Here is a 72,089-nt window from a genome sequence, read left to right on the forward strand (position 1 = left end):
ATTTGCTCTTCATCTGAACCCTATTTTTTAAAAAATTAATTAATTTATTTTTAGCTGCATTGGATCTTCTGCTGCACATGGGCTCTCTCTAGTTGAGGTGAGCGGAGGCTACTCTTTGTTGCGGTATTCAGGCTTCTCATTGCTGTGGCTTCTTTTGTTGCGGAGCACAGGCTCTAGGCACGCGGGCTTCAGTAGCTGTGGCTCACAGGCTCTAGACTGCAGGCTTCAGTAGTTGTGGCACACGGGCTCCATAGTTGTGGCTCACGGGCTCTAGAGCGCAGGCTCAGAAGTTGTGGAGCATGGGCTTATTTGCTCCGCAGCATGTGGGATCTTCCCGGACCAGGGCTTGAATCCGTGTCCCCTGCATTGGCAGGCGGATTCTTAACCACTGCTCCATGAGGGAAGCCCCTTTCCTTTATTTTTGTTGCTGTAGTGTTTTAAAGTCAATCCCTGCCTTCTTGTGATTTCACCTTTTCCACTTGTGATTACATCATCCTACAATTCCCGTGTTACAATTTCATTGTTGACAGTTAACTTGGCATTTCCTGTGGTCTCTTAATGACAGTGACATTTCTTATTAGTAACTGTCTAACAGTATTAATGAGTCTACCTTGATGGCACCCCACGTGTCAGGCATTTCCCGTGTATTAATTTATTTAAGTCTCACAATAATCCTGTGAGACGGGATCTACTATATTCTCTGGTTTTATAGATGGAGTACAGAGAGTTAGTCTATGGTAGATTACTTCTGAGCAGTTCGTCACTTAATAAGTAATCCACAGTTTACAAAATTGAAGTCATAGAGTTTCTCAAGCATGAATGTCTTACACTTTTCAACATTTTGCCTGCTAGGTTTTAGGGTGAATCTTCTTTTTGTGTCTGTAGCCATCCCATCCTAACACAGGAATAAAGTCTGTGGGTTGAGAAATGGTGTGTGTGGTAAAAGACAGAAATATCAAGGGCTTCATAACTTGGAGTTGTTAATTGTAGGAGAAGAAAACGTTTTTCTTGACCCTCTTAGGTTTCCTGACTGGGTCTGAAAATGAGACAAAGACAGATTAATAGGAGAAAGCATATAAAATTTTTTTTTGGCATACAAATTTATGTGATATAAGTGTTATAAGGCATGCGAGCTCTTATAAGGAAAGACCTGAAGAAGAAGTTAAACCTGAGTGTTTTTTATGCTTGGTTGTCAGCGAGTGGAAGGTCATGGAAAGATATGGTGGAACAAAGGGTATGAGGTCAGTGGAGTAAACTGGGGGAAACTTAGCAAGGCCTCTCCATTCAGATTCCTCTCTGTGTCCCTTTCTCTTAAGAGATAGGATGCTCATTTCCTCCCGTATAGAGATGGCATCTCTCACGTGAGGAGCTTAAGACCTGCTTCAGGGGTAGGTAAGAAAGTTCTTCCTGCACCGGCTGTTTCTCACATTCCTTCAGCTTAAAATGTTTAATATGCCAAAGCACCATGTTTTGGGTCGTATGTCCTGATTATGAACCCTGTCGTAATCTTTCCAAAGATGCAGTGTTTTACATGTATGATCATGTACAAGTTTGAACATTAAGTTAGAAAAATAGAATTTTTTTCTGTTTATTGTCTATTTTGGATTTGAAATGCAAACCTAAATATATTTTAATTCTCTGATCAGTTTTGAATGTCATTCCTTCCAAATTAGTTTTTCTATTTATGATTTTCAGGAAACAATACTAAGGATCAGATCTACTAAACTGTCGGAACAGTCTTTACAAGGCAGCAGATCTTTCTAATTACCAAACTTGAATTGCTATTTTCTTTTATCTTCCTAGGAATTGGTATCAGACAATAAGAACAAAGGTGGAAGTTGCATAAAAATAAGAGGATTCCCTCTGGTCCATTTCTTGGTGGTAAATTCCATCTCAATACTGTAGAGAAGTGGGTGGTAGTGGTGAGTAAATTAGCATATGAAAGGAAAGTCCATTTTCTCTCTCATCCTTAACTTCTGTGGCTTTGATTGGTTTCAGTGGTATCCCTCCAGCATTTTCCTGTCATCCAGACTTGGAACCTTTATTTGATAATTAGTGATTATTAGAGTTTCATACATTGTAGAGGACTTTATGCTTTTCAGAGGGCTTCTGCATCCATGATGTATTTCACTCGTTTTCCCCTTCCTCTTCTCCCTACCCAATTTTTGTTACGTTTCTATTGATTCCCTGACTATTACGTGTTTTAGATTCAACCCATCCATTCCAGTAGCTGATACCATAAAAATCACAGCGTGGTGGGGCTGGAAGAATCCTTAGAGACCATTTAATATGAACACATCATCTGTTAAATGAAGAAACTGAGATATGAGTGTTATGTAACTTTGGCAAGATTATAGGTCCACTGCCCGCCCCTGCCCCCTGCAGGTCTCTGGACCACTGCCTTCCAGGCCATAAATCACAGTTTGACTGCTTAGTCCCCACCCCCATCCTCATTCTCACCCCAGTTCCAGTTCGTTCTGTAGAGTTAGGAGGAAAATATTTTTCTTTTTTTTTAAAAAATATTTTTCAAATTCCATTTTCTTAAAGCTGAGTTTTCTCCTCTAGACTTAATGGGACTTATTTTCTGATATATGAAATCAAAAGTGCTTTAGGAGGGTTAATTATGTGTACCTTCTTTATAAACTATTCCTTTTTTTCTTGAACATATGTGCACTGTCTTTATAGTAAATATATTACATTTGAATGTACATTACTTTTGTAATGTACTGAAGTTTTGGGTGTGTATGCTTAAAATATCTAAAGTTTGAAACTGTGCCATTTATTTCTTTTGTAGGCTTCTTCACAGTGTTTAATACAGTGTTCTGAGCTGGATCTCAATTAATACAAATAAAGTTCTCTACCAAGTTGAGTGCAAAGATAGTACTTGGAAATACTTCTTTCACTAATGAATGCTTACTTAATGTTTGCTAGTCTTCCTCTACTGTGCTTCTTCCATTATCGTATACCTATTTTTGCATGTAATTGTATTTTTTTTTCCTCGTGTCACTCTATTACCTATTGTAGGGGAGAAAAAAATATCTTTTTTCTCTATTCTTTTTAGTTCTGGACTGCAACCCCTTCAACAAAAGACAGATTAAGAAGAGAAAAGCATGCAAATTTATTTAATATTTTTTATGTGATATCAGGGCCTTTATAAGGAAATGAAGACCTAATGAAACAAAATGGTTAAACCTGAGTGTTTCCATGCTAGATTTGCTGCAGAGTGAAAAGTTTGGGAAAGGTTCCAGTGATGGGACAAAGGGTATGAAGTGCAGTAAACTGGGTGAAAACTTAGTAAGGCCTGTTCATTCAGGTTTATCTCTTTGTTCCTTTCTCTTTGGAGATAGGGATGATCCTTTTGTCTGAGTGTAGGGAGGGTTTCATGATCTGCTTTAGAGGAAGGTCAAAAAGTCCTTCCTCCACCTGCCATTTCTCAAATTCCTTCACCTTAAAATATTAAATATACCAAGATGGCGTATTTTAGGGAAGCGTGTTCTGAACCCCATGATATAAACTCCTTGAGGGAAAAAGCTAAGCCTCTGATGCACAGCATATAGTAGGCTTTTAAGAAATATTTCCTTCATCTAATGACACTGGAAACACCAAGTGTTGTAGGAGTACAGAAAAGCACAGAGGAAGGAGTGATTAATTTTTCTACAGGTGACATAGTGTGAAAGGCAGCTGGACCAATATTTGAGCTGGTCCTTGAATTTATTGGGCTGGGGGAAAGACGTTTCAGGTAAAAGGAATCATATCACCAAGGTAGGGAGAGTTCCAGCATTTTAGGTGTGACTTGTTGCCCCAGTTGATCAGTGCATTGAAAGATTGAAACATAGACCTCTGAGGGCTAGTCTGTTTCTTTGGAATAAAAGAGGTAAAAAAAAAAGTTTTCTTAACTTTTGATTAAATAAATCATTGGAATATAAGAGAAGGCAAGGAAATATGTTAGCTAAGGTGAAAATTACTAAGCTCAAATCTGTACCCTTAATAAAGTGAGGTAATTTATTGGTTTAAGCAGAATACCTTAATTTAAAATAGCAATAAGCTCGATAATATAATTCTGATAATTTTTTCGTTTTGTAAGTGTTTCAAATATTGTGTCAGTTTTAAAAAATCAATTTAAAAATATTTAACGGAAAAGAATAAAATTAGGCCATGAGTTAGATTTTCTAAATATTTTGACGCTCTAACCTGTACTCTATTTTTTAAATACTTCAAAATTGAATTTTTAGCAACTTGAAAACTATGGTATTTTTTAAATGCTTGTGCTTCTGAGCTTCTCGTGCCCTCTAGTGGCAGGAATGAACTATTAAATCCTTAATTTAGTGTTTTGAAAATGCTCAATACTACTCGATATAGTTAATTTTATGCATATTCAACATTTCATTAGGAGAAAATTAGGCTTACAACTAATGGGAAAGAAGTACTAATTTGGATTAACATAAAGTAATAACTCCTAGAAACATTGTTCTAACATTTGATGAATATTAATTTCATTTAAGAAAAAAAAGAATCAGTGGGCTACAGTTCTCAAAAAGTGTTACAGTTAGTAGTTTGTAGCTGATACACTTATCTAGGAAGCTAAGTATATCAAATCAAGAGGAAATCAAGAACATACAAAGTGGAGTGGTAATTTACATAGTTTCTTTCATCTATAGGTCTTCAATAATTAGGGAATTTTGCCCCCGGGAGGCAGTAGTCTGCTGTATTCAAAAGATAACTAAGTGCAGTGGAATTTTCCCTGATCCCAGAGATCAGATTATAGAGGTACAAAGTATCAGATAACCTGTCATGTTTCTTTTGAAAAACTCAAGGCAGAATCATGCAGCTGAAAACTTTACTAAAAGACCTTGCTTCTAGTTCAAGATCAGTCACCTCACCAGTGGGAGGGTGGTGCCCACGATATTTAAAATACCCTGTTTGCCATCACCCCAATGGTGGGCTCAAGATCCAGAGTCCGGAGACTGAGTTTGGACACTTGCTTCAACTCCGACTGGCTGTTGCCCTTTATCCTTGCTGGGCTTCAGTTTTCTCATCTGTAAAGTGGAAATTGTAATATCAATGTTTATTGGTTTGATTTTGTGTCTTAAATGAAATGTGTAGATAAAGCTACTTGCTAATTTTAGAACAACTTTAAAAATTAGGTTTTTTTCTGTTTTGTATTATTATTATTTTTTAAAGTTTTAGGCCATGCCTTGCGGCATACGGATCTTAGTTCCCACCAGGGATCAAACCTGTGTCCCCTGCATTGGGATCATGGAGTCTTAACCACTGAACTGCCAGAGAAGTCCCTAAATTTAGGTTATTTTTATTGCTAGGAATTGTTACTATTGTTACTAGGCAGAGCATGAGGAGACAGAGAGAGATGGAGGGCCATTCAAAAGGGATATTTCAACCAGGCTTTTGGCAACTGCTAAGACATTCTGAAAATTTTGCCAGTCTCTGAGTTCAAAACTAATAATGCATAGGGCTCCCCTGGTGGCGCAGTGGTTGAGAGTCCGCCTGCCGCTGCAGGGGACATGGGTTCCTGCCTCTGTCCGGGAAGATCCCACATGCCGCGGAGCGGCTGGGTCTGTGAGCCGCTGAGCCTGCGCGTCCGGAGCCTGTGCTCCGCAACGGGAGAGGCCACAGCAGTGAGAGGCTCGCGTACCGAAAAAGAAAAAAAAAACTATAATGCATATAGGAAGGCTAGGCCTGAAAGGTCAATAAAGGCATGTAGAATTAGTCTCCCGAGGGAATGGGACTAGACATTTCTCTCTGGATCTGTGAATAGTGTTTATTGTGCACCTTTCTCTTTTTACTATGTAACTGTTAGGGCTTCATTTGGGTCTTTGTTGGGGGACTCTGGGGTGTTTCCATTCAAATTTATGAATTGTCCTTGAAACTTTTCAAAACATATTTAATATCAATTATCACTTTATTTAGGATGCAGCCATTAAGATCCAGGCCCCATGAAAAAAACACTGCTTTTCCCCATTGGAATCTGCCTGTGGGAGTTAACACTGTCAGACTCCAAGGTGGCTTCTGGAATGCAAGGTTCACTCACCTAAGGGTTCATTCTAGACTTTGACTAAACCTACCATCTGGCAAACAGGAAGTTTTCCCCCAAAGAAATCATTCCCTTGGAATCCACACACTTTTCTTCCACTGAGGTGTTTCCCTGTATCTTCTAACTGGTCTCCTGACTGCACTCTCTCCTCCCTCTAACTCAGTAGTTCATAGTCCCAATCAATGGAGAACCCATATACAACTGCTGAAGCTAATTTCAGGAATTCCAGGGAATCTTGACTGTTAAGTAAGCCAGAGGAACCTAGCTTGTGTCACAGTATTAAAATAACTTAAAGCAATGACAGTTGCAAACATTTCTAGGGCAAAGCTTCTCAACATATCTTGTCGTCTTTTCTTTCACTGGAAATCACCTTTTTTCGCACTCCCTATGCTCCCTAGGATTTTCCAGCCTCTCTTTTTACTATTAATGCTGAGACTGTGCTCTGGCTTCATATCTGGGCCCAGGGTTTCTACTTTAGTTCTAAATTGAAACTATAGTGAAGAGGCAACAATACCCCCAGTGGCTACCTCTCTTGGATTCTGGTACAGACTTTGTTCTTCAAGGCTCTCCTTTGTCATTGATATGTAGCCTCCCTATAGGGTCTACCAAATCATTTCCACCTAGTTCTTTTTTTTTTTAAATTAATTTATTTATTTTTGCTGTGTTGGGTCTTCGTTTCTGTGCGAGGGCTTTCTCTTGTTGTGGCAAGTGGGAGCCACTCTTCATCGCGGTGCACGGGCCTCTCACTATCATGGCCTCTCTTGTTGCGGAGCACAGGCTCCAGAAGCGCAGGCTCAGTAGTTGTGGCTCACGGGCCTAGTTGCTCCGCGGCATGTGGGATCCTCCCAGACCAGGGCTCGAACCCGTGTCCCCTGCATTAGCAGGCAGATTCTCAACCACTGCGCCACCAGGGAAGCCCCCCACCTAGTTCTGACATAATTGCTTTTGTAGTGAGTTGGTTGGTTAGGCCATCTCTTTCAATCAGCTGTTTCTGTGCTCCTTTCTACTTAGACTACTTACCATCCATATATGAACAATGGAGGTACATCTGTACACACCCATTGTTTCATTTGATCTTACACTATCCTTATGGGATAGGTTATAGTGATCCCATTTTACAGATGTGGTTCAGAAACATTTAATGAGTTGCTAGCGTAGGGGAACAAAAATTCTTTTTCCTACTGAAAAAATTCTTTTTTCTCGGGCTGGGGCTCTAAAAAGTGATCTGACAAAAGACAGATTAACAAGAGCAAAGCATACAAGTTTATTTAACATAAGTTTTTTGTGACTTGGGAGCCTTCCTAAGACCCGAAGAAACTGTTAATCTTGAGAGTTTTTGAATTAGGTTTGATGAAGAGTGAAGAGTCATGGAAAAATGTGATAGGACAAAAGGGTATGAGCTAAGGGTAATAAACTGGGGGAACTTAGCAAGGCCTGTTCCTCTCTGTGTCCCTCTATCTCTGGAGATAAGAATCTTCCTTTCCTCCAGGTATAGGGAAGGCACCTCTCACATGAGGGTCTTAAGACTTTTTTCAGGAGAAACAGGGGAGGTCAGAGAGTCCTTCCTGCATCTGCAGAAGAATTTCTTCTCAAATTCCTCAAATTTCTCAAATTCCTTCGGCTTAAAACATTCAGTATGCCAAGGTGCCACATTTGGGGGGATGGTGTTCACTAGATAATGGCAGAACCAAGACAAGATTTTACATCTCCAAGATCCTGGTGCAGTGTTCTAGCCACTGAATTACTGTCTCCCTTTTATCTTCTTGACCTCTGACCTCTTCTCTTTTTTTTCAAATACCTGTCCACCTACTGAGATTTTTCAAGGACGAATGTTGGGTGTTTAGTACTTCAGTATTTTCTAGCAGTCTCTCGTTTAATCCTCATGATCTTATGGGGGAGGTATTACTATGAAATTTTTTTTTTTAGTTTTTTTAAAAATTGAAGTATAGTTGATGTACAATGTGATATAAGTTACAGGTGTACAATATAGTGATTCACAACTTTTAAAGTTTGTACTCTATTTATAGTTATTATAAAGCATTGGCTAAATTCCCTGTGTTGTACAAACTATGAACCTTGTATTACAAATGAGGAACTGGATGAAACACACAGAAGTGAAGTAAGAGGTCCAACGTCACACACCTAGCGTTTGGTGATGTGAAGATGTGAATCGAGAAGTGTGACTCCAGAGTTCTTGCTGTCAACCACAGTGCTATGCAGGCATTTTGTTTCTTTCTTTTTTCTTTTTTGGCTTAAAATCCTTCACTGATCTTGTCAACATGTTCCTTTCCTTTCATCACCAAAATCAACCCACTATCTCTGTTCCCTTATCAACTGCTTATTCCACTCCCTGCATTCTGGCTCTTGATCAAAGCTTTTTTTTTAAGATCAGCAATCACCAGTTTTCTAACATATTTTCTTTCTTTCTTTTTTTAACCTCCATTTACTCTTGGCATTGTTAAGTCCTTCCTCTCTCTTGAAGCTCTTTCTTTTGTTTTCTGTGACACATCAATCTGACTGGTCCTTCTCCAAATTCATTTATTTAGGCATTCATTCATTTAGTGTGTGTGTGAATGTATGAGAGAAGATGAGAGTCACTGTACTAATCATTGGACATTGGAAAATGGTTCTGTGGTGTTTTATGTTTTATTCCTTAACTTGATTACTTACTATATGGATGTGTTTACTTTGTGAAAATTCATAAAGCTGTATGTCATGATTTGTGCACTTTATTAGTCTTCAGCAAAACATTTAAAATCAAGTAAGTACAATGAGGAGGAGTTTAAGGTCTAGTATGGGAAAGACACACACCATTACAGTACAGTATGATTGCATTGCTATGGCATTATTCTGATATGGGTTATGATACTTGGGGTCCTAGGAAATTACAGACTGAGCAGTGAGAACTGAAGTAGTGATGCCAGAGTTGAAAGTTAAAAAAATGTTTAATAAGGTCAGAGTTTGAAGAAGATTTAATTAAGACGGGGTGTAAGCACCTTTTGGGCAGAGGTTACTGCATGTAAAACATACATTTAAGACATGGGGATTGGGTTTCCCTGGTGGTGCAGTGGTTAAGAATCCGCCTGCCAATGCAAGGGACACGGGTTCGAGCCCTGATCCGGGAAGATCCCGCATGCCGTGGAGCAACTAAGCCCATGCGGCACAACTACTGAGCCCTCATGCTGCAACCACTGAAGCCCACGTGCCTAGAGCCTGTGCTCACAAGAAAAGCCACTGCAATGAGAAGCCTGAGCACTGCGACGAAGAGTATCCCCTGCTCACTGCAGCCAGAGAAAGCCCATGCACAGCAACAAAGACCCAACGCAGCCCCCGCAAAAAACCACAAAAAACCATGGGGATTTCCCTGGTAGTCTAGTGGTTAGGATTCGGCACTTTCATTGCCATGGCTTGGGTTCAATTCCTGGTTAGGGAAGCGAGATCCTGCAAAAACAAACAAAGAAGAAAACCATAAAAAGAGTTTGCCAAGTTTGGAAGACTCCATAGCCTTCCAACCACCTGATAGATTTTGAGTACCTATGCTTAGGTACTATGCTAGGAATAACAAACTCAGTCTCTACTCTCAATGAGTTTACTCTCTAGTGTAGCATATGAGGTTGACAGTTAAGCAGTCAGTTTAAGGTGTGATGAGTTAACTACTACCAAGAAAGAACATGGTGATGTTAAAGTTGAGATCTAAAATAAATGAATAGACATTAGCCTGCAAGCTGAGGCCAAACCGTAATGGTCATGTTAATTGCTTAGGATTTTATCCCAAAGGCAATTTTTTCACTGGCAAGTGAAAGGATTAGATTTGTGGTTGAGGGAGGTTCTCTCTCTGTGGCTGCAGGGGCTGGACTGAAAGCCAGGCTCCCAGTTAAAAGGGTGGTGAGACAGGAGAGACGTTGGAGTTGAAGGCCTGGCTTTGCTGGCTGCTTTGGTGATAGGAAGACAGGATGGCTTCAGGAGATAGATTTCTCAGGACAAGGTGTTGATTGGACGTCAGCCAGAGAGTGCGGGGTTGAGGAAGTCTTCCACACTTCTGACACGGTCATTAAAGATAGATCAGACCGTAAAATAGAAAATGTGAGAGCAGGTCTTGCTGTAGGGAAAGGTGATGAGTCTAGTTTTGGCCTTAGTGACATGAAAGTTCAGTGTGGCTAAACGTCCACAGCAGGTTGCCGCTAAACTAGGGAGATGCGTGAGGAGAATATCTTGGAGGGCGTTCCATGTCTGTGTGCACACTTGGAATCTATCTTTAAAGGCCATGGGGAGCTAGCCCTAAGGGCTTCTTCTATGTCAAGATTTGTGCGTTTCTATTCAACATTCTTATTGTACACTTACTGATCTCACTTACTGCCAATGCTTTAATCACTGTTTTCGTTCAGAGTAGTCCTAAATCTGTGTTTCTAGGTACATATCTCCAGAGATGCATAGATAACATTTCCATTGGCCTACTTGGTGATTGGTGCCACCTGGTTGTCCTATAGCTTTCCCTGGATATCTCACTTACACTTAAAATTTAACGTAACTCCCACGTTTATTCCTTCTGGGTCTCATGATTATTTTCCCCCCACCATCCTCCCGTTATACAGCCGCTAAATATTGGCATCATCTTTGACTTTACTTACTCTGCATATCCAATCAGATGGCTCTTGGTCCCATCGATCTCTTTTCTATTGTAGCTCTCTAATCTATGGCTCCGTCTATTCCAGTCACTTTTGTGTTTTTTAAAATATTTCTCATTGATTTTTTTTCCCTTGTGCCTTCTAATTGGTCTCCTTGACCTCACCATAAATCCCCTCTAATTTACGGTCTTGACTGGTAGGGCTGACACAGGTGGTCATCATGAATCAAGAGCACCTAGAGAAAAAAAAAAAAAAAGATCACCTAGAGAGCTTTCTATTCTGCTCCTCTCAAACCACCCGGGCTATATCAGACCCTCAACAATATACTTTGTTTTCTCTTCCCTCTACAATCTACAAAGAACCAATGAGTCCAATTCCGTTTTCCCCAAAGGATGAGAATTAGCTAGAGTGATTCCTGGACCTGAGATTACGTTTTACTAGATTTTTTTACTAGATTTTTGATGGGGCTCAGGAATTTGTAGTTTAAGACTCTGGTCTAATTCATTCTGCATACACTTGCTAAAGTTATATTCTTCAAGCACAGGCCAGGGCTAACCTGTGGTTTCACTTTTTTTTTTTTTGCGGTACGCGGGCCTCTCACTGTTGTGTTCTCTCCCGCTGCGGAGCACAGGCTCCGGACGCCCAGGCTCCGGACGCGCAGGCTCAGTGGCCATGGCTCACGGGCCCAGCTGCTCTGAGGCATATGGGATCCTCCCGGACCGGGGCACGAACCCGTGTCCCCTGCATCGGCAGGTGGACTCCCAACCACTGCGCCACCAGGGAAGCCCTGGTTTCATTTTTTTCAAGTGCATTGAACATGGAGGCAGAGGCCTCTGATTATGATTTGCCTTCATTGTTTACGAGCTCTGTGAACTTGGACAAGTCCTTAATATCTTTGAGCCATGTCTGCAAAATGGGATGATAATAAATAATATTAATAATCATGATATGAGTTCTTATCTGGATCAGAAACTTCTTCAGTTATGAAGATCTTTCATATATTTACATTCCAGTGTCTTCTTATAGTAATGGGGATATTGATACCCAGTCGGTTTATCTCAGATTTCAGAACTGGGTCATAAAGTGAGAATGGCCCTAGAAGAAAGAGTAGCCAAATGCTGAAAGGCAGGGTCAGGGTTATTAAAAACCCCTTCTTGCCTCAAGTCAGTATAAATTCCGAACTGCAGGTTGGTATCAGGAATTTGATAGGGCATCACCCAGATAGGATGGGGGACCCACACATGAATGAATGCAGAGTAAAATTTGGGTCAGTGGTTATCAACTTGGCTGCCCACAGGACCGGAGGAGCTTTAAAAACTGCTGATGCCCAGTTTCTACTCCCAAAGTTTCTGATTTAATTTGTCTAGGGGAGGGGCTACAAAGAAGTTCAAAATACTCTCCAGTACCCAGGTTGTTGTAACGTACAATTATAATTGAGAACCATTGTTTTAGAATGTCTCATGAGGAGTTTGCTTTTTCCTTCCAAATTGTCACTTATTAAACTGAAATGATCTTTTTAAAAAGAATTTATATGCAGTTTAATATGTGCCAGGTATTGTTTGAAGCACTTTACAAGTATTCATTCATTTAATCTCAACCACATATAAAATAAGTATTATCTCTATTTTACTGATGAAGAAATTGAGGTGTTGAGATTTTAAGCAACTTGCCCATGTTTTGGATTCAAGTAGTTTCGAAGTGATGTTCTAAGTGTGTAGTCTAAGCTGTTTCTCTAGTTTTTCTTCAGCTTTAAAATTAAAAGGAGTGGGGAGACCAAAATATTATAGCACAGTTCATACCCTTCAGTGTTTTCTTAAATAAACAGTTATTTATTTAAAAAATTGGAAATTGTTTAAACGAATCTTTAAATAGTATCAGTACATAGGAACTATGTAGGACAAGAAATAGAAAACCGTAGGAAGGATGCATATGTATTATTTCTTCAATTAACTATGATAGTTATAATTTTTAATTGACATTCTATTATGAAAATTCTTCTAATATAGAGAAAAGTAGAGAGAATACGCTAGTGAAAATCTATATATCCAGCAGTATTTTAACAAAATAATTAAAAAGCAGTTAAAGAGAGAATTAAAATGCTAAATGAATCTCTAACACAGTATCCTAGATTTAACAGTTATTAAGATTCTGCCGTATTTGCTTCATCTGAAATATTTTAACATACTAACAAACATGATGATTGTCTACCCCTGAATATTTAATTATACATCTCTAAAAACATGAAGATTTTTCTATATAACTACATCAAACAAACTGGACAACAACTTCTTAATATCATCGAAGATCCAGTCTGTGTTCAGATTTTCCCAGTTGTCCCCCAAATGTCTTTTACAGCGAATTTGTTCAAATCGGGATTCAAGCACGCTCAGCATACTTATCACATCAGCTTGTTCTGTTTCTTAGGTCTCTTTTAATCTAGAATAGTTCTAACTGCCCCCAAGCCCCAACTTGGTTTTGACCTTGCCTTGCTGAGAGGGAGGGCCAACTGACTGCAGAATGTCTCCGTTTTGAACTTGTCAGAATGAAGCTCTATTTTATTATTAACTTGTTTTGTCTTGCCCCTGGCTGCTGGCGATCTCAGGCATTTTTTTTCTTTACATCCTTAATCATTTGCTATTTCATATCTCTTTCTATTCATTGAAACCCTTATTTGTCTTTTACCTTCTAATAGTAGATATCACTCTGTTCTGACTTCTTGAACAACTTTTCCTATTCTATATATATATATATATTTTCCTCGATGAGTACTTCTGATATGTCCTTTATACTGGACATGCCTGACAGCTGTAAAATCCTTAGTTCTATGATGTCATTATCAGGGTCTCCCCGCTCCTCGCCCCTCAGTCATTCTCAATCAGGAGTAGTACTGCCCTCTAGGGGAATTTCTGGAAATGTGTGACAATTTCAATTGTCACAGTGACTGGGGGCTTACTGGCATGTATATTGGACAAAGGCCAGGGATGCTAAATGTTCTTCCCTACTTAGAATAATCCAGAGCAACTAAGAATTATCTTGCCTAAAGTTATAATAGTGCCCATGTTGAAAAACACTACACCAGCACATAGTAGGTGTTCAGTACATATTTGTTGAATGAATGAGTTTTGAAATTTGACCTTTTAAAGCAGACTGTTTTGCCACACACACACACACACACACACACACACACACGCACATTACACAAAATTATTTTGTTAAAACTCCTTTAATTACAAGTGAGAAAAACTCAGTTCACACTGGATTATGTAATTGAAAAGTTCAGGGGTATCTGCCTTCAGAAATTGCCAGATCCATGGCCGTAAATTGTATTATTGGCACTCGATCTCCTTTAACTTTTGGCTTTCTACTCTGAATATTGGCTTCACTTTCTGATGGGCTCTTTCCTCAAGAGAGTGCCCAGCAGCTCAAGGTTTATATCCCTTACCCCGAAGTCCAGGAGAAAGGAGAATTTCCTTGTTCTAACAGTTCCAACCCACACTTTCATCTTACTAGAGTCATTTGCATCACCTGCTCATACCTAAGCCAATCACTGTGGCCAGAGGAGATGGGGTACATTAACAGGTCCGGCAAGATTGTTTCTTTTCCTTCACTCAAGGCAGGCACTGAAGTTAGCCCATCTGCACCAGATGCTTTTATCAAAAGAAGAGGGGATGGATGCTGAGCAGGAAACAGCAAAACAACATGCATTTCCACTGCTCTAACCCATCACTCAGTACAGAACACCAATCAAATATTCACTCAGTCATCATCATCTGAACCAGGGACAGATTTTAAAAACGAAATTAGGTGGAACATAAGATGGCGGAAGAGTAAGACGCGAAGATCACCTTCCTCCCCACAGATACACCAGAAATACATCTACGCGTGGAACAACTCCTACGGAGCACCTACTGAACGCTGGCAGAAGACCTCAGACCTCCCAAAAGGCAAGGAACCCCCCACGTACCTGGTTAGGGCAAAAGAAAAAACTAAACAGAGACAAAAGGATAGGGACGGGTCCTGCACCAGCGGGAGAGAGCTGTGAAGGAGGAAAAGTGTCCACACACTAGGAAGCCCCTTCGCGGGTAGAGACTTCGGGAGGCGGAGTGGGGGAGCTTGGGAGCCGCGGAGGAGAGCACAGCAACAGGGGTGCGGAGGGCAAAGCGGACAGATTCCAGCGCAGAGGATCGGGCCGACCGGAACTCACCAGCCGAGGGGCTTGTCTGCTCGCCCGCCGGGGCGGGCGGGACTGGGAGCTGGGGCTCCGGCTTTTGTCGGAGCGCCGGGAGAGGACTGAGGTTGGCTGCGTGAGCACAGCCTGCAGGGCGTTGGTGCGCCGCGGCTGGCCGGGAGAGAGTCCGGGGAGGGGTCTGGACCTGCCGAAGAGGCAAGAGACTTTTACGTCCCTCTTTGTTTCCTGGTGCACGAGGAGAGGGGATTAAGAACGCTGCTTGAGAGAGCTCCGGGGACGGGCGCGAGCCGCGGCTAAAAGTGCGGAGCCCAGAGACAGACATGAGACGCTAAGGCCGCTGCTGCCGCCGCCAGGAGGCCTGTGTGCGAACACAGGTCACTAGCCACACGCCCTTCCGGGGAGCCTGTGCAGCCCGCCATTGCCAGGGTCCCGGGATCCAGGGACAACTCCCCCGGGAGAACGCACGGCGCGCCTCAGGCTGCAACGTCACGCCGGCCTCTGCCGCTGCAGGCCTGCCCCACACTCCGTGACCCTCCCTACCCCCCGGCCTGAGTGAGCCAGAGCCTCCGAATCAGCGGCTCCTTTAACCCCGTCCTGTCTGAGCAAAGAACAGACGCCCTCCGGCGACCTACACGCACAGGCGGGGCCAAATCCAAAGCTGAGCCCCTGGGAGCTGTGAGAACAAAGAAGAGAAAGGGAAATCTCTCCCAGCAGCCTCAGAAGCAGCGGATTAAAGCTCCACAATCAACTTGATATACCCTGCATCTGTGGAATACCTGAATAGTCAACGAATCATCCCAAATTAAGGAGCCCTGTGGATGAAAGGCTCTTGGTGCTGCAGCCAGGAGTCAGTGCTGGGCCTCTGAGGTGGGAGAGCCAACTTCAGGACACTCGTCCACAAGAGGCCTCCCAGCTGCACATAATATCAAACAGCAAAAATCTCCGAGAGATCTCCATCTCAACGCCAGCACCCAGTTTCACTCAACGACCAGCAAGCTACAGTGCTGGACATCCTATGCCAAACAACTAGCAAGACAGGAACACAACCCCACCCATTAGCAGAGAGGCTGCCCAAAATCATAATAAGTCTACAGACACCCCAAAACACACCACCAGACGTGGACCTGCCCAACAGAAAGACAAGATCCAGCCTCATCCACCAGAACACAGGCACTAGTACCCTCCACCAGGAAGCCGACACAACCCACTGAACCAACCTTAGCCACTGGGGACAGACACAAAAAACAACAGGAACTACGAACCTCCAGCCTGCAAAAAAGGAGACCCCAAACACAGTAAGATAAGCAAAATGAAAAGACAGAAAAACACACAGCAGATGAAGGAGCAAGATAAAAACCCACCAGACCTAACAAATGAAGAGGAAATAGGCAGTCTATCAGAAAAAGAATTCAGAATAATGATAGTAAGGTTGATCCGAAATCTTGGAGATAGAATGGACAATAGAATGGACAAAATGCAAGAATCAGTTAACAAGGACCTAGAAGAACTAAAGATGAAACAAGCAACAATGAACAACACAATAAATGAAATTAAAAGTACTCTAGATGGGATCAATAGCAGAATAACTGAGGCAGAAGAACGGATAAGTGACCTGGAAGATAAAATAGTGGAAATAACTACTGCAGAGCAGAATAAAGAAAAAAGAATGAAAAGAACTGAGGACAGTCTCAGAGACCTCTGGGACAACATTAAACGCACCAACATTCGAATTATAGGGGTTCCAGAAGAAGAAGAGAAAAAGAAAGGGACTGAGAAAATATTTGAAGAGATTATAGTTGAAAACTTCCCTAATATGGCAAAGGAAATAGTTAATCAAGTCCAGGAAACACAGAGAGTCCCATACAGGATAAATCCAAGGAGAAATACGCCAAGACACATATTAATCAAACTGTCAAAAATTAAATACAAAGAAAGCATATTAAAAGCAGCAAGGGAAAAACAACAAATAACACACAAGGGAATCCCCATAAGGTTAACAGCTGATCTTTCAGCAGAAACTCTGCAAGCCAGAAGGGAGTGGCAGGACATATCGAAAGTGTTGAAGGAGAAAAACCTGCAACCAAGATTACTCTACCCAGCAAGGATCTCATTCAGATTTGATGGAGAAATTAAAACCTTTACAGACAAGCAAAAGCTGAGAGAGTTCAGCACCACCAAACCAGCTCTACAACAACTGCTAAAGGAACTTCTCTAGGCAAGAAACACAAAAGGAGGAAAAGACCTACAATAACAAACCCAAAACAATTAAGAAAATGGGAATGGGAACACACATATCGATAATTACCTTAAATGTAAATGGACTAAATGCTCCCACCAAAAGACACAGATTGGCTGAATGGATACAAAAACAAGACCCATATATTTGCTGTCTACAAGAGACCCACTTCAGACCTAGAGACACATACAGACTGAAAGTAAGGGGATGGAAAAAGGTATTTCATGCAAATGGAAACCAAAAGAAAGCTGGAGTAGCAATTCTCATATAAGTTATATATATATATATATATGTAGTTTGCTTGAGTGCAGTGTTTTTTGTTTTCTGTACTGAATTCATTAGCATGGGTCGGTATAAAATTTAGCATAGGTCAATATGTAATTTGTAAACTAATAAGGTCTTAAAAGTGAGGAATTAAGTCTTTTAAATTTAATTATTTATTGTAAAGAGCAGAATAGCATACATAAACAGGTGCCTAAGGAAAACTTGTATTCTAATATGGAACTCTCATGAACACCTTTTTTTTTTTTTCTTCTAACGGTATGATAGTAGGCCATTTGATTATTTTTATGGCTTTAACTTTACAACAATGAAATATTCGTAAATTTTAAAAAGTATTTTTCTTTATTTGGTGCAGGTGGGATACTGGAGAAATGAAAGGTCAAACACCTATTGAGGAATCCATACTTGTCTATCTATTGTGTACTTTTATTTCAAGAACTGATTTAAAATTCCTAAAAGGATGCTATAATAAGTTATTATGCCATTTTACAGACTGAATTAAGTGAATTTCAGGGAGGTATGAAACTTGCCTAAGGCTATCCAGCTACCAAGCGGTAGAAGTGAGAATTAAATCCAGGTATACCTATCAAAAAAAAAAAAAAAACAAAAACAAACAAAAAAAAACATTATGCTATATATATGGAATCTAAAAAAAAAAAAAAAAAGTGGACATGAAGAACCTAGGGGCAAGACGGGAATAAAGACACAGACCTACTAGAGCATGGACTTGAGGATACAGGGAGGCGGAAGGGTAAGCTGGGAGAAAGTGAGAGAGTGGCATGGACATATATACACTACCAAATATAAAATAGCTAGTGGGAAGCAGCCGCATAACACAGAGAGATCAGCTTGGTGCTTTGTGACCACCTAGAGGGGTGGGATAGGGAGGGTGGGAGGGAGGGAGATGCAAGAGGGAAGAGATATGGGGATATATGTATATGTATAACTGATTCACTTTGTTATAAAGCAGAAACTAACACACCATTGTAAAGCAATTATACTCCAATAAAGATGTTAAAAAAAAAAAAAAAGAAATTATACAGTGTAATTTTAACATTATTACACAACACTAAATAGTAAATATTATTTGTGTATTTTGAATATCTTGTGATGTAAAACATCATCCCTGTCTTACCATGAAACTAGAAACTAAAGGAATATTTCCAATAGAACTGAAGTGTTTTTTTTCTTTTCTTTTCTTTTTGGCTGCACTGCATGGCTTGTGGGATCTTAGTTCCCCAACCAGGGGTTGAACCTGGGCCCTTAGGCAGTGAGAGCTGGAAGTCCTAACCATTGGACCACCAGGGAATTCCCAAATAGAACTGAAGTGTTTAATTCGATTCTACAAGTATTTCTTGAGGCCTACTTGTAGTGTCACATTGTACTGAATTGGTCGACCAGACCGGTGTCTGGGTCCTAGCCTCAGAGAGATAGGAGGTTTCGGCCAGGGAGTTTCTTTTTCTGATAGGATTTGTGCAGCCAATAATGAAACTGATGCTGAGACTAGAATAGCACAGGCTTTACTCAATGGCCAAAGAATGGAGAAGCCGGAACCTAGTTCACAAATCATCCTCTCAATTCAGGCAGAGACACCAAATATATAGGAGGGTGGAGGTAAAAGGGAGGAAATTGGAAAGAGTAGGAGGAATGTTCATGAGTTATCCAAGAACAGGGGTGTGGTTTGGACCTGGAATTGATGCAACTCTCCTTTTCATTCCTTGTTTGGGCTTTCCAGTTGTTGTCATGGCAATCATTAGCTGTCGTGGCTCTGGTGGGTGTGTCATTTAGCAATCTAGTGCATTGCAATTAGCTATAATGAAGTTCCAGGTCTACTGGAAGGCAAATCCTCCCCCATCTTGGGCCTAATTGATTCTAACCAGTTCATGGGTTTTTTTTTTCTTTTTTTTTCTGTTTGCAGCTTCTTCCTGAAACTTAGATTAGTTGGTTTCTATTCAAGGGAGGGGCAGGGATATGATTCTGGGGCAACAGCCTTGGTAACAAAATTTCTAGTAAAATAATTGAAGAACACTTCAAGGTAGTATGAGTTAAAATGCTAAATTTAATTTCTAAAAATATAGTTTAGTCCATATATTCCTAGCTTTCACCTCTGGGGCAAAGGGAATGGACAGCAGGCAAATATTATTTATAGACTAAATTTTCTTTTTGGATATGTCTTGAATATGTAGGTGCTATTGTTAAAAATTAAATGTCTATTCCTTGGTAGCATTTTTTTTTTTTTTTTTTTTTTGCCATGCGGCATGCAGGATCTTAGTTCCCCAACCAGGGATCAAACCTGTGCCCCCTGCAATAGAAGCTCGGGGTCTTAATCACTGGACCACCAGGGAAGTCCCTCATTGGTTGCATTTTTGGCCATTGTTGTTACCTTAGCAGATGTTAGAAGTAACATTTTTTTTCAACTTTAAAAGGAACTAATGCTGGACTTTTGAGTCAGAAAGAGAAAAACAAATATCGTATATTAACGCATATATGTGGAACCTAGAAAAATGGTACAGATGAACTGGTTTGCAAGGCAGAAATAGAGACACAGATGTAGAGAACAAACATGGACACCAAGGGGGGAAAGCAGGGTGGTGTGAATTGGGAGATTGGGATTGACATCTATACACTGATGTGTATAACATTGATGACTAATAAGGACCTGCTGTATAAAAAAATAAATAAAATAAAATTCAAAAAAAAAAAAGAAAGAAGGAACTAATGCTCAAAAAGGCTGGGGTTTTGACCCAGGCAATCAAATACTCCTATTATAGGAATACCTTTCCCATCTCCTCATTCCCATATCAAGGTCTGAAATACTCCCTTTGCCTTTTAGCTGAAAACAATCAGAGGAAGAAAGGAATAGGGCCAGAGAGGCACAAAAGGGGCAGGAGACTGGGAGAGGGCAAGGAGGAAGAAACCTGGGAAGACAACATTGATGTGCAAGATTTCTTGAATGGCTACTGGTGAATGGGAGTAAGGCATATGGATGTAAGGGATGTTCAACTTTATATGTTGTCCTTCTATCTGCATTGACATTACTCCATAATCAGTAGGCATATACATTTTCAGACCTCATCTGAACTGAAATCAGAAGCACTTGGTACTATTGTTCATGCTTGCCTTCTTGAAATTCTGTTTGTTTATATTTTGCGGTATTATTTTCGTCTGTAGCAGGAGAGAATACCTGTTTTACTGACTACCTTTTAAACAGTGTTCCCCAAATTTCTTATTTTGCTGTTTTTAAAAATTTATTATTATTATTACTTTTATATTTTGCTGTTAAAAAAGAAATCTTACTGTTTGTGCTCTCTGAGATCAGTTTATGCTGAAGGAGGAAATTTATGTCGTCAGCTCAAAATTTTGTTTGGGTTCTAGACTTGTGTTTTTATGTTACTTTTGCATGTTTTTACCTAGTTGTCCTATAATGATCTTAAATTCATGATGTCTAGACTTGAATTTTTCTTTCTCTACTCACATGCTCTGCGTCTGTTTCAAAGTCTGAAAAGAGAACCACTGGGTTTCTTTTTTTTTTTTTTTTTTTTTTGCGGTACGCGGGCTTCTCACTGCTGTGGCCTCTCCCATTGCGGAGCACAGGTTCGGGACGCGCAGGCTCAGTGGCCATGGCTCACGGGCCCAGCCGCTCCGCGGCATGTGGGATCCTCCCGGACCGGGGCACGAACCCGTGTCCCCTGCATCGGCAGGTGGACTCTCAACCACTGCACCACCAGGGAAGCCCCCCACTGGGTTTTTTGACTCTCTCAGTTACCTTTACCTGTTGCTATAAAAATGCTGTGTAACAGTTCACTTTGAAAGCTCAGTGGCTTAAAATACTGTCATTATTATGGCTTACAGGTCTCAGCTGGTTTTGCGCATGTAGTGTGAAGTCAGCTGCCCTTTGGTTGCGTGGTTCTGGTGAGCCTGATGAGGCTTTCACATGTTTGAGGAGCAGCTGGCTATAGGCTGGTCTAACATGACCTTAGTCGGATAACTGGGCTCTTCTTCAAGTGTCTCTCATATGCACATGTTTCTCATGTCCTTGTAGTAGGCTAGCCTGAGCATGTTTTCAAGCAAGCTTGGAGAATATGCACAGAGCGATCACAGAGAAGCAAAAGAAGGTAGAAGTTCTTAAAAGCTTTTTCAAGTCACTGCTTGCTTCAAGCTTGATATTGTCCCACTGGTGAAAGCATGTAATATAGCCCAACCCAGAGTCAGAGTAAGAGGGAACTAAATATAGGGTAAAGGGTCTAGATATGGGAGTCCCTTTAATTGGGGCCATTAAATGGAATCAATTTACTGCACTTTTCTAAGTTTGACTCAGAGTTATCCTTGGTTTCTCTATTCCCTTTACTTGCCATGCAGTTAGTTGATCATGTCTTCTTTTTTTTAAATTAATTTTTATTTTATATTGGAGTGTAGTTGATTTACAATGGTGTGTTAGTTTCATGTGGACAGCTAAGTGATTCAGTTATACATATATATCCATTTTTTTAGTTTCTTTTTCCATATAGTTTATTACAGAATACTGAGTAGATTTCCCTGTGCTATACAGTAGTTCGTTTTTGATTACTTTATATATAGTAGTGTATACATATTAATTCCAAACTCCTAATTTATCCCTCCCCCCAACGTTTCCCCTTTAGTAACCATAAGTTTGTTTTCAAAATCTGAGTCTGTTCTTCTTTTGTAAATAAGTTCATTTGTATCCTTTTTTAAAATTTAATTTAATTTTAAAATTTTTTATTAAAAAAATAGTCACAGCATGTGGGATCTTTCATTGTGGTGCACAGACTTCTCTCTAGTTGTGGTGCAGGGTCTCTAGAGTGTGCGGGCTCAGTAGTTGTGATGCACGGGCTTAATAGTTGTGATGCGCGGGCTTAGTTGCCCTGCAGCATGTGGGATCTTATTTCTCTGACCAGGGATAGAACCTGCATCCCCTGCACTGGAAGGCGGATTCTTAACCACTGGACCGACAGGGAAGTCCCTGTATCCTTTTTTTTTTTTTTTAGATTCCAAGTATAAGTGATATCATATAATATTTGTCTTTCTCTGACTTACTTCACTTGGTATGATAATCTCTGGGTCCATCCATGTTGCTGCACATGGCATTATTTCATTCTATTTTAAGGCTGAGTAATATTCTGTTGTATATATGTACCACATCGTCTTTATGCATTCATCTGTTGATGGACATTTAGGTTGCTTCCATGTCTTTATTTCAGTGATTTTAATTTTTATCGTGGTTAAAAAATATAACAAGATATAAATACAGTCAGCCCTCTGTATCTGTAAGTTCTACCTCCATAGGTTCAACCAACCATGGATCAAAAATATTCAGAAAAAAACCAAACAAACAATTCCAGAAAGTTCCAGAAAGCAAATTTGAATTTGTCACATTCCAGGAATGATCTATATAGTATTTTTTTTAATGGGCTTGTCATATAGAATATATAGCCTTTATTATGTTGAGGTGAATTATATACTTTTGAGGTTCAAATGGAGATGGTACTGAAGTTACCTCTGGTTGCCTCAGCGTTGCTGAGTCTGATGCATCCCTTAGCTACTGCTGCAAAACAGCCCACCCTCCCCGAACTCGGTGCTGAAAATAACAAGCACAGGTTGTTGCTTGTGCATCTCTGGATCAGCTGGTTAGTTCTTGGCTTGGCCTGGCTCCCTCACATGTCTGTTATTAGCTGAGTGTTGGCTGGAAGCTTTGCTTTGCCTGCTCTTCCCATCCCTGGTGTATGAAGCCCTTTTTGCTTCTCTGCAGAGGTATGGTCTTCCTCAGCATCTTTCCCATGTCTTCTCCCTGGACCCCAGCCAGGTCCGTCCATCATGGTTCCCTCAGCTGAACGCTGGGCATGCGAGCCTTCTCATGGATTACCTGGGTTGCATCTGAGTCCTTTGTGTTAAAAGTCCATCGCAGTTTACCCTTCTAATTACGTGTCCCTCATTCCCCTTCACCTCTTATCACACATAGGATTGTGAATTCCTTTTACTTTGTTCATCTCTCTCTCTTATTTTTTTTTCAGGTATTATTTTTTTTTAAACATCTTTATTGGAGTATAATTGCTTTACAATGTTGTGTTAATTTCTGTTGTATAACAAAGTGAATCAGCTATATGTATACATATATCACCATGTCCCCTCACTCTTGTGTCTCCTTCCCACCCTCCTTATCCCACCCCTCTAGGTGGTCACAAAGCACCGAGCTGATCTCCCTGTGCTATGTGGCTGCTTCCCACTAGCTATCTGTTTTACATTTGATAGGGTATACATGCCCATGCTGCTCTCTCGCTTTGTCCCTGCTTACCCTTCCCCCTCCCTGTGTCCTCAAGTCCATTCTCTACATCTGCATGTTTATTCCTGTCCTGTTCCTAGGTTCATCAGAACCATTTTTTTTTTAGATTCCATATATATGCGTTAGCATACAGTATTTGTTTTTCTCTTTCTGACTTAATTCACTCTGTACGACAGACTCTAGGTCCATCCCCCTCACTACAAATAACTCAATTTCGTTTCTTTTTATGGCTGAGTAATATTCCATTGTATATATGTACCACATCTTCTTTATCCATTCTTCTGTCCATGGACACTTAGGTTGTTTCCATGTCCTGGCTATTGTAAATAGAGCTGCAGTGAACACTGTGGTACTCTTTTTGAATTATGGTTTTCTCAGGGTATATGCCCAGTAGTGGGATTGCTAGGTCGTATGGTAGTTCTATTTTTAGTTTTTTAAGGAACCTCCATACTGTTCTCCATAGTGGTTGTACCAATTTACATTCCCACCAACAGTGCAAGAGGGTTCCCTTTTCTCCACACCCTCTCCAGCATTTGTTACTTGTAGACTTTTTAATGTTGGCCTTTCTGACCTGTGTGAGGTGGTACCTCACTGTAGTTTTGATTTGCATTTCTCTAATAATTAGTGTTGTTGAGCATCTTTTCATGTGCCTATTGGCCATATGTATGTCTTCTTTGGAGAAATGTCTATTTAGATCTTCTGCCCATGTTTTGATTGGGTTGTTTGTTTGTTTGTTTTTTTTTTGATGTCTTTTTTTTTTTTTCGGTACGCGGGCCTCTCACTGCTGTGGCCTCTCCCGCTGCAGGGCACAGGCTCCGGACGCGCAAGCTCAGCGGCCATGGCTCACGGGCGCAGCTGCTCTGCGGCATGTGGGATCTTCCCGGACCGGGGCACGAACCCGTGTCCCCTGCATCAGCAGGCGGACTCTCAACCACTGCGCCACCAGGGAAGCCCTGTTTGTATTTTTGATATTGAGCTATATGAGGTCTTTGTATATTTTGGAGATTAATCCCTTGTCGGTTGCTCCATTTGTAAATATGTTCTTCCATTCTGTGGGTTGTCTTTTTGTTTTGTTTATGGTTTCCTTTGCTGTGCAAAAGCTTTTACTTTTAATTAGGTACCATTTGTTCATTTTTGTTTTTATTTTCATTACTCTAAGAGGTGGTTCCAAAAAGGTATTGCTGCAATTTATGTCAAAGAGTGTTCTGCCTATGTTTTCCTCTAAGAGTTTTGATCCTGTCTTCATTCTTCCTTTGAATTGAATCAGCTGTTTCTCTTCATCAGTGCCCACTAATGCTGATTGATTTAAGACCTTAACCATCACTCTCCTGAATTACTGTAATAATCTTTGCACTGGTAGGCTTCCCCACCCCCACCCCATTTTATCAAGTTCTACATCAGATCACAACAAAACTGGTTCATTTCTCCATGAACCCTGCAGATCCCCATCAGTTTGGTTTCCCTTTTCTGGAAGTTCTGACTCACAACCCCAGAGGTGTTTTAGCCCTCCTGTGCCGCAGTCAGGAGCTCCAGGGAGTGTGGACATATGGTTTGGGTGAGCCTGCTGCAGATTCTGTGCTGTTTGTTCATCCAGCATGGGGTATGTTACTGAACGCAAGTTTGTGTGCCTGACACAAGTAAGGCCGAACGATACTGAAATGTCACAGTTCGGAGCAGAGAAAGGTTTATTGTAGGACCATGCAAGGAGGTAGGTGGTTCATGCCCCCCAAAACCCCAATCCACCGAAGGGTTTCAGCAAAGCATTTTTAAAGGCCAGGTAAGGGAGTGGGGTTGTAGGGTATGTGATCAGCACGTGCACAATTCTCTGACTGGTTGATGTTGAGGTGACAGGGTGGTTAACCTTATCAATCCTTGGGCACCAGTAGGTCTGAGGGCTACATGCTCATGATCATCAGGTAGGTAATTTCTTCCATTTGGTGGTGGTTTTTAGCATCTGAAAAATTCAGGAAATATGCATGAGATAGTATTATCTGGGTACTTAAGAGAGGAGCTAAAGCAGAGGATATGGGGGAGGGGTCTGTCCGGGTAGGCCCCATAGGGTCCTGCTCGGTTACCGATAGGGTATCAGAAGGCATCCCAAGGACTCATGCTCCATTCATCGGTAACATCCCTGGTTAAATGGGAGGAGAGCAGTTTTTTTTTTTTGCGTTATGTGGGCCTCTCACTGCTGTGGCCTCTCCCGTTGCGGAGCACAGGTCGGGACGCGCAGGCTCAGTGGCCATGGCTCACGGGCCCAGCCGCTCTGCGGCATTGTGGGATCTTCCCGGACCGGGGCACGAACCCGCGTCCCCTGCGTCGGCAGGTGGACTCTCAACCACTGCGCCACCAGGGAAGCCCAGGAGAGCAGTTTTTACTGTAGCTAATGCTGATGAAGATTCCAGGTCTCCATAGCACACTCATCAGCAGAGAACTGGATGCATCAGCATTGGAAACAGATTCTGGAGGCCTCTAACGCTGGGGTCACAGGAGGTCACTAAAAGCAGATCTTGGTTGGGATGGCAGTGTCTCTCTGTGGTATCTTCTTGGGCATGCCTCTGCTGATGCCTTTCAAAGCCTTAAATCTTCATACTTTCTACAAGAACAGCAGCTGGTGCCGTAGGCTCGACATTTCTAGAAGAAAATCTAAAATTTCTTTTGGCTAAAAAGCTGGGTGGTATATTGGAGTATTTCTACTACGAGGATGAAGAGAGGAAGTGTTTGGGGAGGACTGTGACCCTAAGACTATTGTGGTAGAAGTTAGCAAGTGTCTCATCCAGATCTGGCACCAGTGTCTCTTTTTTGTTTATGGCCCTAGGACACAGGGGTCGGAGGAGGGATTCCATACTGAAAAGTTTGGTGCTGACTTACCATTCTGATCTGAGGAGCTCTAGAGCTTTGTGGCAAAGGCCCAAAAGGTACACGGGCCCAGCAGACACTGCATTATCTCATGTGCCTCACTGAGGTCCATGCAAACCAGTTCTGGCCATTAGACAGGAAGTGGGGGACTCAAAGGTCAGCGTCTAAGAAGGACATAGGACAGAATGAATAGAGAGTGGGCACAGGGGCAGTAGGGCAGCAGGCATGGGCAGTTTGAGGGGACCCTTACTGGGAGAACTGCACTGAGGGCTCTCTGGGAGTCTGGACAGAGACAGCCTCACTGGCTTTCAGTCCAAACAAGACATAAATATCTGTAAAGTACCTGGTACTTGATACATTGTAGGTGCAGTATAAATGTTTGATTTATTGTGTTTCTCTTTGCTTTAATTTATACAATCAGAGTTACCTTTCTAAAACACAGATACAAGTATTCAATACATCATTTCTTTGTTTTAAACCACCAGTCACTACCTTTCCTTTACATCAGTAGTTCTCAGATTCATGTACATTAGGATCACCTGGAGGGCTTTATAAAACACAGATTTCTAAGCCCCACCTCCAGGATTTCTGGTTCAGTAGATCTAGGGTGATGCCCAAGAATTGCATTTCCTAACAGGTTCCTAGCGCCGTGTTGATACTGATGGTCTGGTAATTGCACTTTGAAAGGTACTTTATCTCTGAATAAAGTCCCAACTCCTCAGCACCGTTAACAAGGACCTCCATAACTTGAGCTCAGATGTGAAGATGGGGAATTCTACCTCGGAGAGGCGACAATGCCAAGAGCACCATCCCCTCTCTGGTGTGTCACACCTGGATTACCCTCCCCTTTTGGCTAGGCAATATTTTATTCCCCTAAAATCTGGCTTAAAAGAGTGTGAAGGACTGTTCTGAGGGGAAAAGAAGGCAGTTAAGGCAAATGTAGCTTCACTAAATAGTACGGCATAACCTCAGGAAAGAAATGTGTGTTCAAGAGGGAGAGGGCCAAGACCCTTGCTGTTTAGTCTATTTGGTACCCTTGGTGTGATGGATTTTGTAGCCAGGTCACACCTTCAAGTCCATTGTATTATCTGCTGGTGAAGTTGCTTTCTTCTTCTGTTACACTTTTAACAGAAGTTGCCCCACCCACTTACCACCAGAGGTAGGAGGTTATTGTACTGGGGAACATGTGTCCTGGGGGGTGTACCAGAATCATGTGGGGAGATTGGAAAAAAATACAGATTCCTACTGTAGACTTACCAGCTGAGAACCTCCAGAATGAGGCCTTAGAATCTGTATTTTAATTTAATTTTAATGCAATGTATTAGGTCTTAAAAAAATACAGAAAACTATTTTTTAAAAACCCATAAGAGGGGCTCCCCTGGTGGCACAGTGGTTAAGAATCCGCCTGCCAATGCAGGGGACACAGGTTCAATCCCTGGTCCGGGAAGATCCCACATGCCATGGAGCAACAAAGCCCGTGCACCGCAACTACTGAGCTTGTGCTCCAGAGCCCGTGAGCTACAACTCCTGAAGCCCGGGCGCCTAGAGCCCGTGCTCTGCAACAAGAGAAGCCACCGCAATGAGAAACCCGCGCACCACAACGAAGAGTAGCCCCCACTGACCGCAACTAGAGAAAGCCCGTGCACGGCAACAAAGACCCAACACAGCCAAAAATAAATAAATAAATAAAATAAATTAATTTTTTAAAAAGTTATAAAAAAAAGAAAAAATAAAACCCCATAACATTGGCCCATATTCCTCTACTCAGATAACCTATATTGGCATTAAGAATAGAAAAATGAACATATTGGAACATTAATATAGTAAAACCTTCCCTCCATCTTCTTCTCCTTAGTTCCTTTACTAAAAAGTAATCACTCATTGCTTTCCCCTGTTTTTATCTAGATAATATTCTGGGAATCTACTTTTTGGGGAAGAAATGTACATACTGAATGTAGAACTATTTTTATTACAATGTGAGGAGAACACTACAACATATCTATAAGTATCCCTCACTAGCTCCTTTTCCCTCATTTCCTTCTTAAATTGGGCACGCTGCAAAATCCATCCTCAGCGCTCTTCTTTCACCATCACCCAGGTGTGACAGCCCCTGTTCTGGAGAAACTAGGAGAGACCCATTCAAGCATTTAATTTGTGCCAAGATAGGTTGGTTTGACTTAACCTTTGTGTGGTAATTGATACAATATGTATTTCTGCTCAGTTAGTGTTTATTGAGTGTGTCTTAGTCTGTTTGGGCTGCTGTAACAACATACCATGGACTAGGTAGCTTATAAACAACAGAAGTTTATTTCTCGCAGTTCTGGACTCTGGGAAGTCCAAGATCAGGATGTCAGCATGGTTGGTGAGGATCCTCTTCCCTGTTACCAGCTTCTCATTGTATCCTGACATGGCCGAAGGGGCTAGGGAGCTCTGTGAGCCTTTTTATAAGGGCACTGATCCATTGGCAAAGACTCCACCCTCATGATCTAATCATCTTACCAAGGCTCTGCCTCCTAATGCTATAAACATTAGGCATTAGAATTTCAAAATATGAATTTTGGGAGGACACAAACATTCAGACCATAGCATAATGCTTTCAAAGTAGGCTAAGTAGTTTAAGAGATAGAAATGAATTAAGGTCTCCATCATGCCCTTTAGGGCATGTGTTATCAGATAAGCAAATAACTACTATGCCTGGAAGAAAGGAAGCTCTCAAGGAGGTGTAAGAAATGTGCCCTGGGAAACTTCCCTGGTGGTGCAGTGTGGTTAAGAGTCCACCTGCCAATACAGGGGACACGGTTGGAGCCCTGGTCCAGGAAGATCCCACATGCTGCGGAGCAACTAACCCATGCGCCACAACTACTGAGCCTGCGCTCTAGAGCCTGCAAGCCACAACTACGGAAGCTCACGTGCTTAGAGCCTGTGCTCCGAAACAAGAGAAGCCACCGCAATGAGAAGCCTGTGCACCACAACGAAGAGTAGCCCCCGCTCACTGCAACTAGAGAAAGCCTGCGCGAAGCAACAAAGACCCAGCGCAGCCCAAAAGTAAATAAATAAATACATTATAAAAAACAGAAATGTGCCATGGGCGGCACAAAGATAACTGATTTGTGAGTTCTGATAGGCAAGTAGCATTCAAACTGGTCTTTGAAGGATAAAAAGTAAAATGGTAAATAAAGAGGGATGGGGGCCTTCCCTGGTGGCGCAGTGGTTGAGAGTCCGCCTGCCGATGCAGGGGACACGGGTTCGTGCCCCGGTCCGGGAAGATCCCACATGCCGCGGAGTGGCTCGGCCCGTGAGCCATGGCCGCTGAGCCTGCGCGTCCGGAGCCTGTGCTCCGCAATGGGAGAGGCCGCAACAGTGAGAGGCCCGTGTACCGCAAAAAAAAAAAGAAAGAAGGAAAGAAAGAAAGAGGGATGGAAATGGGAGGTGAAATCCAGATCCAAGGAGGAGCATGAGTGAAAGTGTGGGGTGGGACCATGCTGTCATGGCAGGGGGCAGGGGTTTAAAAACATCATTTTAAAGAGTTGAGATTTTCAAATAGACAGTGGGAACTTATTCTTTTTTTTTGGCCTTACGGCATGTGGGATCTTCCCCAAACAGGGATTGAACCTGTGCCCCGTGCAGTGGAAGCGCGGAGTCTTAACCACTGGACTGCCAGGGAAGTCTCGACAATGGGAAGTTTTGAAAGTTGTTGTTTTTTTTTTTTTTTCTTCCCCTCTTCCTGAAAGTTTTTGAGAAGAGATTTAACAGGAAAAGACTGATGTTTTGGAAAAATAACGCAATACTATTAATATTTATGAGCAACAGGGTCACAGAGAGAATTAAGTCCCAGAAAAAGAATATTTTGGAGCAACCAGCAATGGGATTATATTGATGTACAACATGGTCTTTCTCCCTCTTATTTTTTTTGTCCAGCAGAAGTGTGAGGGATGGATTTGGGTGGGGATCAACCAGTGGTGAATAGACCTGTTACTGCAGTACGGTAGTGAAAGTAAGAAAGGAGAGTAGCACATGAGAGACATCGCTAAGGTAGAGTCAGGACTTGTGACCGGAAGAAAACTAAAATAGATGATTTTTAAGATTTCTAGGCTAAGGGACCAGGTGAATATTAGGTATCATTCATTGAGATGGGAGAGCCGGAAAAGGAGCAGGCTTTAGGGTAGAGGTGGTCAGGGAGAGGGGTAGGAAGGTCGAAGCTTATTACTTTGCTGAGTTTGAGTTACACTGGGGATATTCAGATAGAGAGATTTAGCAGGCAGATGGTAACTCAGGTCTGGAGCTCATAAGAGAGGTCAGAGCCAGGCAGTACAGGTTTATAGCCACAGACCTACAAGGCAGATGAGATTGCCTGGAGGCAGTGGTTTTCAACACACATCAAAATCACCTGGAGGCCTTGTTAAAACTCACCGCAGGGCCTCATGCCTGGAGTTTCTGATTCAGTCTGGGATAGGCCCAGTAATTTGCAGCTCTAACAAACGCCCAGGTCGTGCTTATGCTGCTGGTCTGGAAGCACACTTGGAGAAGCATCAGCCTAAAGAAACATGTAGTGAAAGAAGAGGTCTGAGGGTGGGAATTGGGGCAGTGCCCAGCTTAAGGAGGAAGTGAAGGAAGAGGAGCTAGTGAGAGCTACTTATAGATATGTCTTAGTGTTCCCTTGCTTAGTAAGAAAAATAACTGTACATTACATGTGTACATTATGCACATATACTTGCACATAAAATATGCACATTTCAGGTATACAGTTAGATAAGAAGGATCAGAGGAGAACCTGGAGAAAGAGAGGATACTGTGAATCCCAGAAATCTGGTCTTTTTTGAGGAATCCCTCTCACTCTGTTTAATCCCTGAATGGCTTTCATTTGGGTGTCATCCATTTCCTACAGGTCTCAGTAGCTAGTCCTTTCATTAACTGATCGGTTTAACCCATTCCTGGAATAGAAAAGTCAGACCCAGTTTATAATCTGAGATTTCATGTGAGTTGCTTCTAAAAATTGAAATAGATTTTAATTTTCTTATTAGGAGGAAAATAAAAATAATATTGGTGACAATAACTCAGTAAAGGTTGGGGTAGTATATTTTTGTTATTGGGTTGAGTCGTTTCTATACACAGTCTTGTTCTGAGGGGTAAGCTACAGCTGGCCAGCAATATGCACATAGAAGACTCAAATGAACAAAATCACACTGTGGGGAACTTGCTCATTAAGGTAAACGTTTTAAAAGCCCTGCTGATAAAAATATTGGAAATTATAGAAATTAGTTTTTTAAAATATCTATAATTTCATATTTGTGAAATAAAACCACTATGAAGATTTAGGTATATTTCTTTCTAGTCTCATATATTTTGTAGGGGAAGAAAATTTCTTTTTTTTTCTTTTTACTACACTCTTAGGTTCTCTGGCTGGGGCCCTATAAATTGGACTGACAGAAGATAAATTACCAAGAGGAAAGCAACCACATTTATTTAAGTTTTATGTGACTTGGGAGCCTTCATAAGGGAATGAAGACCTGAAGAAACAGTTTAAACCTGAGTGTTTTTATTCTAGATTTGATGAAGAGTGGATAGTTATGGACAAAGAAGTATGAGCTAAGGGTAGTAAACTGGGGGAAACTTAGCAAGCCCTGTTTATTGGGATTCTTCTTGGTGCCCCTCTGTCTTCAGAGATAAGGACGCTACTTTCTTCCAGGTATAAGGATGGCACCTCTCACATGATGGTCTTATCACCTGTTTCAGGGGAGATGGGGTAGGTCTGAGAGTCCTTTCCGTATCTGTCATTTCTCAAATTCCTTTAGCTTAAAGTATTCAATATGTCATGGAGCCATATTTGGGGGGCAGCATGCTCTGAACTCCATCAATATTTTAAAAACTTAAATCAAATAATTGATTTAATTTTATATCATGCTTTTTTCCACTAAATATTATAATGTGGTCATTAAGTATCTTTTGGAAACCTCATTTTTTATTGGCAGCACTGCATTCTAGTTTATGGTTGTATTATAATTTAACTATTGCCTCCAGTTGTTTCCTTTTTAAAATTTATTCTAATCAAAATACAGTGAGGTAAAAATTAATGTTCTTTTTTGTATGATAGAGAATTTCTACTAAAATGTCATAAACAAATTAATTTTTGGCAACATTCTCCTTGCTGTTTAGATATTTAGATGATATCTCATCTGAGTTAATGGATGTATCTAGTGCTTAAATATGCTCATCAGTTTTATTTTCCTCAACTTCTTTCATTTTGTTGGACATGAATCACCTGCTTGAGACATTTTTTTGCTAATTGTATGTGTGTAACTTTTAACAATACCCATTAGCAAATATGTATTAAACTCTGTGTATCAAGAAATATTAGGTGTTATGGGAAATTATAGAGATAAGTAAAATGGGGCCTCTGGTCTCAGAGAGATCATATGTAGTAAGGCAAAAATATAAAAAGAGTATAAATGATAATCAAATTTAGTTTATTGATCAACCACTCTCTGATCTACAGTTCCAAATGAAAGGAAAGAAGTCGTTAGGCAGTAGAAATTACATGTACATTTCTTCCCTTCTGTAGTGTTAGGAAAAAAAGACCGTTGTGTTAAATATGCACGTTGATTATAAAATGCATCCCTATTTCAGAAACATTAGATGTGTAAAGATATATAGTTCAGAATTAAGACATTCTAATTTATATGTATGTATCTGATATCTATCAGATATATATCTACCCACCTATTATCTGTCTGTGTTTCAGCTTTTGATGTATATTTCTTTTCCTTTTATATTACTTAAGAGAGTCTCTTATTCTAGGGCTATTCTTGTGGTCCTTTAACTTCTCTACCTGCCTCCAGTCACTTCTGATCTTGCTTATTACTTCCAGACGAATATTCCCAATCTCCAACACTCATCAGAATGTAGTGAAAACAGTCTATGCTGGCCCTGGGGCCACAGCTACAGCTGATTCTGGGATTGTCAAGACAGTTGATCTCTGTGCTGGCTACAAACAAGACCAGGGTCCTGCTGATAATAACAGTAAGACTTTGAAGAGCCAATCTGGGTGGCTGTCACCCGCCCTTCTCTTTTCTGTGGTTGTTGGTATTTGATAGCTCAACAGATGAGGTATGGAGAAAATCACACTGGATATAGTATACCAGAGTTTGAGCCCCATCTTTGTTACCTATCTTGGTTTTTTTAGTGAAGTCCCAGGTAGTCTTGAACAACTTTTGTAAATCAGGATGATAATTATTCTAGCCAGACCTTGAAGTAGCAGGGTGCTGACAAAATTTAACTTATTCATGAAATAATGTATCCTTTTAAAAGCAGTTTCATACACATAGCTGATTTCTTCTTTACTATGCTACTTCAAGGTCTGGATGAACACAAATCCTGATATATTATGACTTCCAACCAACTGCAATGTCAACAAACATCTGTGGAGGATACAATGAGACCTGGTAGTGCTAAGCGCTGGGAAGACAAGGGTAAATAGAACACACAGTTCCTTTCCTTGAGAGGTCGGTAGGTTCCTTTCCTCTGAAAGCAGGTCCCTGTACCTTGCTTACCCCCTTGCAATAACTATGTCATGGAACCAAATCTTTGAGAACTGATGCCAGACTGCAACAGGATTGGCTAGCTAAATTATTCTTGTTTGTGTTTGGGGGGTGGGAGCATGATGAGAGAGTGGCTTGACTATCAGGTAACCATCCCGCACGCCATTGCCTGGAGCTGCATTTGTTGCTTTGCTAATTTTTCTTTTGTATGGGGAAATTGAATTTACAACAGCTTCCAACTTCTCGACATCACCTTTTCCCGGCACTTACCACTTATTATTACCACTGATTTCTGACTTGCTGAGTTAGCTTAAATTGCCTGTTCTTTACCTCAAACTGAACCTCTAGGGAAATCTAGTTTGTACCAAAGTGGTCAGAAATGAAAGCCTGCTTCTGTGCAAGGTTTCTACATCACCATTCAGTTTGTGTGATATGCAACTTCCATTTATCAATGCTGTCTTCTCGGACTGTGGAAACACTCTCTGGGTGAGGTTCTGGTGTATTTTCAATAGCTACACACATCTCATAATATAAATGTGGAATAAGTAAGTGATTTTTTTTGGTAATTCTGCATTTTCTTTAAAAATCAGTCACCTTATTCTTACTGACAATGCAGTATAGTAGTATATAGATTTCTCATTTTCTTCTCATTTACTCACATAATTATCTTAATTTTACAAATGTATGAGAGACAGTCTCAGATTTTATCACCAGATTTAGCATTTTTCTCAAAGTCTTGGAGAGTGAAATACTCTACATGACTGTTTTACATAAGCATTTATACGTATTTTAATTTCAGACCTTTTCACAATTATTTTATCTAACAATATTCTCTTGCTTTCACCTGAACATAATCTTAAAATTGGATTATGGAGGAAAATAAAAAATTTATGGTAGAGCTTGACTTTCTGTTTTCCCAGAACAAGGGATTTATTGCAGTGCATCTTTCAAGGTTTTCTTTCTCCCAGGAACTCTGCCAGAAGACAGCATCCTGCTCCCAGAGGCCCCTGCTCTGCTGCACCCAGTCATTAGAAGTCAGTGAAAACTCTGCAGTTGGAAGGCCCATTAGCCTCAGAGAGGCTGGCAGAAAATGAATTTGCTTGTGCATCTCCAGTCAAGGACAATGCCATTAAGGGTTGCAAAACTACAATATCTCAGAATAAAGATTTTCAAATTCTATTACTGGCGCACCATTGAGACACTTTCATTTCATTTCGACTCAGGGCTGGAAACCCAAGTAAGGAAGCACAGTAGTTAAGGTAGAATACAATTATGATAATGAAAAATACAAGTAAATTCTAAAAGCGAATCTCTATATTGAGTTAGCTGGAGAATAGATCTCTGGCTGTTTGCTATACTTTAATGACCATAGTTGAATCTGTTTTTAATTTTCAGTGGTATTTCCTTTCTAAAAATGCTGTTTGTTGGTAATGCCTTGAAAGACTACCCTGGCATATTTCTGACTTCCAATCTCACTGCCAGTGGTAACAAACAGTATTTTATATTTTCTTTTAGAAATAATGAAAAGCACCTAAATTGTCTAAAAAGTAGAAATAGGCTCATATCATTCATCACTGTAATGTTAATTTAAAAATGAAAAATTACTGTGAAAGAGACTGTCAACCATTTGTAAGATATAACCCTATTTGGATCCTGATTTGAAAACATTTGTAAAAAACACACAAAAAGATGGAAAACTCAACATTCTATTTCTTCTTCCAAGTGCTGGCTGGTTACATGGGAATGTTCACTTTGTAAAAATTCAGCAAGCTGTGTACTTATAAATACTGCAAAACAAAATTTACTTAAGTATTTATGAGACAAGCAAGGAAATTGAAGCAGTGACTAGATGTTTGATAATATTAAGGAATCGTTAATTCTTAAAATGTGGTAATGGTATTTTTGGTTATGTTTCTAGAAATCCTTATGTTTTAAAGAGATAAAAATGTATCTATGGATGAAATCTAGGATTCCCTTCAAAATAATCTAATGTGCGTTTCTGGGAATGGGGGTAGAAGTGAAACATTGGCCATGCTTTGCTAATTATTAAAGCAAAGTGATTGGTACATTTGGGCTTATTATACTAGTCTCCTTGCTTTTGTTTATATTTACAGTTTTCCATAATAATAAGTGAAAAAAATAAGTGAAAAATATTTTCATGAAATATTACAGCTGTACAAAAGGCTATAGAATATAACAGTAGCTGAATCAAATAGTGCTTACCCATGTGCCAGGTACTGTTTAAGTGCTTAATATATATTCACTTATTTGATTTTCATGGTACCCCTGTGAGATATGTTTCATTATTATCCCCATTTTACAGATAAAGAAATTAGGTTAAATAACTTGTCTTGGGTCATAGAGCTAAATAATGGTGGATCCACATGGGTTCCTATGAACCCATGTGTATCTTCCTCTTAGCTTAAAAAGTAAAACCTACTTAACATAGTCAAAGACCACTTACATGTGAGGTTGAACCATATATGACATTGTTGTTTTTGTAGGTCAAAAATGGTGGAACATTGGCACTATCATGTGGTTTAACCCAATACCTTGTCCCAATTATATTGTCCCTCCTAATCCCCATGCATTTCTTTGTACTCTTAATTCATATATATGTGTCCCTAACAGTAGGTAGAATTGTTTCTCATGTTTTAAAATGTCATATAAATGATATAATATTGTTAGTATTTTAGCAATTTGCATTTTGCCCTCAATTTATGTTTATGAGATACATTTATGTTGATATGTTTTATAAATATATTGTGGTATAGTCATACTCTGGCATAGTACACAATTGAAAATACATGAACTTGGGCTTCCCTGGTGGCGCAGTGGTTGAGAGTCCGCCGGCCGATGCAGGGGACATGGGTTCATGCCCCGGTCCGGGAAGATCCCACATGCCGCTGAGCGACTGGGCCAGTGAGTCATGGCCGCTGAGCCTGTGCGTCCAGAGCCTGTGCTCCGCAACGGGAGAGGCCACAACAGTGAGAGGCCCCCGTACTGCAAAAAACAAAAACAAAAACAAAATACATGGACTAAAGCTAAGCTTTTCATTTTAACTTGTTTTCAGTGTCACTTATTATTCTTTGGTGGGCTTTCCATCTCACAAATGTTGGTCTACCTCATTCCTTTTCATTAGCCGCATAGTATCCATTCATTGTATCGGGTAGACTAATTTATTTAACCAGCTCCCTACTGATAGACATTTAGGCTGTTTCTAGTCTTTTGTTATGACAAGCACTCTCCTACAAATATATAGGGCATAGTCGTATGAGTGTGTTCGAAGGATAAACACCTATCAACAATGGCAATTTATAAACTTTACAATTAGTGGATAAAAACACCACCTTAGACTTCTGTTGCTTCTCAAACGTATTTGATTGGATTTTATTTGGTCTTTCCTGAAAATATTCCAGATGGTTCACACTGATTGTCATGACAGGCTGTATTTCATCTGTTCTCACAGAAAAATATAGCCCCCCTTAAGAGCAACTTTAAGAGTGTGTGGACAGACAAAGCAGATAATGTGGTTGAGCTGGAAAATTTTACTCAGTTTGATACTGTGGCCAATAACATAAAAAAGGGGGAAAGAACCAGAAATAGGAGAGAGGGAGTCTTCACAAAATAATATATTATCTTATAGAAATAACCTCAGTGTAGCTTTGGTGAAACAGCTGCTTGCTCTTGAGAGAAATCCATCTTCAAGAGTCTATGGGCTGTGGGGGATTTCCCTGGTGGCGCAGTGGTTAAAGAATCCGCCTGCCAATGCAGGGGACTCAGGTTTGAGCCCTGGTCTGGGAAGATTCCACATGTTGTGGGGCAACTAAGCCTGTGCACCACAACTACTGAGCCTGTGCTCTAGAGCCTGCGAGCCACAACTACTGAGCCCGTGTGCCCCAACTACTGAAGCCAGTATGCCTAGAACCCGTGCTCCGCAACAAGAGACGCCACTGCAATGAGGAGCCCGCGCACTGCAACAAAGTGTAGCCCCCTGCTCACCGCAACTAGAGAAAGCCAGTGCGCAGCAACAAAGACCCAGTGCAGCCATAAAGAAAGAAGAAAGAAAGAGTCTATGGTGGCCTGTGGTTGTAAATGATGGAAGAGTTTGTACATCTGGATCGTTGGTGGGAGTATTTATCCATTTTTACTGCCCACTCTCTCACGCTTATTTTGCTACCTCTCCTTGACACCTAATATATCTTTAGCCTTTCTGGTGACCTTTTGAGGCCCTTGGAATTAGTGACCCTTGCTTACATAAAACCTGAAAAGTTACAGGGAAGCCTGAGCTTCAGTAATGAACACTAGGCATACCAAGGTGAATCTTCTTTGCCAAGCTGCCGTGGCCCTTGTGCTCTTGGTACACACATTTGTAGAAAGAGGTAAGAGGTGCTGGAATGACTTTGGAAAATAAATCGTTACCAGTCGGTGTTGTTTTTTTAACTGTAAGCTTTTCTCTTTTTCCCACGTTAGCAATGCTTAGTAGTTAATGTTCCTGCACTGTAGGTAGATTCTTAGTTGAGATTATCTTGGAAAACTGGATACTTGCTTTTTTTATTCTCTGAATATTAAAAGGTTTCAGCTGCCTTCACTTCAGACAGAGTCAAAGAAGATATTTCAATTAAAGAATTATGGTTAAAAAATTTTTAAAGCATACTACTAGACACAGGAAAGAACATTTTAGCATCTTACTCCTTTAAACTTTCTTGCTATTTATGCTTTGCTTTAAAAAATCGTTATAAAGCAGACCCAGTTATTATGCATTACCAATTGGAACCATAAAGCCTTTAATATTTAAATTCAACTACAAGAAAAATCAATCTTATTTTGAGATAGCCTATAAATTTTTTACAATGTTGACCAAAATATTTTGGCTTGCAAAATCCATTCTTCACTGTGTGTAAGAAAATATGGCAATATGAGATTTGGATGTAGATGTACATCTTTTTTTTAAAGGTTTATTTTTTAGAGCAGTTTTGGATTCACAACAAAATTGATAGGAAGGTACAGAGGTTTTCCGTATACCCTTTGCCTCAACACGTGCACAGCCTCCCCCATAATTTTTTTTTTTTTTTTTTTTTTTTTTTGACTACACCGTGTGGCTTGTGGGATCTTAGTTCCCCGACCAGGGATTGAACCTGGGCCCTCGGCAGTGAGAGCACCGAGTCCTAACCACTGGCCAACCAGAGAATTCCCACCTCCCCCATAATTAACATCACTCACCAGATTGGTACATTTGTTACCAAGGATGAATTTCCATTGACACATCGTTATCACCTAAAGTCCATAGCTTACTTTAGGGTTCACTGTGTTATACGTTCTAATTCTATGAGTTTGGACAAATGCATAATGACATATAATAATATGTCATTATAATATCATACAGAGTATTTTCACTGTTCTAAAACCCTTCTATGCTCTGTCTCTTCACCCCCACCCCCATTTCTAGCAACTGCTGATCTTTTCATTGTTTCCATATTTCTGCCTTTCCCAGAATATCATATAGTTGGAATCATACAATATGTAGCTTTCTCAGATTGGCTTCTTTTACTTAGAAATATGCATTTAAGTTTCCTCCATGTCTTTTCATAGCTTGATAACTCATTTCTTTTTAGTGCTAAGTAACATTCCATTGTCTGGATGTACCAGAGTTTTGGCAATTATGAATAAAGGTTCTATAAACATCTGTGTGCACGTTTTTGTGTGGACATGTTTTCAACTCCTTTGGGTAAATACAAAGGAGCACGATTACTGGATTGTAGGATAAGAATATGTTTAATTTTTTAAGACAGTTGCCAAACTGTCTTCCAAAGTGGCTGTACCATTTCGCATTTCTGTCAGAAATGAATGAGAGTTGCTGTTGCTATACATCCTTGCCAGTGTTTGATGTTGGCCAATCTGATAGGTGTGTTGTGGTATCCCATTGTTTTAATTTGCATTCCCTTGGTGACGTATGTTGTAGAGCATCTTTTCACATGCTTATTTGCCATCTGTATATCTTCTTTGGTGAGATGTCTGTTAAGGCCTTTGGCCTATTTTTTAATATGGTTGTTTTCTTATTATTGAGTTTTAAAAGTTCTTTGTATATTTTGGATAACAATCCTTTTTCAGATGTGTCTTTTACAAATATTTTTTTCCAGTCTGTGGCTTGTCTTCTAATTCTCTTGACATTGTCTTTTGCACAGCAGATGTTTTAATTTTAATGAAGTCTAGCTTATCAATTATTTCTTTCATGGATCATGCCTTTGGTGGTGTTGTTCCCAAGGTTATCTGGGAGTTTATCTTCTTGGAGCTTTATAGTTCTTGCATTTCACATTTAGGCCTATGATCCACTTTTAGTTAACTTTTGGGAAGATGTAAGGTCAATGTCTAGATTCATTTTTTTGCACGTGGATGTCCAGTTATTGCAGCACCATTTGTTGAAGAGACTACCTTTGTTCCATTGTATTGCCTTTGCTCCTTTGTCAAAGATCAGTTGACTATATTTATGCGAGTTTATTTCTGTGATCTCTGTTCTGTTCCATTGATCTATTTATCTGTTCTTTCACCAATACCATACTGTCTTGATCACTGCCACTTTATAGTAAGTCTTGAAGTTGAGTAGCATCAGTCCTCCAGCTTTGTTATTCTACTTCAATATTGTGTTGGCTACTCTGGGTCTTTTGCCTCTGCTTACAAACTTTATTTATTATTTTTTTTAAAATATTTTTTTGATGTGGACCATTTTTAAAGTCTTTATTGACTTTGTTACCATATTGCTTTTGTTTTCTATATTTTTAGTTTCTTTTGTTGCAAGGCATGTGGGATCTTAGCTCCTCGAACAGGAATCAAACCGACACCCTCTGCATTGGAAGGTGAAGTCTTAACCACTGGACCGCCAAGGAAGTCCCCAAACTTTAGAATCAGCTTGTCTGTATCCATAAAATAACTTGCTAGGATCTTGACTGGGATTGCATTGAATCAGTTGATCAAGTTGGGAAGAACTGACATCCTGACAATATTGAGTCTCCCTATCCATGAAGATGCAGTATCTCCCCATTGATTTAGTTCTTTTATTTCATTAATCAGAGGTTTGCTCATATAGATCTTATTTTGTTAGAATTATACCTAAGTATTTTTTTTGATGTAATGCAAATGTTATTGTGTTTTGAATTTCAAATTCCACTTGTTCATTGTTAGTACGTAGAAAACAATTGACTTTTATATATTAACTTTGTATCCTGCAACCTTGCTATAATTACTTATTAGCTTTAGGAGTTTGTTTGATCCTTTTGGTGTTTCACATAGATGATCATGTCATCTGCAAACAAAGACAGTTTTATGTCTTCCTTCCCAATCTGCCTGTGTACCTTCTATTTCCTTTTCTTGCCTTACTGCATTAACAAGGACTTCCATTATAATGCTGCAAAGAAGTGGTGAGAGGGGAATGTCCTTTCCATATACCTGATCTTAGTGGGAGATATACATCTTTTTTGTGTGTGAAAAAAGATTTAGAGAGCATCTTATTATGTCAACACACTACTAGATTTTTAAATACCTTTGGTTATCTGTGACAAATAGATATAAAATCAAACATTGTTATTTATGCTATTCAAGTCACATCTCTCTCTTAGCACACTCTAGCACTGGGCATGGCCTGGAGTCGAAGCATCAGGTGTGGGTAGGTGACCTTCATGGAGCCTCACATGGCAAAGAGGATGAGGAAGGTGACCATCAAACAGAAGAGCCCCATAGACTCAGACAGGGCAAAGCCCAGAATGGCGTAGGAGAAGAGCTGCTGCTTCAGAGATGGGTTCCTGGCATAGCCAATGATCTAGCTGCCAAACACTGTGCCAGTGCTGGCCCCTGAACCAGACACACCAACTGTGGCGGCTCCGGCGCCGATAAACTTGGCCGCTGTGTCAGGGTCCTGGGAGACAACACTGATCCGGAACTCCCGCCTGGCCACGGGGAGTGGGACTCTGCTGTAGGAAGGCTGTTCAGATGGGACCTCTGGCCTCCTCAGGAAGGAGGCAGACACAGGCCTGATCAGACCCCTAGTACAAGAGCAGATCAGAGCAGGAGGAGTGAGTAGTGCCCCGGTGGTCTGCGTTTTTTCAGTCTGCACTCCCACTGCCCCACTGCCCCTGCTCGGCCCACAGTGCTCGCCCGGCTTGAGGTGACTGACTCCTCAAGTCACATATATCTCTTGCAAATTAATTTATTTCAGTCTCGACTGGTAGGCACTCTTCTGTTTTTTTTTTTTAAAGTTTTGCCGAATGTGCAATGGCAAAGTGAAAGTAAGATTACATAAAAAAGAAAGAAAAATATAGCTAGTATTCAAAGTTCTTCACAAGTGAAGACCTTAATCTACCGTTCTGAATTTATCTTTTGCTGTCCCCTGGATAAACCCTTTATCAGGGTAGACCTGTGTATTGCCTGTTCCTAAAATATATTGCACTAGACTTTTTGTTGTTGTAAGGAGGAGATTCATTCAGGTAATCTTAAGATAAAAGGGGTTTATTGTAAATACCAAGGACCTAGACTTTGTTTTCTGATGTCTTTCTGGGTGATTGCTCTCTATTTTTCTCCCCCCTGTTCAATCTTCTCTGCATTCTCCAGTATAAATTCTGGAGGGAGGGCTTCCCTGGTGGCGCAGTGGTTGAGAGTCTGCCTGCCACTGCAGGGGACACGGGTTCGTGCCCCGGTCCGGGAAGATCCCACATGCCGCGGAGCGCCTGGGCCCGTGAGCCATGGCTGCTGAGCCTGCGCGTCCAGAGCCTGTGGTCTGCAACGGGAGAGGGCACAACGGTGAGAAGCCCGTGTACCACACACACACACACAAATTCTGGAGGGAGATAGTCGGATTGGACTAATTTCCACTGCTCCGGTAGGAAGAGTCCTTTGAATTGGGCCACCCCATGAGTCAAGACTGTGGAGTTGCTGCCCTTGGGTCAGGCCCACTCTGGTTTACTCAGTGGCCATTTCTGAGTAAAGAAAAAGTAGCACCACTGTCATGGGTAGGCAGTTTCAGTGAGAAGAATGAGATTTTCTGTGTGACCCTGGGACTGCTATGTCCAAGACGTGTCTAAGGTGTTTCTACCTCTCTGCCTTTGTTGACACTTATTCTCTTATCCATAGGGCGTTCCCCATGAATTTATACAAATTCTGATTTTACCAAGCTGAAATATTAATGATTAGGTAGGCAAAGCCTGCCCCAAATATTGCAGTCTACTGATATCTTCCATCTTTGAATTTTTAGTGGATCATCACAGAGCACAGTGATGATTTGAGACCAAGGAAGTGAAGGACCTAGAGAGGAATGACTTTTTCAACAGTCTGTAAGAATGCAAAAATAAAAATATTTATTAAATTTGGAGTTGAATTTATTCTGGGCTTGAAGGTGCGGGGAGAAGCAGCATGCACTAACAAGGACAACAAAGATTACTGAATTCTTTAGATCGCGCCAATGATTTACTCTGGTGTATGTGGTTTACATCCCCTATCTCCTTTATACTCTAGTAAATCTGTGCTTTTTTGTTTATTTTTTAATTAAAGTATAGTTGCTTTACAATATTGTGTTAGTTTCATGTGTACAGCAAAGCAGTTTGGTTATACATATATATGTATATATTTATATTCTTTTTTATTTTTTACATTATAGTTTATTATAAGATATGGAATACGATTCCCTGTGCTCTACAGCACATTCTTGTTGTTTATTTTATATGGTAGTTTGTATCTACTAATCCCATACTCCCAATTTATCCCTTCCCTCCTTCCCCTTTGGTAACCATAAGTTTGTTTTCTGTCTGTGAGTCTGTTTTTGTTTTGTAAATAAGTTCATTTGTACTGTTTTTTAGATTCCACTTATAAGTGATATCATATGGTATTTGTATTTCTGTGTCTGACTTACATCACTTAGTGTGATAATCTCTAGGTCCAACCACATTGCTGCAAATGGCATTAGTAAATCTGTGCTTTTGATCTCTGTGTTGTGGACCACAGCAGTTAGTATTCAAAGTAATTTTTTTGACAATTCAGATATGACATATTTACAAGAAAAGCACAGCAATTGGAATAAGCTAGAGAAAAAGAAAAAAGAGATGCGAGAGGACATGAACCAAAAGGTGCAGGACTTGAAGGTAAAAATCTCCCTCTCGGCACTTCCCTGGTGATGCAGTGGTTAAGAACCCGCCTACCAATGCAGGGGACATGGGTTCGAGCCCTGGTCTGGGAAGATCCCACATGCCATGGAGCAACTAAGCCCATGTGCCACAACTACTGAGCCTGTGCTCTAGAGCCTGCAAGCCACAACTACTGAAGCCTGCGTGCTTAGAGCCTGTGCTCCAAAACAAGAGGACCCACCACAATAAGAAGCCCGTGCACCACAACGAAGAGTAACCCCCCACTCACTGCAACTAGAGAAAGCCTGCACGCAGCAACGAAGACCCAACGCAGCCAAAAAAAAAAACAAAAAAACTCCCTCTCTTTGGTCCTTGGAAGCAGCACCAGAGAGTAACCCAAGACGGTGACAGCAAGGGATTCACTGAGGAGTTCCCCAGGCACCAAAGGACTAGGCTTATTTGCTCTTCTAATATAGTAGTTTACATGTGCATTGGACTAACTAGTTTTTCCCTATGGAAAAAAAGAGAATAAATAAGAGAAGACTAATGTAGACATTTTGGACATAAGAAAGGTGATAAAAAATAAATGAATTTTACTGGTGAGAAGGAATGAATGGATTCTTTGTCCACAATGACCTTGAGGCAAATAGAAATAATCTGTCCTCAATGATGTACTCATTTATTTTCATGAAGTATCAGGTCTCCAACCAGTTGATCTTGAAGTCTATCTTGTTGTTTTCTGAGCCAGCTGACTAGATTTCCAACAAAGGGGACCTTACAGAAGGTTTTTCGTCATAGATAGGTGGTCTCATTGACTGAAGTTCCCTTCCTCTTAAGGGTTTTTTTTTTTTAAATATTTTCTTTCTTTCTTTCTTTCTTTCTTTCTTTCTTTCTTTCTTTCTTTCCTTCTTTCTTTCTTTCTTTCTGTAGGCAGCACTGGGTCTTAGTTGCAGCACGTGGTATCTTCGTTGCGGCATGTGGCATCTTTGTTGCGGCATGCGGATTTCTTAGTTGCGGCACGCATGCGGGATCTAGTTCCCTGAACAGGGATCAAACCCGGGCCCCCTGCATTGGGAGCGCAGAGTCTTACCCACTGAGCCACCAGGGAAATCCCCTCTTAAGGGTTTTGAGGGGTTTTTAGAGAGTAGCTTTTCCTCAGGAAAATTTAAGACTAATTTAGCAAAGTATCGTGCCTCTTATTATTCATATTTATGGAGTACTTAAGGAGTCTTTCTAGCTGCCACTTTTTTTTTTTTTTTTTTTTTTTTCCGTACGCTGGCCTCTCACTGTGTGGCCTCTCCCGTTGCAGAGCACAGGCTCCGGACGCGCAGGCTCAGCGGCCATGGCTCACGGGCCCAGCCGCTCTGCCGCATGTGGGATCTTCCCGGACCGGGGCACGAACCCGTGTCCCCTCATCAGCAGGTGGACTCTCAACAACTGCGCCACCAGGGAATCCCCAAGCTGCCACATTTTAAAGAGAGTCTTGGTAAATTAGAGTATGTTTAAGTAAGAGGCTGAAGGATAGAGAAGAGTTGTTAAAATATTGGGGACTCTTCACGTAATCTTTTTTTAAATTGAGAACAGGGGTTAAATTTATTTCCTGTAGCTTCAGAAGGCAGACCTTGGATTATCGAGTGGAAGCTGCAGAAAACAGGTTTCTGCTTAAAATAAGAACTTTGCAACACTTGGAGTTGTTTGAGAGTGGAATTGGCCACCTTGTGAAGCAAGGTGTATTAGTCTGCTGCTAAAACAAAATTCCGTATCCTAGGTGGCTTAAGCAAGAGAAATTTATTTTCTCACAGTTCTGGAGGCTAGAACTCCAAGGTCAAGGTTCTGGCTGATTGAGTTTCTAGGGAGAGCTCTTTTCCTGGCTTGCAGATGGCTGCCTTTTCGTTATGTCCTCACATGGTCTTTCCTCAGTACATATGTGGAGGGGGAGGGAGAGAGAGAATGAGTGAGTGCTCTGGTGTCTCTTCTTATGAGGACACTAATTCCTGTCAGATCAGGGGCCCTATGACATCATTTGATTTTAATTGCTTCCTTAGCAGCTCCATCTCAGCCACATTGAAGTTAGGGCTTTGGCATAGGAATTTTGCGGGGACACAAACAAAACAGGAGAACACTGTGTTTGGAGTGTTTAAATAGAAACTGGTTGCCATCTGTCAGGAAAGTTTTAGAGGGCATCCTCAGACTAGGAGAGGCTTGGCCAGATGATCTCAGTTTTCTTAAATCTGAAGGAACAAGGTCAAGCTGTAGATTTTTGAAGATAGGCATATATTGGAACACACATTCGAAAAAAAAAAAGTTTGATTTTATTCTGGAAACTTGTTAGGAACCAAAATTATAGGTGTTGGAAAATCAAAGTGGAAGTAAAGAAAACCTCTTACCTCTAGAGCTGCCTGTACTTGGTTAGCTATGAGAATTGAAAGCATTAGAATCTACCTAGATAGAATTTCCAAATATCTTAATCTTCATAAATAACAGAAATAAAGGGAATACATATGTATTTGTCATGTAGCTGGTTCTTTAAAGGACAAATTCATAATAACATTATAAATATGTTGTGTAATTATTGGATGTTGATAACTACTTTCTGAGAACATAAACCTCATTTCATTTTATTCTTCAACACGTCCTGACAGAGTTCCTTTCTCAGTAGGCAGTGAGGTAAATTTTGCTTCTGTTAGGATATCAGAATTGGACCTAATAACAATCAACATTTGAATGACTTGAAAACATTCTTTATTTATTTATTTATTTTTGGCTCTGTTGGGTTTTTGTTGCTGTGCGCAGGCTTTCTCTAGTTGCGGTGAGCGGGGGCTACTCTTCCTCGTGGTGCGTGGGCTTCTCATTGTGGTGGCTTCTCTTGTTGCAGAGCATGGCCTCTAGGCGTGCAGGCTTCAGTAGTTGTGGCTCCTGGGCTCAGTAGTTGTGGCTCGCGGGCTCTAGAGTGCAGGCTCAGTAGTTGCGGTGCATGTGCTTAGTTGCTCCGTGGCACGTGGGATCTTCCCGGATCGGGGCTTGAACCCATGTCCCCTGCATTGGCAGGCGGATTCTTAACCACTGCGCCATGAGGGAAGCTCTTGAAAACATTCTTATATACAGGTTTATTGCACTGGAATTTGAATCCTTTTAGCATGAAAAATAGATGATAGTCTACATTGTTCAGTGTTGTTGATGACCATAGATTGGCTACTAGGTGGATGGTCATCTTAGGCGCTTGGTATTTACTTTGGGTCACACAAAAATTTATACTTTATGCTAACTGCAGCAGAAAAAAATATTTGGTTTGCGACAAGAAATGTTAGAAACGTATAGATGCTATACATCATATAGTTTTCTACCTTCCCTGCTTAGTTGATTTCCTACTATTTTACAAATGTAGAGAAATGAAGGGCCAAAAGGAAAGAGAGTAATAGAAAAGTTTTATCCTGATATAAAGAAGAATGTGAATTTTATTTTCATGGTATGTTATTCTTTTGTTTTTGTTTTATTATAAATTTGATACATGCTTATTATAGAACACTTGGAAAAGAGTGCATTCTTTTTAAACTTACCATCTGTTACCTCAAAACTAGATTTATTTTTTTTGGATAACTTGAACTCATCCCTTTTGATCCAAAAGTATAAAATAAAACCACAACAGTGTGGTTTACTTTAAAAAGAACTTCAATTTTTAGAGTTAAGAACCTAAAAGCATTAAAAATATAAGAAAATCTTCAAATTAATTTTTTATCTTTTGGTGCCATTTATTAAATTATTTTGCCCAAGAAATTAAAACAAGTCACAAACAAGCAAAAAGTTAAGGTGTTAAGATCGTTCATATCAAGATTATTGATGTGAAAGCCTGGAATATTATTTGTATTTTGTTCAAAGAATTTAATTATATTATAGGCATATTAGTTACACTGTAATAACTTAGAAAAGTAGTTATGACATGTAGTTTTTATCATTATTATTTACCCTGCAAACCCTTTGTTAAGAGTTTTATCTCATCATGCCATTAGTTATTAAAACTTAGGTAGGAACTATTTTGTATTTTGGTTTATCACATTGCTGAATAACTAAATCATAGAAGCTCAAAGACTGGAATATAATTAGAGATGATTTTACTCAATTCCATCTTTCATAGATGAGAAAACTGAAGCTCAGATGGAGATGAGATAATTTCCTCCATTGAGTAACTAGCAGCTCCCCTGCCTTCCCAACCCCATCGGGTTTCATCACATTTCATTGGTGGGGTTTGTGGAATAATGAATTATTGATTTCCCCCACCGCAATCCAATGTGTTGGAAGATATATTAACAATGCAGGAGACTCTGAAGTGCTTCCATGACAAAAGTGGATTTCATTTTAGGACAAGCCATAGAAGGTCATGAAAATCCTTTGGAAAGTTTTCATGCAGTTAAGAGTTAATTTGTGTAGATTTCTAACTTGGAAGTCATAAAATCAATTGCTGTGTAGTAAGATTTCATTTATAAGAATTTGATGTATTTAATGCAGTATTTTGATAGACAAGTCTGCTATTGTCTGGAAGAGGATCAGGTCACTTGTTGGAAGATATTCAATTACTTAAATGAGTAATAAAAACAGAGTATATAGTTATCCTATTTGTTTATTGCTTTGCTTATTCTTAGCCAATAAAGTAAAATCAATCCCATAAGAAATACTCCTGAAAATGCAATTTAAGTATAATTAAGTGCCTAGAATGCTTATAGGGGAGTACAATATCCAAGCCTGAATTTAAACTTAGTGATTTTCAGGCATCAGGTTTAATTTCTTTCATCAATTTGAGTTGGTGGCTGTTTTCCTCTTGAGCCAAGGGAGGTACTGAATGCAGGGGGAAGAAGCACTTTCTTCTGTTGCCTCTAATTATTCTAGCTGGGAATCAATTCTTTTTTTTTTTTCTGTACGCGGACCTCTCACTGCTGTGGCCTCTCCCGTTGCAGAGCACAGGCTCCGGACGCGCAGGCTCAGCGGCCATGGCTCACGGGCCTAGCCGCTCCGCAGCATGTGGGATCCTCCCGGACCGGGGCACGAACCCGTGTCCCCTGCATCGGTAGGTGGACTCTCAACCACTGCGCCACCAGGGAAGCCCTGGGAATCAATTCTTAAGTACTTTCATCAAAGAATGAACTTGCTGCCAGGAGCCTTATTTGCCTGCCAGCATAAAAGTTTGGGAATAGATTTTATTTTTTTGCGGTACGCGGGCCTCTCACTGTTGTGGCCTTTCCCGTTGCGCAGCACAGACTCCGGACGCACAGGCTCAGCGGCCATGGCCACCAGGGAAGCCCCTGGGAATAGGTTTTTTTATTTCAGGGTAACATAGCGCTTTCCAAGGAGGAGCCAATGGCAGAAATTGACTCTATAGGCAACTGTGAGACAGAACAATAAAATGATCCTGGGCTGTAAGAATTAGAAAATAATCAAGTTTGAATCCTAGTCCTAGGACTTGCAGGCAAATGACTTTGGGAAATACTAATTGCTTTGAGACTTAGGAAATACTAATTGCTTTGAGCCTTAATTTGGCCATCTATGAAATGAGTATAATAATACGTTTGTTATAAGAATCAAATGGGGCTTCCCTGGTGGCGCAGTGGTTGAGAGTCTGCCTGCCGATGCAGGGGACACGGGTTCGAGCCCCGGTCCGGGAGGATCCCACATGCCGCGGAGCGGCTGGGCCCGTGAGCCATGGCCGCTGAGCCTGCGCGTCTGGAGCCTGTGCTCCGCAACGGGAGAGGCCACAACAGTGCGAGGCCCGCGTACCGCAAAAAAAAAAAAAAAAAAAAAGAATCAAATGAAATAATGAATGTCAAGCACCAATGGCAGTATATGGTGCATGTTACATGTCTTATTTCCCTCCCTGTCTCCCTACAAATTCAATTCTACTTCCTTCAGATTTCTTTGGAGACTAAACTGCAGAATAACTGAAGTGGGGACAGAGCACATTGGGCTACTACAGAAGCCATCTGTGGACATTGCCTTTAAATACAATTGAGATTACCATTCTCCACTGTGTCCCCTTCCTGACCCCTGCTCTAACTTCAAGCAGTGCAAATCCAATTAGTTCCAATTCCCAGAAGCCTCATCTTTGGCTATATTACTTAGAAACTTGACATGATGATAACGAGGCCTTCATTCCAGGTTGAAGTGATCCAAGATTTTTCCCAGTTGCTTATAGAGTCCCAGTGCTCAGGTAAGGTGGGTTACTGTTATTCTCTATGAAAGATGAACAAGAGCCACAGATGCTAAAGTAAGATAGATGTCAAGGTCCAGGGACAGGATCAATAAGGACAACTGTATTAATCTTTTAAAAAATGTGGTAAAATACATATAATATAAACTTTACTATTTTAACCATTTTTAAGTAAGTGTACAGTTTAGTGACATGAAATACAGTCACAGTGTTGTGCATTCATCACCAACATCCATCTCTAGAACTTTTTTTTTTTGTTTTAACCTCGCTAAGCAGCTTGTGGGATCTCGGTTCCTTGTCCAGGGATTGAACCTGGCCGGGCCCTTGTCAGTGAAAGCGCCAAGTCCTAAGCACTGGACCGGCAGGGAATTCCCTCTATAACTTTTTATTCTTCCAAAACTGAAACGCTATACCCATTAAACAATAACTCCCCACCCCCACCACCCCCAGCCCCTGGTCACCACCATTCTACTTTATGTCTTTATAAATTTGACTATTCTAGATACCTCATGGGTGGAATCATACAGTATTTGTGCTTTTGTGACCAACTTATTTTGCTTCCCACAGTGTCTTCAAGGTTCATCTATATTGTAGCATGTGTCAGAATTTCCTTCCTTATTGCGGCTGAGTAATATTCTATTGTATGTATATATCACATTTTGTTTTGCCATTCCTCTGTCAATGGATACTTGGGTTGCTTCCATCTCTTGGCTATTGTGAATAATGCTTTTATAGACATAGGTGTATAAATATCTGTTCAAGTCCCTGCTTTCAGTTTTTTGGAGTATATACCAAGGAGTGGAGGGCTTCCCTGGTGGCGCAGTGGTTGAGAGTCTGCCTGCCAATGCAGGGGACACGGGTTCGTGCCCCGGTCCGGGAAGATCCCACATGCCGCGGAGCGGCTGGGCCCGTGAGCCATGGCCGCTAAGCCTGTGCGTCCCGAGCTCCGCAACGGGAGAGGGCACAGCAGTGAGAGGCCCGTGTACCAAAAAAAAAAAAAGAAGTGGAATTATTGGATCAAATGATAGTTTTATTTATAATATTTTGAGGAATCCCCAAATTTTCCATAGTGATTGCAGCATTTTACATTCCCACCAGCAGTGCACAAGGGTTCCAATTTTTCTATACCCTTGCCAACACTTGTTATTTCTGGTTTTTTGTTGTTGTTGTTGTTAATGTCATCCTAATGGATGTGAAGTGGTAGGTTAATCCTAAAGAAATGATGCATAATGCATAACCTGTCTAGGCTCCAAGCACATAGTAGGTGCTTGTTAAATGAATGGGCAAGAATTCACATTTCATATATGAAATGAAAGACCATTAGAATATAATCCAGGAAGTATTACAACTTATCCATCTATCCATTAATGAAATGGAGTGTGTACCATGCACTATGTTAATTATTAGGAGTTCAAATTTCAATAAAAAGTGAAGCCAAGACAAATGTTGTTCCTTCTCTCAAAGAGCTCACAGTCTCTTATCTCTCCAAGGAGGGAAGCTGACTGAGTCACCAAAATATGACAGCTTAATTAATGAATCGTTAAAAACATCTAATCCTTTTGGCTCTAGAGTCCATATTTTTTAAGCCACATTATAATTATAATTAGTATAATTAGCCACATTATAACTAGATACTATATTCTAGTTTTTGTGACACATGTATTTTCTTTTACCAATTAGTAAATATAATACATACATGTACATACCTACACACATGTATATATATATATATAAACTATATATATATATATATATATATATATATATATATATAGTTTACTTCATGGGATTCAAGCCCTCTGGAATTCTGGGAGTGAAATAAGCCCTAATGGTTATTAGGCATCCATTGCATTTAATGAATTAACTTCTCATTGCATCTAGAATGGTAGTAATTATTTGCCATCCTTGGGAGAATGGAGAAATAATCTCTCAAATAATTTTCTGTATTCTGTGTTCAGATGAAGAACCCCTGTTGAGAAAGTCTGCCTCAGTGACTTTCCACTTTGGAGTGAAATAATAAACTTGAGCTTCTGAGCCTGCAAAGCTGAGGACTGTTCACTGGACCATGATAATGGCCGAAACATGCAGGAATCAGTCAACTCTGCTGTTACATTACTGCTCTTACTTTCTGTATAAATTCAGAAAGATAAGGTGGAAACAAATTTGCAGCTGAATCACAGTCTGGTTTTCTTCCTGTAGGAGAATGGGCTTATTTGCGAGGGGGTGGGGTGGTGGTGTTTGGGTTTATTTGTCTTATGCCCAAGTCAACAAAATGCTGTAAACAATCATGCTGCCATTTTGTTTATTACACTGAAGCCATGCATTGAACTGCCTCCCTGAACAAAAACGTAAAGTACCTTTGCTACTGGGATCAGTATTGCTCTTTCTACCTATTTAGTTCCATCTATTTAACAAGTATTTATTGAGATCCTACTGTGTCCCCATTATTAGGCTAGGTAGTATTTGATAATACTTTGATAATACAAAGGTGAACTGATCCTGTGGTCTAGTGGTGGTGAAAGACAAATGAATAGGCTGTTACAATTGCTAAGTATTAATAAGTGACAGAAGGCACAGGATGCTGAGATAGAACAGAAAAGAGACCCCTAACTCAGACCAGAAGAATCAGGGGGAAGACCTCCTGGGGAAACTGATGGCTAAATTAAGACCTATCAGTTTAATAGGAGTTAGTTAAGCAAGGAGAGGGAAAACTGTTTTTAGAAGAAACAGCACATACAAAGTCCCAGCGTGGGTAAGCATACACTCTTAAGAAAATGAAAAAATGTGAACATGATGGTTTGAGACCAGATTGCGAGGGTGTGAGATGAAGACAGAGAGATAAGCAGGAGCTCACTAATCTAGGATATTATAATCCCTCTTTGGGACTTTGGTAGCTTTCTGGATATACAATGTGGGAGAAAAGGTGGACTCTCTGGTTTCTGGCTTGGCCACTGGATTAGAAGGAAAACACTAGGAGTATCAGGTTTCCTAGGGAAGACAGTAAGTTCAATTTTAGATAATTTATATTTGAGGTGCCTGTGCAACAAGCAAGAAGCCTTTTGGGGTGAAAAGTTTAGGGGGAGATTAGGGGAAATTATTGTTGTTGATGTTTTAATTCTTGCCCTTATTGCCAATCCTCTCTTAGGATGCCACCATAAAATAAATAATTTGTGAATTAGAGATATTTCCTGTGGGATTGGATCCAAAGCATATAACAAGCAGGAGCGTATAACTTGCAGCTTCTTGGGAGCATAATGGGCTGAGGTAGCACTGTTTTGATTATCACTTTCTGCCAACAGCTAAACGATTGCTCTTTCCTATTTACTTAAATATATACATGGTTATATATACATAGATAAGGTCTTGATACATCTGTTGATGTGCTCATCTTTAGGAAGTGGGTTTAGTTGGAGGAGAGGGAAATATTATTTTATATACCTCTATATTGCTAGAATTTTTTTTTACACAAAGCACTTTATTTTTATGAAAATAATAAAATGAAAATTATTTAGTAAATAATTGAGTAAAAATTTTGAGTACATTGAGTTGAAAAAAGTAGTTAAAGTGTTGGGAAAGTTTTGAAGGGCAATGCAGAAGACCCAGAAAGAAAAAAGAAAGACTGGAAGTGAGATAGGAGGTGTGGGGATACTCCACAAACTACAAGGAACAGGTGTTTCTGCCTTCCTGCCTCCCTAAGTGGTATATCAGGAACTATGTGTAAAGAATGTTTGTCATTCAGTTGCTGCTGCTTATTTATTCTCCTGTAGCAAGCCTCCAACATTATACCTGTTAGCAAGACTGATGCTCAACCAGCACTCCCTGGTAGGCTATAGTGGTTATTTATAGCTAATGTCTGTTATGGTTGGTCTGATTACTAGTTGTTATTATCACTACTGCTTTAGTTATTTATACTCTCTGGCATCACTGATTTAGAAAACCTTTCTCGGCATCTGCTTGTTTTCCATCTCCTTTCAAGTTGAACTGTCAACTCCTTCTCTGTTTTTCCAGTGTTCCCTGATAGATGTCTATCATGGCTCCTGTGGTGGGCTGAACAATGACCCCCAAAGGTATCTGGTCCTAATTCCTGGAACCCTCAAATGTTACCTTATTTGGAAAAAGGATCCTTGTAGATGTGATTAAGTTTAAGATCTTGAGATGGGTTATCCAGACAGGCTGTAAATGCCATTACAAGTGTCCTTATAAGAGATAGGCAGAGAGAGATTTAACACACATACACAGGAGAGAAGGCAATGTAAGGTGGAGCCGTAAGAGATTTGAAGATGTCGGCCTTGTAGATTGGAGTGATGTGACCACAAGCCAAGGGATGCTGAAAGCCACTAGAAGCTAAAAGAAGTAAGGGACAGATTCTCCCCTAGAGCCTTGGGAAGGAATGCAGCCCTACTAACGCCTTGATTTTGATCTAGCGAAACTGATTTCATGCTCTTTAACTCCAGAAGTCGGAGACAATAAATATCTTAAATACACTGAAAACCTATTGTTTGTTGTTTATTTGAAATTCGAATTTAACAGGGCAGGCATTCTGTATTTTATTTGGTAACCCTAGATAGAGATCTTGCGTTAATCTTCATATTACTGTTTAACAGCATTTGGTAAAATGGATGTTTGGTGAGTAAATAAATAACCTAATAATTTTACAAATAGTTAAAGAGTATTTTTATTATTGAAATTTCCAAATATATTCAAAAGTAGGGAGAATAGTGTAATGAAGCCCCATGTAGGGATCACCTAGCTTCCACAATCATCAATGCATGGCTAATCTCACAGTTTTTAAAACAATACTTTGTTTAAAATAAGCAGCTCTGGTGGTTTTGTGTGTGTATATTTATGAGTATGTGTACATTTGTACAGCAAAAGAGGGGTGTGGTAGTAATAGCACTGAATTTCAAGATACTGTATCTTTCCAAAAGAATCCAGAAAGTGGAGAATGATAAGCATTTGTATATGAATGACAGGAGAGCAAAACGAGACTTCTACGATTAAAGGAGCTTGCTATAGAACGCCGAGTAAGATAGAAGACGTGGCCAATATTTTCCAAGTATAAATTGAAACATAGGCACAGAGACTTCTGGTAGTCTTGTTCTGCTAAAAAAGCAGTTCATGAACCCTCAACTAGCTTTGCTGCTAATTTCACCTCTCAGAATAGCAAGGAAGCAGTCAAGAGAATGGACATCCAGAACTTGATTCTGAATGCCAAGGAAGAGCAGGTTGGAAACGTGGACGTGATTGGCACTGAGGGAGGGCATGACCACGTGGTCATATCATCCCAGAATATGAAGTTGCCAAGGAACGGAGGGCTGGGCTTAGTTAGACCATGGTTTGTAGGAAAAGTAGGCTTCAAAAATTCAGGTTTAATTGCATCATAAGGATGTTGAATGATGTGCAGGTGCCAGAGAAACAGAAAATTCTTTAAAAAAGAAAATTTTACAGTTAAGCTTCATACATTTTTATGGGAGGAGAGTAAACCAGAAGGCATCTGTAGCAGCTGCTGTTGGTTGCCCATCCTCATAACAGGTGGTGTGAACCAGTGAAGTGGTCCAGTCCAGCATCTCAGCCGAGAGAGCCTTTTCTTTTTTCAGCTTTATTGAGGTTTAATTGACAAAGAAAATTGTATATATTAAAAGTGTATGAAGACACAAGAATGAGGAAAGAAAAATGAATAGGAAAAATAGGTCAGAGAAATGTACAAAATGTGTCAGATAAGAAAGATTATTTGTTTGCTTACAGGTCAATCAATAAGCATTTATTGTTGTTCTTTCACTGTGCGCCTCAAAATGATACTTATTACTTTGGGACCTGAAAATTCTTTAAAATTTAAAAGTAAATTTCACAAGTACCATGGCTTAGAAAGGTCACTTTTCTCTTATACCTTCTTCAAAGATTGTTGTATTATTTATATAAATACCAGTTATTAGTATATTAATTATTGGTAATTGTAATGTAAAAATATCTTTAATATAGAGAAAATATATCTAAAAAAGTTAGAGATTCAATTTTGATTCTTATAGCAATGAACCTTTATAGAGCCATTGCTACATGCTAGGTAGTATACTAAACACATTATACCCATTAACTAACGTAATTCTCTCCACACCCTCTAAAAATAGATGTTATTTTAATCTCCATTTTATAGTTGCGGAAACTGAGGCACAAAGAGGTAGAGTAACTTAAGTAGCAGAATAGGGTTTTGAGTCTAGAATCATAAATGTTATATAATATTCCCTAATTATTCTACCAAGATTGCTGTCTATGATGAGAAGTATTCAGTAGAAGAACCCAGGTCTTGTATGTGATATCATAGATGTCAGCCTCACAAATTAAACTAATCGGGAAAGATGTCTGAATTAGTTAAAATCTGATTTAAGAAAGATTGAAAAAATTACATTCTCTATTTTGACATACATTCTTTGGCAGTACTTCAAGACAGAGTAACGAAGCACAAGAAAATGTCACTAAATTGGAATAATTTGAAATCAATAATCGTATGTAAATGGATATTTCTTAAGTAATCAAAAATTCTTATGATAATTAAAATAACCTTAGTCTATTTATAATCCTCTTTAAAGGTTGTACAATGTGATGATTTATTCTATGTATGTATTGTGAAAGGATAACCAAAATCAAATTAATGAACACAGCCATCACCTCACATAGTTACCAATTTTTTGATTTGTTTTTTTTTTGTGGTGAGAACATTGAAAATTTACTATCTTAGTACGTTTCCAGTATACCATATAGTATTATTAACTATAGTCACAATGCTGTACATTAGATCCCCAGAACTTATCTTACAACTGAAGGTTTACACCTTTTGACCAACATCACCCCATTCCCCTCACCCCCAACCCCTGGCAGCCACTGTTCTATTCTCTGTTTCTATGAGTTTTCACTTTTCTAGATTCCACATATAAGTGAAATCATACAGTGTTTGTCTTTCTGTGTCTGGCTTATTTTACTTAGGACAATGGCCTCTAAGGTCATCCATGTTGTCACAAATGGCAGAATTATGTTTTTTTATGCCTGAGTAATATTTTATTGCATATATATACCCCATTTTCTTTTATCCATTCATCCATCGACACTTAGCTTGTTTCCATATCTTGGCCACTGTGAATAATGCTGCAATGACTTGGGAGTGCAGATATCTCTTCAAGATGCTGATCCCATGCCCTTTGTATATATACCTAGACGTGGGATTGCTGGATTGCATGGTAATTATATTCTTAATTTTGGGGGGAATCTCCAAGATGTTTTCCATAATGGCTGTACTAACTTACACTCCCACGAACAGTCTACGAGGGTTCCCTTTTCTCCACATTCTCACCAACACTTGGTATCTATTGTTCTTTTGCTAACATGTGTGAGGTGATATCTAATTGTGGCTTTGATTTGCATTTCCCTGATGATTAGCGATGGGCATTTTATTTTATTTTATTATTTTTTAACCTGTGAAAGTCAAGGTTTATTTGAGGTTGCTGTATAATTTTTCTGAGTTGTACAATAACCTTGCAAAGGAAGAATTATGCACAGCTCATAAATGAGGAAACTGCAGTTAAGAACAATTTTGTGGTTTGCCCAGTTCCACACAGTAGGCAGTTTTGAAGTTTGTATCCTCCTTAACACCAAATACATGGTGTCTTTTCCAACATCAACAGCCAATTCTCCAATTCTCTGGCATCATCTAGGTATCCAAAAATTCAATTCAACTCTGATACTATCAAAGTTAGCTCATACCCCTCTGTCCCACCAGGCTACCCTACGTCAGACACCAGTCACAAATGGGTTGCCCAGGCTACCCCACATTTCTGCTCAGCTGACTACAAATGGGGTTTCCCACTGATATTGTACAACCCAGATTGGGCCTTGAACCATGGTCTTTTATTTATTTATTATTTTTTTCAATCTCCCAATTCATCACACCACAACCCCCACCCCCCACCGCTTTCCCCCCTTGGTGTCCATAAGTGTGTTCTTTACATCTGTGTCTCAATTTCTGCTCTGGAAACCGGTTCATCTGTACCATTTTCTAGGTTCCACATATATGTGTTAATATACAATATTTGTTTTTCTCTTTCTGACTTACTTCACTCTGTATGGCAGTGTCTAGATCCATCAACGTCTCTACAAATGACCCAATTTCGTTCTTTTTTTTTTTTCTTTGTGGTACGCGGGCCTCTCACTGTTGTGGCCTCTCGCGTTGCGGAGCACAGGCTCTGGACGCACAGGCTCAGCGGCCACGGCTCACGGGCGCAGCCGCTCTGCGGCATGTGGGATCTTCCCGGACTGGGGCACGAACCCGTGTCCCCTGCCTCGGCAGGCGGACTCTGAACCACTGCGCCAACAGGGAAGCCCCGTTCCTCTTTATGGCTGAGTAGTATTCCATTGTATATATGTACCACATCTTCTTTATCCATTCGTCTGTCAATGGGCATTTAGATTGCTTCCATGACCTGGCTGTTGTAAATAGTGCTGCAGTGAACATTGGGGTGCATGTGTCTTTTACAATTATGGTTTTCTCTGGGTATATTCCCAGTAGTGGGATTTCTCGGTCATACGATAAAATTCTAATTTTAGTTCTTTAAGGAACCTCCATACTGTTCTCCATAGTGGCTGTATCAATTTACATTCCCACCAACAGTGCAAGAGGGTTCCCTTTTCTCCACACCCTTTCCAGCATTTGTTGTTTGTAGATTTTCTGATGATGCCCATTCTAACTGGTGTGAGGTGGTACCTCATTGTAGTTTTGTTTTCATTTCTCTAATAATTAGTGATGTTGAGCAGCTTTTCATGTGCTTCGTGGCCATCTGTATGTCTTCTTTGGAGAAATGTCTATTTAGGTCTTCTGCCCATTTTTGGATTGGGTTGTTTGTTTTTTTAATATTGAGCTGCATGAGCCGTTTATATATTTTGGAGATTAATCCTTTGTCCGATGATTCATTTGCAAATAGTTTCTCCCATTCTGAGGGTTGTCTTTTCATCTTGTTTATAGTTTCCTTTGCTGTGCAAAAGCTTTTAAGTTTCATTAGGTCCCTTTTTTTTTTCCATTACTCTAGGAGGTGGGTCAAAAAAGATCTTGCTGTGATTTATGTCAAAGAGTGTTCTTCCTATGTTTCGCTCTAAGAGTTTTATAGTGTCTGGTCTTACATTTAGGTCTTGAATCCATTTTGAGTTTATTTTTATGTGTGGTGCTAGGGAGTGTTCTAATTTCATTCTTTTACATGTTGCTGTCCAGTTTTCCCAGCATCACTTGTTGAAGAGACTGTCTTTTCTCCATTGTATATTCTTGCCTCCTGATACCAAATTCTTGCCTGCCTGATACCAAAACCAGACAAAGACACTACTAAAAACTAATAGATTAGTTGACCATAGGTGCGTGGGTTTATCTCTGGGCTTTCTATCCTGTTCCATTGATCTATATTTCTCTTTTTGTGCCAGTACCATATTTTCTTGATTACTGTAGCTTTGTAGTATTGTCTGAAGTCAGGGAGTCTGATTCCTCCGGCTCCGTTTTTTTCCTCAAGACTGCTTTGGCTATTTGGGGTCCTTTGTTTCTCCATACAAATTTTAAGATTTTTTGTTCTAGTTCTGTAAAAAATGCCATTGGTAATTTTATAGGCATTGCTCTGAATCTGTAGATTGCTTTAGGTAGTATAGTCAGGTTCACAATATTGACTCTTCCAATCCAAGAACATGGTATATCTCTCCATCTGTTGGTATCATCTTTAATTTCTTTCATCAGTGTCTTATAGTTTTCTGCATACAGGTCTTTTGTCTCCCTAGGTAGGTTTATTCCTAGATATCTTATTCTTTTCGCTGCAGTGGTAAATGGGAGTGTTTCCTTAATTTCTCTTTCAGATTTTTAATCACTAGTGTATAAGAATGCAAGAGATTTTTGTGCATTCATTTTGTATCCTGCAACTTTACCAAATTCATTGATTAGCTCTAGTAGTTTTCTGGTGGCATCTTTAGAATTCTCTGTGTAGAGTATCATGTCCTCTGCAAACAGTGACAGTTTTACTTCTTCTTTTCCAATTTGTATTCCTTTTGTTTCTTTTTCTTCTCTGATTGCCGTGGCTAGGACTTCCAAAACTATGTTGAATAATAGTGGTGATAGTGGACATCCTTGTCTCATTCCTGATCTGAGAGGAAATGCTTTCAGTTTTTCACCATTGAGAATGATATTTGCTGTGGATTTGTCATATATGGGCTTTATTATGTTGAAGTAGGTTCCCTCTATGCCCACTTTCTGGAGAGTTTTTATCATAAATGGGTGTTGAATTTTGTCAAAAGCTTGTTTTGCATCTATTGAGATGATCATATGGTTTTTATTCTTCAATTTGTTAATAAGGTGTATCACATTGATTTGCATATGTTGAAGAATCCTTGCATCTCTGGGAAAAATCTCACTTGATCATGGTGTATGATCCTTTTAATGTGCTGTTGGATTCTGTTTGCTAGTATTTTGTTGAGGATTTTTGCATCTGTATTCATCAGTGATATTGGTCTGTCATTTTCTTTTTTAGTAGTGTCTTTGTCTGGTTTTGGTATCTGGGTGATGCTGGCCTCATAGAATGAGTTTGGGAGTGTTCCTTCCCCTGCAATTTTTGGAAGAGTTTGAGAATGATGGGTGTTAGCTCTTCTCTAAATGTTTGATAGAATTCACCTGTGAAGCCATCTGGTCCTGGACTTTTGTTTGTGGGAAGATTTTTAATCGCAGTTTCAATTTAATTACTTGTGATTGGTCTGTTCATATTTTCTGTTTCTTCCTGGTTCAGTCTTGGAATGTTATACCTTTCTCAGAATTTGTCCATTTCTTCCAGGCTGTCCATTTTATTGGCATAGAGTTGCTTGTAGTTGTCTCTTAGGATGCTTTGTATTTCTGCGGCATCTGTTGTAACTTCTCCTTTTTCATTACTAATTTTATTGATTTGAGTCCTCTCCCTCTTTTTCTTGATGAGTCTGGCTAATGGTTTATCAATTTTGTTTATCTTCTTAAAGAACCAGCTTTTAGTTTTATTGATCTTTGCCATTGTTTTCTTTGTTTCTATTTCTTTTATTTCTGCTCTGATCTTTATGATTTCTTTCCTTCTGCTAAATTTGTGTTTTGTTTGTTGTTCTTTCTCTAGTTCCTTTAGGTGTAACGTTAGATTGTTTATTTGAGATTTCTCTTGTTTCTTGAGGTAGGCTTGTATAGCTATAAACTTCCCTCTTAGAACAGCTTTTGCTGCATCCCATAGGTTTTGGATTGTGTTTCATTGTCATTTGTCTCTAGGTAGTTTTTGATTTCCTCTTTGATTTCTTCAGTGATCGCTTGGTTATTGAGTAACATATTGTTTAGCCTCCATGTGTTTGTGTTTTTTACGTTTTTTTCCCTGTAATTGATTTCTAATCTCATAGTGTTGTTGTGGTCAGAAAAGATGCTTGATATGATTTCAATTTTCTTAAATTTATAGAGGCTTGATTTGTGACCCAAAATATGATCTATCCTGGAGAATGTTCCATGTGCACTTGAGAAGAAAGTGTAATCTGCTGTTTTTGGATGGAATGTCCTATAAATATCAATTTAATCTACCTGGTGTATTGTGTCATGTAAAGCTTCTGTTTCCTTATTAATTTTCTCTTTGGATGATCTGTCCATTGGTGTAAGTGAGGTGCTAAATTCCCCCACTATTATTGTGTTACTGTCGATTTCCTCTTTTATAGCTGTTAGCAGTTGCCTTATGTATTGAGGTGCTCTTATGTTGGGTGCATACATATTTATAATTGTTATATCTTCTTCTTGGATTGATCCCTTGATCATTATGTAGTGTCCTTCCTTGTCTCTTGTAACATTCTTTATTTATTTATTTATTTTTTTTGCGGTACGCGGGCCTCTCACTGTTGGGACCTCTCCCGCTGCGGAGCACAGGCTCCGAACGCACAGGCTCAGCGGCCATGGCTCATGGGCCCATCTGCTCCGCGGCATGTGGGATCCTCCCGGACCGGGGCACGAACCCGCGTCCCGTGCACCGGCAGGCGAACTCTCAACCACTGCGCCACCAGGGAAGCCCCATATTCTTTATTTTAACATCTATTTTATCTGATATGAGTATTGCTACTCCAACTTTATTTTCATTTCCATTTGCATGGAATATCTTTTTCATCCCCTCACTTTCAGTCTGTGTGTGTCCCTAGGTTTGAAGTGGGTCTCTTGTAGACAGCATATGTATGGGTCTTGTTTTTGTATCCATTCAGCAAGCCTGTGTCTTTTGGTTGGAGCATTTAATCCATTCATGTTTAAGGTGATTATCGATATGTATGTTCCTATGACCATTTTCTTAATTGTTCTGTGTTTGTTTTTGTAGGTCCTTTTTTTCTCTTGTGTTTCCCACTTTGAGAAGTTTCTTTAGCATTTGTTGTAGAGCTGGTTTGGTGGTGCTGAATTTTCTTAGCTTTTGCTTGTCTGTAAAGCTTTTGAGTTCTCCATCGAATCTGAATGAGATCCTTGCCTGGTAGAGTAATCTTGGTTGTAGGTTCTTCCCTTTCATCACTTTAAGTACATCATGCCACTCCCTTCTGGCTTGCAGAGTTTCTGCTGAGAAATCAGCTAACCTTATGGGAGTTCTCTTGTAAGTTGTCATTTTTCCCTTGCTGCCTTCAATAATATTTCCGTGTCTTTAATTTTTGCCAATTTGATTACTATGTGTCTCGGCGTGTTTCTCCTTGGGTTTATCCAGTATGGGACTCTCTGCACTTCCTGGACTTGGGTGGCTATTTCCTTTCCCGTGTTGGGGAAGTTTTTGACTATAATCTCTTCAAATATTTTCTTGGTTCCTTTCTCTCTCTTTTCTCCTTCTGGGACCCCTATAATGCAAGTGTTTTTGCATTTAATGTTGTCCCAGAGGTCTCTTAGGCTGTCTTCATTTCTTTTCATTCTTTCTTCTTTAGTCTGTTCTGCAGCAGTGATTTCCACCATTCTGTCTTCCAGGTCACTTATCCATTCTTCTACGTCAGTTATTCTGCTATTGATTCCTTCTAGTATATTCTTCATTTCAGTTATTGTATTCTTCATCTCTGTTTGTTTGTTCAATTATTCTAGATCTTTATTAAACATTTCTTGCATCATCTCGATCTTTGCCTCCATTCTTTTTCCGAGGTCCTGGATCATCTTCACATCATTATTCTGAATTCCTTTTCTGAAAGTTCGCCTATCTCTATTTCATTTAGTTGTTTTTCTGGGGTTTTATATTGTTCCTTCCTCTGGTACATAGCCCTCTGCCTCTTCATCTTGCCTATCTTTCTGTGAATGTGGTTTTTGTTCCACATGCTGCAGGATTGTAGTTCTTCTTGCTTCTGCTGTCTGCCCTCTGGTGGATGAGGCTATCTAAGAGGCTTGAGGAAGTTTCCTAATGGGAGGGACTGGTGGTGGGTAGAGCTGGCTGTTGCCCTGGTGGGCAGAGATCAGTAAAACTTTAATCCGCTTCTCTGCTGGTGGGTGGTCCTGGCCTCCCTCCCTGTTGGTTGTTTGGCCTGAGGGGACCCACACTTGAGCCTACCCGGGCTCTTTGCTGGGGATAATGGCAGACTCTGGGAGGGCTCACAGCAAGGAGTATTTCCCAGAACTTCTGCTGCCAGTGTCCTTGTCCTTTGATGAGCCACTACTGCCCCCCACCTCTGCTGGAGACCCTCCAACACTAGCAGTTAGGTCAGGTTCAGTCTCCTATGGGGTCACTGCTGCTTCCTCTGGGTCCTGATATACACACTACTTTGTGTGTGCCCTCCAAGAGTGGAGTCTCTGTTTCCCCCAGTCCTGCCAAAGCCCTGCAATCAAATCCCACTAGACTTCAAAGTCTGATTCTCTAGGAATTCCTCCTCCCGTTGCTGGACCCCCAGGTTGGGAAGCCTGACCTGTGGCTCAGAACCTTCACTCCAGTGGGTGGACTTCTGTGGTATAAGTGTTCTCCAGTCTGTGAGTCACCCACCCAGCAGGTATGGGATTTGATTTTTTTGTGATAGCACCCCTCCTACCATCTCATTGCAGCTTCTCCTTTGTCTTTGCATGTGGGGTATCTTTTTTGGTCAGTTCCAGTGTCTTCCTGTTGATGATTGTTCAGCAGTTAATTGTGCTTCCGGTGTTCTCACAAGAGGGAGTGAGAGCATGTCGTTCTACTCCACCATCTTGAAACAATCTAGCAATGAGCATTTTAAAATGTACTTGTTGGCCATTTGTATGTCTTCTGTGAAAAAATGTCTATTTATGTCCTCTTCCCATGTTTTAATCAGATATTTTTTGCTACTAAGTTGTGTGTGTTCCTTATATGTTTTGGATATTAACCTCTTATTGGATATGTCAGCAACCTAATTCTGTAGGTCACTCTTTCATTTTGTTGTTTGTTGTCTTTGCTGTACAGAAGTTTATTAGTTTGATATAGTCCCACTTGCTTAGTATTGCTCTTGTTGCTTGTGCTTTTGGTGTCCTATCCAAAAAATCATTGCCAAGAAGTTGTTTCCCTATGTTTTCTTCTAGGACTTTTATAGTTCCAGGTCTTACATTTAAGTCTTTAATCCATTTTGAGTTAATTTTTGGGTATGGTGTAAGATAAGAGTCCAATTTCAGTCTTTTTTTTTTTTTTTTTTTAACAACTTTATTGGAGTATAATTGCTTTACAATGGTATGTTAGTTTCAGCTTCACAACAAAATGAATCAGTTATATATATACATATATTCCCATATCTCTTCCCGCTTGCGTCTCCCTCCCTCCCACCCTCCCTATCCCACCCCTCCAGGCGGTCACAAAGCACCGAGCTGATCTCCCTGTGCTATGCGGCTGCTTCCCACTAGCTATCTACCTTACGTTTGGTAGTGTATATATGTCCATGCCTCTTTATTGCTTTGTCACCGTTTACACTTCCCCCTCCCCATAGCCTCAAGTCCATTCTCTACTAAGTCTGTGTCTTTATTCCTGTTTCACCCCTAGGTATTTCATGACATTTTTTTTTTTAAATTCCATATATATGTGTTAGCATACGGTATTTGTCTCTCTCTTTCTGACTTACTTCACTCTGTATGACAGACTCTAGGTCTATCCACCTCATTACAAATAGCTCAATTTCATCTCTTTTTATGGCTGAGTAATATTCCATTGTATATATGTGCCACATCTTCTTTATCCATTCATCCAATGATGGACACTTAGGTTGTTTCCATCTCTGGGCTATTGTAAATAGAGCTGCAATGAACATTTTGGTACATGACTCTTTTTGAATTATGGTTTTCTCAGGGTATATGCCCAGTAGTGGGATTGCTGGGTCATATGGTAGTTCTATTTGTAGCTTTTTAAGGAACCTCCATACTGTTCTCCACAGTGGCTGTATCAATTAACATTCCCACCAACAGTGCAGGAGGGTTCCCTTTTCTCCACACCCTCTCCAGCATTTATTGTTTCTAGATTTTTTGATGATAGCCATTCTGACTGGTGTGAGATGATATCTCATTGTAGTTTTGATTTGCATTTCTCTCATGATTAGTGATGTTGAGCATTCTCTCATGTGTTTGTTGGCACTCTGTATATCTTCTTTGGAGAAATGTCTATTTAGGTCTTCTGCCCATTTTTGGATTGGGTTGTTTGTTTTTTTGTTATTAAGCTGCATGAGCTGCTTATAAATTTTGGAGATCAATCCTTTGTCAGTTGCTTCATTTGCAAATATTTTCTCCCATTCTGAGGGTTGTCTTTTGGTCTTCTTTATGGTTTCCTTTGCTGCGCAAAAGCTTTTAAGTTTCATTAGGTCCCATTTGTTTACTCTTGTTTTTATTTCCATTACTCTAGGAGGTGGGTCAGAAAGAATCTTGCTGTGATTTATGTCATAGAGTGTTCTGCCTATGTTTTCCTCTAAGAGTTTGATAGTTTCTGGCCTTACATTTAGGTCTTTAATCCATTTTGAGCTTATTTTTGTGTATGGTGTTAGGGAGTGATCTAACTTCATACTTTTACATGTAGCTGTCCAGTTTTCCCAGCACCACTTATTGAATAGGCTGTCCTTTCTCCATGGTACATTTCTGCCTCCTTTGTCAAAGATAAGGTGACCATATGTGCGTGGGTTTATCTCTGGGCTTTCTATCCTGTTCCATTGATCTATCTTTCTGTTTTTGTGCCAGTACCGTACTGTTTTGATAACTGTAGCTTTGTAGTATACTCTGAAGTCTGGGAGCCTGATTCCTCCAGTTCCTTCTTTCGTTCTCAAGATTGCTTTGGCTATTCGGGGTCTTTTGTGTTTCCATACAAATTGCAAAATTTTTTGTGCTAGTTCTGTGAAAAATGCCAGTGGTAGTTTGATAGGGATTGCATTGAATCTATAGATTGCTTTCGGTAGTAGAGTCATTTTCACAATGTTGATTCTTCCAATCCAAGAACATGGTATATCTCTCCATCTATTTGTATCATCTTTAATTTCTTTCATCAGTGTCTTATAATTTTCTGCATACAGATCTTTTGTCTCCTTAGGTAGGTTTATTCCTAGATATTTTATTCTTTTTGTTGCAATGGTAAATGGGAGTGTTTTCTTGATTTCACTTTCAGATTTTTCATCATTAGTATATAGGAATGCCAGAGATTTCTGTGCATTAATTTTGTATCCTGCCACTTTACCAAATTCATTGATTAGCTCTAGTAGTTTTCTGGTAGCATCTTTAGGGTTCTCTATGTATAGGATCATGTCATCTGCAAACAGTGACAGCTTTACTTCTTCTTTTCCGATTTGGATTCCTTTTATTTCCTTTTCTTCTCTGATTGCTGTGGCTAAAACTTCCAAAACTATGTTGAATAAGAGTGGTGAGAGTGGGCAACCTTGTCTTGTTCCTGATCTTAGTGGAAATGCTTTCAGTTTTTCGCCATTGAGGATGATGTTTGCTGTGGGCTTGTCATATATGGCCTTTATTATGTTGAGGAAAGTTCCCTCTATGCCTACTTTCTGCAGGGTTTTTATCATAAATGGGTGTTGAATTTTGTCAAAAGCTTTCTCTGCATCTATTGAGATGATCATATGGTTTTTCTCCTTCAGTTTGTTAATATGGTTTATCACATTGATAGATTTGCGTATATTGAAGAATCCTTGCATTCCTGGAATAAACCCCGCTTGATCATGGTGTATGATCCTTTTAATGTGCTGTTGGATTCTATTTGCTAGTATTTTGTTGAGGATTTTTGCATCTATGTTCATCAGTGATATTGGCCTGTAGTTTTCTTTCTTTGTGACATCCTTGTCTGGTTTTGGTATCAAGGTGATGGTGGCCTCGTAGAAGGAGTTTGGGAGTGTTCCTCCCTCTGCTATATTTTGGAAGAGTGTGAGAAGGATAGGTGTTAGCTCTTCTCTAAATGTTTGATAGAATTCGCCTGTGAAGCCATCTGGTCCTGGGCTTTTCTTTGTTGGAAGATTTTTAATCACAGTTTCAATTTCAGTGCTTGTGATTGGTCTGTTCATCTTTTCTATTTCTTCCTGATTCAGTCTTGGCAGGTTGTGCATTTCTAAGAATTTGTCCATTTCTTCCAGATTGTCCATTTTATTGGCATAGAGTTGCTTGTAGTAATCTCTCATGATCTCTTTTATTTCTGCAGTGTCAGTTGTTACCTCTCCTTTTTCATTTCTAATTCTATTGATTTGAGTCTTCTCCCTTTTTTTCTTGATGAGTCTGGCTAGTGGTTTATCTATTTTGTTTATCTTCTCAAAGAACCAGCTTTTAGTTTTATTGATCTTTGCTATTGTTTCCTTCATTTCTTTTTCATTTATTTCTGATCTGATTTTTATGATTTCTTTCCTTCTGCTAGCTTTGGGGTTTTTTTGTTCTTCTTTCTCTAATTGCTTGAGGTGCAAGGTTAGGTTGTTTATTCGAGATGTTTCCTGCTTCTTAAGGTGGGCTTGTATTGCTATAAACTTCCCCCTTAGAACTGCTTTTGCTGCATCCCACAGGTTTTGGGTCGTTGTGTCTCCATTGTCATTTGTTTCTAGGTATTTTTTGATTTCCTCTTTGATTTCTTCAGTGATCACTTCATTATTAAGTAGTGTATTGTTTAGCCTCCATGTGTTTGTATTTTTTACAGATCTTTTCCTGTAATTGATATCTAGTCTCATGGCGTTGTGGTCAGAAAAGATACTTGATACAATTTCAATTTTCTTAAATTTACCAAGGCTTGATTTGTGACCCAAGATATGATCTATCCTGGAGAATGTTCCATGAGCACTTGAGAAAAATGTGTATTCTGTTGTTTTTGGATGGAATGTCCTATAAATATCAATTAACTCCATCTCGTTTAATGTATCATTTAAAGCTTGTGTTTCCTTATTTATTTTCATTTTGGATGATCTGTCCATTGGTGAAAGTGGGGTGTTAAAGTCCCCTACTATGAATGTGTTACTGTCGATTTCCCCTTTTATGGTTGTCAGTATTTGCCTTATGTATTGAGGTGCACCTATGTTGGGTGCATAAATATTTACAATTGTTATATCTTCCTCTTGGATCGATCCCTTGATCATTATGTAGTGTCCTTCTTTGTCTCTTCTAATAGTCTTTGTTTTAAAGTCTATTTTGTCTGATATGAGAATTGCTACTCCAGCTTTCTTTTGGTTTCCATTTGCATGAAATACCTTTTTCCATCCCCTTACTTTCAGTCTGTATGTGTCTCTAGGTCTGAAGTGGGTCTCTTGTAGACAGCAAATATATGGGTCTTGTTTTTGTATCCATTCAGCCAATCTGTGTCTTTTGGTGGGAGCATTTAGTCCATTTACATTTAAGGTAATTATCGATATGTGTGTTCCTATTCCCATTTTCTTAATTGTTTTGGGTTCGTTATTGTAGGTCCTTTCCTTCTTTTGTGTTTCTTGCCTAGAGAAGTTCCTTTAGCAGTTGTTGTAGAGCTGGTTTGGTGGTGCTGAACTCTCTCAGCTTTTGCTTGTCTGTAAAGGTTTTAATTTCTCCATCAAATCTGAATGAGATCCTTGCTGGGTAGAGTAATCTTGGTTGCAGGTTTTTCTCCTTCAACACTTTCGATATGTCCTGCCACTCCCTTCTGGCTTGCAGAGTTTCTGCTGAAAGATCAGCTGTTAACCTTATGGGGATTCCCTTGTGTGTTATTTGTTGTTTTTCCCTTGCTGCTTTTAATATGTTTTCTTTGTATTTAATTTTTGACAATTTGATTAATATGTGTCTTGGCGTATTTCTCCTTGGATTTATCCTGTACGGGACTCTCTGTGCTTCCTGGACTTGATTAATGATTTCTTTTCCCATATTAGGGAAGTTTTCAACTATAATCTCTTCAAATATTTTCTCAGTCCCTTTCTTTTTCTCTTCTTCTTCTGGAACCCCTATAATTCGAATGTTGGTGCGTTTAATGTTGTCCCAGAGGTCTCTGAGACTGTCCTCAGTTCTTTTCATTCTTTTTTCTTTATTCTGCTCTGCAGTAGTTATTTCCACTATTTTATCTTCCAGGTCACTTATCCGTTCTTCTGCCTCAGTTATTCTGCTATTGATCCCATCTAGAGTACTCTTAATTTCATTTATTGTGTTGTTCATCGTTGCTTGCTTCATCTTTAGTTCTTCTAGGTCCTTGTTAACTGATTCTTGCAATTTGTCCATTCTATTGTCCATTCTATCTCCAAGATTTCGGATCAACCTTACTATCATTATTCTGAATTCTTTTTCAGGTAGACTGCCTATTTCCTCTTCATTTGTTAGGTCTGGTGGGTTTTTATCTTGCTCCTTCATCTGCTGTGTGTTTTTCTGTCTTTTCATTTTGCTTATCTTACTGTGTTTGGGGTCTCCTTTTTTGCAGGCTGAAGGTTCGTAGTTCCTGTTGTTTTTTGTGTCTGTCCCCAGTGGCTAAGGTTGGTTCAGTGGGTTGTGTAGGCTTCCTGGTGGAGGGTACTAGTGCCTGTGTTCTGGTGTATGAGGCTGGATCTTGTCTTTCTGGTGGGCAGGTCCACGTCTGGTGGTGTGTTTTGGGGTGTCTGTAGACTTACTATGATTTTGGGCAGCCTCTCTGCTAATGGGTGGGGTTGTGTTCCTGTCTTGCTAGTTGTTTGGCATAGGATGTCCAGCACTGTAGCTTGCTGGTCGTTGAGTGAAGCTGGGTGCTGGCGTTGAGATGGAGATCTCTCCGAGATTTTTGCTGTTTGATATTATGTGCAGCTTGGAGGCCTCTTGTGGACCAGTGTCCTGAAGTTGGCTCTCCCACCTCAGAGGCACAGCACTGACTCCTGGCTGCAGCACCAAGAGCCTTTCATCCACAGGGCTCCTTAATTTGGGATGATTCGTTGTCTATTCAGGTATTCCACAGATGCAGGGTATATCAAGTTGATTGTGGAGCTTTAAGCCGCTGCTTCTGAGGCTGCTGGGAGAGATTTCCCTTTCTCTTCTTTGTTCTGACAGTTCCCAGGGGCTCAGCTTTGGATTTGGCCCCGCCTGTGCGTGTAGGTCGCCGGAGGGCGTCTGTTCTTTGCTCAGACAGGACGAGGTTAAAGGAGCCGCTGATTCGGAGGCTCTGGCTCACCCAGGCCGGGGGGCAGGGAGGGTCACGGAGTGCGGGGCGGGCCTGCAGCGGCAGAGGCCGGCGCGACGCTGCAGCCCGAGGCGCGCCGTGCGCTCTCCCGGGGAGCCGCCCCCGGATCCCGGGACCCTGGCAGTGGCAGGCTGCACAGGCTCCCCAGAAGAGCGCGTGGCCAGCGACCCGCGTTCGCACACAGGCCTCCCGGCGGCGGCAGCAGCGGCCTTAGCGTCCCATGTCCGTCTCTGGGCTCCGCACTCCCAGCCGCGGCTCGCGCCCGTCCCCGGAGCTCTCCCAAGCAGCGTTCCCAATCCCCTCTCCTCGCGCACCAGGAAACGAAGAGGGACGCAAAAGTCTCCTGCCTCCTCGGCAGGTCCAGACCCCTCCCCGGACTCTCTCCCGGCCAGCCGCGGCGCACCAACGCCCTGCAGGCTGTGTTCACGCCGCCAACCTCAGTCCTCTCCCGGCGCTCCGACAAAAGCCGGAGCCTCAGCTCCCAGTCCCGCCCGCCCCGGCGGGCGAGCAGACAAGCCTCTCGGCTGGTGAGTGCCGGTCGGCCCGATCCTCTGCGCTGGAATCTGTCCGCTTTGCCCTCCGCACCCCTGTTGCTGTGCTCTCCTCCGCGGCTCCCAAGCTCCCCCACTCCGCCTCCCGAAGTCTCCACCCGCGAAGGGGCTTCCTAGTGTGTGGACACTTTTCCTCCTTCACAGCTCTCTCCCGCTGGTGCAGGACCCGTCCCTATCCTTTTGTCTCTGTTTAGTTTTTTCTTTTGCCCTAACCAGGTACGTGGGGGGTTCCTTGCCTTTTGGGAGGTCTGAGGTCTTCTGCCAGCGTTCAGTAGGTGTTCTGTAGGAGTTGTTCCACGCGTAGATGTATTTCTGGTGTATCTGTGGAGAGGAAGGTGATCTCCGCGTCTTACTCTTCTGCCATCTTCCCGGAAGTCCAATTTCAGTCTTTTACATGTAGCTGTCCAGTTTCCCCAACACTATTTTTTGAAAAGATTATCCTTTACCTATTGTGTATTCTTGGCGCCCTTGTCAAAGATTAGTTGAATGTATGTGCATGGGTTTATTTCTGGGCTCTCTATTCTGTTCCATTGATCTATGTGTGTGTTTTCTGCCAGTAATATACTGTTTTGAATACTATAGTTATGTAATATAGTTTGAAATCAGGGAGCATGTTGCTT

General features: G+C 40.4%; 1 pseudogene; it reads right to left on the reverse strand.

The window, feature by feature from the left end:
- Positions 1–41,742: 41,742 nt before the first annotated feature.
- On the reverse strand, positions 41,743–55,636 carry LOC113619262 (ATP synthase F(0) complex subunit C1, mitochondrial pseudogene; annotated as a pseudogene).
- Positions 55,637–72,089: the final 16,453 nt, after the last annotated feature.

The sequence above is a fragment of the Aethalodelphis obliquidens genome, unplaced genomic scaffold (assembly GCF_003676395.1).
Source record: "Aethalodelphis obliquidens isolate GAN/ISIS:26980383/991018 unplaced genomic scaffold, ASM367639v1 scaffold6, whole genome shotgun sequence".
In the NCBI taxonomy this organism is placed as follows: Eukaryota; Metazoa; Chordata; class Mammalia; order Artiodactyla; family Delphinidae; genus Aethalodelphis; species Aethalodelphis obliquidens.